This window comes from Emys orbicularis, chromosome 1 (genome assembly GCF_028017835.1).
Source record: "Emys orbicularis isolate rEmyOrb1 chromosome 1, rEmyOrb1.hap1, whole genome shotgun sequence".
Lineage (NCBI taxonomy): Eukaryota > Metazoa > Chordata > Testudines > Emydidae > Emys > Emys orbicularis.
In genome coordinates, this window is record NC_088683.1 from 356287699 (window position 1) to 356348646 (window position 60948).

Below are 60948 nucleotides of genomic sequence, written 5' to 3' on the forward strand. Positions count from 1 at the left end.
CATACCCTCGGAGCGAAGGGAAACCTTGAGAGTGGGCGGAAAGAAGGTTATCGCTTGGAGGGACACTGGGGCACAAGTGTCAACTATCCACCAATCCCTAGTGGACCCCAAACTCATCAACCCTGAGGCTACAGTGACAATTCAACCCTTCGTGTCACAGTCTGTAACCTTGCCTACAGCCCAGTTGCATGTCCAGTACAAGGGCTGGTCAGGAATGTGGACTTTTGCAGTCTATGACAATTATCCCATTCCCATGCTGCTGGGGGAAGACTTGGCCAACCATGTGAAGCTAGCCAAGAGGGTGGGAATAGTCACCCGCAGCCAGGCTAAGCAAGCTTTCACCCCCATCCCTGTTCCTGAGCCATCCACCAGGGCCCCGTCTGTGTTACCGGAGACCCAAACACAGGTGGTGGAACCGGATCCCCTGCCAACGACTGCAACAGCCGTAGTGGATCCAATCCCAGAGACCCAGCCAAAGCCAGTCCCGGAACCGGAACTGGCAACGCAACCAGCACCAGAACCATTGCCAGCACTGAGTCCAGCGCTTGCAACCCCATCTACAACTCCAATGCCAGAGGGCACCAGCGAGCCTAAACTGGCGGAAGCAGCAGATAACCCTACCCAAGAGGCTCAGCCAGAGCCTGAAATACCACATAGTGCACCAGCGGACAGCGGTTCACAGTCAATGGAAAAAGCCCCAGCACCTGCATCGCTTCCAGAGGGACCAAGCCCCAGTCCACAGTCCAAGGAGGAACTGATGTCTCCAGCATCAAGGGAACAGTTCCAGGCCGAGCAGGAAGCAGATGACAGCCTTCAGAAAGCTTGGGCGGCGGCACGGAGCACCCCACCGCCTCTCAGCTCTTCTAACCGATCCCGGTTTGTTGTAGAAAAAGGACTTTTATACAAGGAGACTCTTTCTGGTGGGCACCAGGAAGACTGGCATCCTCAAAGACAGTTGGTAGTTCCCACTAAGTATCGGGTAAAGCTCTTGAGCTTAGCCCATGATCATCCCAGTGGCCATTCTGGGGTGAACAGAACCAAAGACCGGTTGGGGAAGTCCTTCCACTGGGAGGGAATGGGCAAGGACGTTGCTAATTATGTCCGGTCTTGTGAGGTGTGCCAACGAGTGGGAAAGCCCCAAGACCAGGTTAAAGCCCCTCTCCAGCCACTACCCATAATTGAGGTCCCATTTCAGCGAGTAGCTGTGGATATTCTGGGTCCTTTCCCAAAGAAGACACCCAGAGGAAAGCAGTACGTACTGACTTTCATGGATTTTGCTACCCGATGGCCGGAAGCTGTACCCTTAAGCAACACCAGGTCTAACAGTGTGTGCCAGGCATTAGCAGACATTTTTGCCAGGGTAGGGTGGCCCTCCGACATCCTTACAGATTCGGGAACTAATTTCCTGGCAGGGACCATGAAAAACCTGTGGGAAGCTCATGGGGTGAATCACTTGGTTGCCACCCCTCATCACCATCAAACCAATGGTCTGGTGGAGAGGTTTAATGGAACTTTGGGGGCCATGATACGTAAATTCGTAAATGAACACTCCAATGATTGGGACCTAGTGTTGCAGCAGTTGCTTTTTGCCTACAGGGCTGTACCACATCCCAGTTTAGGGTTTTCACCATTTGAACTTGTGTATGGCCGCGAGGTTAAGGGGCCATTACAGTTGGTGAAGCAGCAATGGGAGGGGTTTACGCCTTCTCCAGGAACTAACATTCTAGACTTTGTAAGCAACCTACAAAACACCCTCCGACACTCTTTAGCCCTTGCTAAAGAAAACCTAAAGGATGCTCAGGAAGAGCAAAAGGCCTGGTATGATAAACATTCCAGAGAACGGTCCTTCAAAGTAGGAGACCAAGTTATGGTCTTAAAGGCGCTCCAGGCCCATAAAATGGAAGCGTCGTGGGAAGGACCATTCACGGTCCAGGAGCGCCTAGGAGCTGTTAACTATCTCATAGCCTCCCCCACCTCCAACATAAAGCCTAAGGTATACCATGTTAATTCTCTTAAGCCCTTTTATTCTAGAGAATTAAACGTTTGCCAGTTTACAGCCCAGGAAACTGATGACGCGGAGTGGCCTGCAGGTGTCTACTATGAAGGAAAAAGGAATGGTGGCGTGGAAGAGGTGAACCTCTCCACGACCCTGGGACGTCTGCAGCGACAGCAGATAAAGGAGCTGTGCACAAGCTTTGCACCGATTTTCTCAGCCACTCCAGGACGGACCGAACGGGCATACCACTCCATTGACACAGGTAATGCTCACCCAATTAGAACCCCACCCTACCGGGAGTCACCTCATGCCCAAACTGCTATACAAAGGGAGATCCAGGACATGCTACAGATGGGTATAATCCGCCCCTCTACCAGTGCATGGGCATCTCCAGTGGTTCTAGTTCCCAAACCAGATGGGGAAATACGCTTTTGCGTGGACTACCGTAAGCTAAATGCTGTAACTCGTCCTGACAACTATCCAATGCCACGCACAGATGAGCTATTGGAAAAATTGGGACATGCCCAATTCATCTCTACTTTAGACTTAACCAAAGGGTACTGGCAAGTACCACTAGATGAACCCGCTAAGGAAAGGTCAGCCTTCGTCACCCAGGCAGGGGTGTATGAATTCAATGTACTTCCTTTCGGGTTGCGAAATGCACCCGCCACCTTCCAAAGACTCGTAGATGGTCTCCTAGCGGGATTGGGAGAATCTGCAGTTGCCTACCTCGATGATGTGGCCATTTTTTCTGATTCATGGACAGAACACCTGGAGCACCTGAAAAAAGTCTTCAAGCGCATCCGGCAGGCAGGACTAACTGTTAAGGCTAAAAAGTGTCAAATAGGCCAAAACAGAGTGACGTACCTAGGGCACCAGGTGGGTCAAGGAACTATAAATCCCCTACAGGCCAAAGTGGATGCTATCCAAAAGTGGCCGGTTCCAAAGTCAAAGAAACAGGTCCAATCCTTCTTAGGCTTGGCCGGATATTATAGGCGATTTGTACCACACTACAGCCAAATCGCCGCCCCGCTGACAGACCTAACCAGAAAGAAACAGCCAAATGCAGTTCAGTGGACTGATAAGTGTCAAAAGGCCTTTAACCAGCTTAAGGCAACACTCATGTCTGACCCTGTGCTAAGGGCCCCAGACTTTGACAAACCGTTCCTAGTAACCACAGATGCTTCCGAGCGAGGCGTGGGAGCAGTTTTAATGCAGGAAGGACCAGATCAAGAATTCCATCCTGTCGTGTTTCTCAGCAAGAAACTGTCTGAGAGGGAAAGCCACTGGTCAATCAGCGAAAAGGAATGCTACGCCATTGTGTACGCGCTGGAAAAGCTACGCCCATATGTTTGGGGACGGCGCTTCCAACTACAAACAGACCATGCTGCGCTACAGTGGCTTCATACCGCCAAGGGGAATAACAAAAAACTTCTTCGGTGGAGTTTAGCTCTCCAAGATTTTGATTTTGAAATACAACACATTTCGGGAGCTTCTAACAAAGTGGCTGATGCACTCTCCCGGGAAAGTTTCCCAGAGTTAACTGGTTAACAATTGTTCTTGGAATGAAACATATTGTTAGTTTTTATATAATCAGTAGTATGTCTAAAGGTACATATGTCTTGTTAACTCTGTTTTCTCCTAGAATTCCAGGAAGAAATCACAGCCAGTGTGGAACCGAACGTCCAACACTATCTGTGATTTGGGGGGCGTGTCATAACTATAAAGGGAAGGGTGACAGCTCTCCTGTGTACAGTACTAAAGTCCCTCCTGGTCAGAGACTCCAAAATCCTTTTACCTGTAAAGGGTTAAGAAGCTCGGGTAACCTGGCTGACACCTGACCCAGAGGACCAATAAGGGGACAAGATACTTTCAAATCTTGGGGGGGGGGAAAGGCTTTTGTGTGTGTCCTTTGTTTAAGGGGTTGTTCGCTCTTGGGACTGAGAGGGACCAGACATCAATCCAGGTTCTCCCCATCTTTCTAAACAAGTCTCTCTTATTTCAAAATTGTAAGTAAAAGCCAGGCAAGGCATCTTAGATTTACTTTGTTTTTCTCAACTTGTAAATGTACCTTTTACTAGAGTGCTTATCTTGTTTGCTATACTTTGAACCTAAGACAGAGGGGATTCCTCTGAGCTCTTTAAGTTTGATTACCCTGTGAAGTTATTTTCCATACTGATTTTGCAGAGATGATTTTTACCTTTTGCTTTAATTAAAAGCCTTCTTTTTAAGAACCTGATTGATTTCTCCTTGTTTTAAGATCCAAAGGGGGTTTGGATCTGTATTCACCAGGAGTTGGTGAAAGGAAGGAGGGGGGAAGGGTCAATTTCTCCTTGTTTAAGATCCAAGGAGTTTGGATCTGTATTCACCAGGGAATTGGTGAAAGGTTTCTCAAGGCTTCCCAGGGAGGGAATTCTTAAGATGGTGGCAACGGACCAGAGCTAAGCTGGTAGATAAGCTTAGAAGTTTTCATGCAGGCCCCTACATTTGTACCCTAAAGTTCAAAGTGGGGATACAGCCTTGACAGATCCATTCTAATTTTACCTCCTCTCGTCACTGCTGGGTTGTTAAGTAGATCCCTGGGCCAAAAGCTAAACACCCAGACCACCCGGTACCACCCACAGACACAGAAGGAGCAAAGCACCCATCCCCTGCATGGGATCACCTCCCCCAGCCTGTTCCAACACCTGACACCACATGATGGATGCATTAGCAGCAGGGCCTCCTCCTGGATGATGTGCTGCCTTAGCGAGTTCTTTATTGCAGCATTAGCCGCAGACTGGTCTCCAGAGAGCCATTAGATTGAAACACTTCTGTTAATTAATAGCCAGGAGGGCTCAGTTCTAATCCCAGAGCCGTGTGTACACCTTCCCCTGCCCCAACCACTGTGCAGCAGCGTGTGTGGCACAGGAAAGCCCTGCGGAGTGCTTAGGGCCCTGTCCTGGAAGAAGATAAGGCCCTGAGGCCCTGCAGGTACCAGTGAATTATCCTCTGTCTGTGCCCCTCTCAGGGGTCCCAATCCTGCAAGCTGCAGAGCTCCCATTGGAGCTGATAGGTGGTGCGGCTGCTCCGCACCTCTCAGGATCAGGCGTTAAAGGAGTGCTTAGGCCCTGATCCTCAAACATATATAGGTGCCTAACTCCCATTGAAATCTGTGGGAGTTAGGTGCTTAAATGTCTTTGAGGGTCTGGGCCTCAGTGCCTCCCTGTCTCTGGGTGGATCAGGCCCAGAGCAGATTTTTCAAGGGGCATACTTGGTAGCAGAAATGGGCCAGACCCATTTATCTGACACCCATCCCTCCACCCCCACACCCCTACCCTGAGCTGTGGGGTTCAGAGAAAAGAGGAAGGATAGTCCTATAGTTAAGGCCCTGGGACCCAGGCTCAATTCTTAGCTCTGCCACAGACTTCCTCTGACCCAGGGCAAGTCCCCTCATCTCGCTGTGCTTCAGTTCCCACCTGTGAAATGCAGAAGATAATCCTCCCTTTCACCCACCCTTCCTCTGTCTATCCTGCCTATTTCGATTGTGAGCTTGTTGGGGCAGGACCAGTTTCTCACTGTGTGTTTGTACAGCCCCTAGCACCACAGGTTGGAGCCTCTAGCCACGACAATAATCAGATAATAATAGACATCCACAGCATACCCCTAGTTTGGTCCTCCTCTTGTCTTGAATCCCTAGGAGATGCTCAGGTGGTTCAGGGTTATCCAGCATGGCTGGGCATGCTGTCAGTGGTATAGGAGATGCTCATGTAAAGTGCACATGCGGTTTAATGATGCCACTTCAGGTTTTTTATAGTATCTATTTGATGGTGCTAGATTCTCTGCTGGTGTAAATCGTGACATCAGTGCTAGTCAACGCCACTGACTTCACTGGCGCTACCAGCTGAGGCGCTTCAGCTATCGACCAGCTGAGGATCTGGCCCAGGATGTGTTAGACTCTATTGGTGTTTAAGTGACTGTGGCACGTTCTGAGTACCAGGACCTGTTTGAGGAGTATTTCTTGTTATTTTTATTATTTACTATTATTTGATCAATTGTCCTGTGGTAGCGCCTGGGAATCCTAGTTATGGACCAGAACCCCACTGTGCTAGGCGCTGTACAAATGCAGAACGACATATTATTAAGCATTACTAAAATCTGTAGTATTTTGATAGCCTCATTATTAGTCTGGACCCTGCCTCAGTTTACCTACAATGGTCACCCTTAATAAATTACCCATTGCCAACAGTTATCACAATCTTGTCCTCTACTTGTTAGGGGTGTGTGGATGGCGGTGGGTGGGATGCGTCCATATCTCATCTCATGCCATATAAATCTGGGCAGTGGGTGAGGGACCAATTAATATTAAGGGGAGGGGCTGGGATTCTTTGGGAGGAGGAGCTAAATTCAATAACCTTTTCCTCAGTACATCACTTCTTGCATTGTTTAAAGAGTTAGATTATGACAATCCTTCAGCAAAAGGGAGGACGTTTATCTCGTGGTTAAAGCACAAGATGGGGAGCCAAGAGCGCTGTATTCCATTCCTCTCTCTGCCACTGGCATGTTCAGTAACTATGGAAAAGTCACATGATTGGGCTGTGCCTCAGTTTCCCCATCTGTTAATGGGCGCTAATAATACCCCTCACACAGGGAGATCATGAGGCTTATTTAATAAATATCTGTAAAAGTGCTTTGAGGTCACTGGTCTTCGATGCTGCAAAGTATGTTTATTAAGATATTAACATGGCCTGATATATAACACAGTAAGGGATTATGCAACCCAAGAAACTCTTTTGGCACAGGGGATTAATGTTTAGTCCCAGCAGTGATGGGATGATAAAAGCAGGTCATTTAGAGTAAGATTTTCAAAAGTGACCGGTCTCTATTTTTTGGTGGCCAAATTTGAGACACTTTAACAGGGCTTAATTTTCAGAGAGCAGGTACTTAGTCCCAGGTGGTCCCTTCTTAAAATCTTGGTGTTACATTATTCTGGTGTTATATAGGAGGAGAATTCTATAGTGTTGTTTCCTTGCTTTGGTACTGCAGGGTTATTCACTGAGTTCAAAGTGCGGTCTGATGTGGAGTAGAATTTCTTTTTATTATTACTCCACGTGTACACTTTCCCATGAATCAGTTGTTTGCAATCACAAAACTACTGTACTTACTGAACTCATGATAGCATTAGAGACAGTTACACGTTTGTCCCAAAACAATGGGTTATTTTCCTAAATATCAGTTCCTGGGGCTGGTTGAATAATTCAGAACAAATTAATTTGTCAAATTGCACATCTTTTTCGGTTCATGAAGCATCTGCAAGTAAATCATGGTTTTCTCAAATGTCATTTTGTTTGAAATAATTTGCCAATACTTTCTAGACATTTTTCTTGGTCTGTAGCTTGCTCATAGGTAGTTTATTGTGAGTATTCAAACATCAAGCTGGTTTGATTGGCTACCTACACCATACACCATGTTTCTGTCCCCTGATTGCATGAGCTCTTAGACTCAAGATTCGGGTAGCAATACTAAAGATTCTGAAGTCAAAATGGACTTTATGATGTTCACCTGCATCTCATTCAGCTGGAGTTAGGGGTCTCAATACTTTTTAAAATCAAGTCCATGGCATTTCAGCCTGACGCATGCAACATCATTGGCCACTTCTGAATATGTGGCCGTTCCTTGTGCTTATGATAATGGAGATAATCCTCCAAGTGTAACCAAGGCAGTGCTGCCTGCTGAAGTCCATGTCAAGCTGTGTTTAGAGGTGACAGGAGATCTAGAAAACCATGTAATTTAGCCCCTTTCAGAGGACTGGTGCTCAGCACTCTCTGAAGGTCCAATCCCACAAAGGTGTCTCAAGTTGGGCAGCCCAAGAACCCGAGGTACCCAAAATCACTAGGCATTTTGGAACCTTTAGGTCATTGTACTTGATTGAATTGAAGTCTAGGATCATTTTTATAAACATGTATAAATATACCAGGTGGATTCTGGATTTTTTTGTTTGAATGAGTTTAGTGATTTTATTATTAATTGTCATTATTTATTTATTTATATTACCGTAGCACCTAGGAAGGAGCCCCAGTCATGGACCAGGATCCTGTTACGCTAGGCGCTGTACAAACACATTTGTAGGGGTTTTTTTTTTAAAGTACAATATCCTTGGCAAAAACATTCATACTGTGAGATGTGCGGTTGATCTCAGCTCAAACCGTGAAGGCTTTTTGCCATGATAAAGCATAATTTCTCTAGTTGCTTGCCATGAAAACAACAAACCTTAAACTTGATTCAAGGATATCTGTAAAGCAATTTGCAATCTCTGGAGGGAAGCAGCTGAATAAGGGCAAATTGCTATTATATTTGGCTTTCCTTTCGCTTTGGAATCAGTCAGTGTTCTGTATTCTTCAGTTGTCTGAGGTGATTTTCTGAGTCTTATCATTTGAATCCGCTAAGTAAGACAAATCCAGATTAGGGTTTCTCTTAAGAGAATTGCTAGAAAGAGCATCTGACAGATGGACAGGCGGCCAAGCAAGCAGAGACCATTAAACCAGGACTCTCAAGTTTCTTCTGAGATTTCCAAAACAAGGAAACATGGAATGTCTGTCTATGTGTACAGCACATACAGTTAGAGCTACCGTAGCTATACCAGAAAGCAATCTCTGAACTGATCATTTCTTGTTGATGGTTGTGCCTCACATTAAACAAAGCCAATCCCTGGTGCTGGTGTATGGAGTTGGGATAGAAAGGGGGCTCTGTAATTCTAGCTTCAAAAAGTAATGTATTTTTTAGATGACCTCTGCACATAATGTAATGAACTCATGTGGGTTTGGCATTGGCTACAGTATGGGTGGGGGTCCACAAATTCTAGTACTTGAGTTTCAACCAGAGAGGGCCCCAGGCTATGAAGTTCAGATCCCAGTGTTGCTGTCGTTCAGGAGGGGGTTGGGGTTTGAGTGTGAGATTTTGGTTCAAGATCTGGTTCCAAGTCGTTTTGATTATTTGTATTTTTATTTTTTCACAGGGTTTTTTAATGCGTCCAGGAACCAGTTGTGGGACCAAACTGAGCTGGTCTCCTGACAATAATTCAGTTGCTGACCGGTGGCTCCATGAGGAGACAAGGCCCGGCTTTGTTTAGGTCCATTAATGGCTCCCTGCTGCAAACATGTCCATGAAAAGTACAATGCAAGCACAACTGCTGAGCTAGGTGGGTTTATTTAGGTTCCTGTGGTGCCCAAGTGCACGGTCCTGGCTTTAGGACAAAACTGGCCTGTCAACGAACCATTTATAACCAAGGCCTTAATTCACTTCCTTTCTTCCAGCTCAAATCTAGAGTGACGCCAACCAGCTTCTGCCCTGTCCACTGTACTGAAACTGCCCTCCTCAAGGTCTCTACGTCTTCCTGACCAGGCCTCAGGGCCTGTACTCCATCCTCCTCCTGCCGTGCTGTTTCCTTGTAGCAGGGCAGTCTTCCCCTTTTAAGGGTCTGCAGAGCCCGGGTTTAGCAAGCCTGTCCTGAGGAGAAGCCCAGCAAGCAGGTGCTGGGAACCAGCTGTTCTAGCCAAGCAGCAGCTAGGGATTGGCTCCGCTTTCCAGAGGGACCCAGCTGTGTAAGGGAGAGAGAAACACTTTCCTGATTAGTAGCAGCAGCAGTAGGGTGGGGCGGGGCAGGCCAGCTGGCCTGTCGCCCCCATGAGGCTAAGGAAGGGCCAGGATCCTTGAGCAACTGGAGGAGAGTTGCAGTCTCAGTCCAGGTCAGGACTATCACACTGGTTACTTTTCCATATTTCCTGTGTTTGTGTGGCAGACGAGTAAAACGGCCTGCGTCGAAGGCTCAGCCAGAGCTCGGACAGGCTCCCTGTTCTGTCCCCAAGCTGGTGGCCAGGCCCACCAGACTACACTTTGATACTATTGCTCGCTGCCACCCCCGGACTGTCCTCCCTTGACTTTTGTGGCCCTGTGCGCCCTTCGTACTGCCCCATCTCTGACTGCTCACTCACAGCCACCTTTGGCACCTCTTCCTCCTCCCCCTCTCGGCTGGCGTCCCTGTGGGGTTTGTCCTTGGCCAGCTCCGTTTCTCCTCCCATGCCCTCTCCCTGGGTGACCTTCTCCATTCACATGAATTCAACAATTCTGGCTGTGCTGAGGACTCACAAATCTACCTCTCCCCCGCTGACCTGTCTCCCTCCCTCTTGTCCTGCACTCAGCCTGTCTCGCCCATGTTCCCTCCTAGCCCAGTTTAACATGGCTAAAACTGAGCTCCTGAGGTCTACTCCTATTCCCCCAGTTTCCATGTCTGCTGATACCACCATCCTATGTCACCTGGGGTTGCAGTCTGGAGGGAGGTCATCGGGTCATATTTAAGTCAGGCCACTTCTTTCTCCACAACATATCTAGACTCCAGGGCTTTTTCTCTGTCCCAATGTCTGGAATGCTTACCCAGGCTCCGATTCTCTTCCATTGCAGCCTCCTCCCGTCTGGCCACCCTGGCAACAACATCGCCCCCTCGGGGCCATCCAAAATGCAGCTGCCAAAATGATCTTCCTCATGCATGGATCTGGTCATGTCAGCTCCCCACCTATTAGCCGCCTGGCATGCTACTTCAAAGCTAGACGTCTCCCCCTTGTCTTCTAGGCCCTGCACAACACTGCTTTGGCCTGCATCTTGGACCTTGTCTCTTTTTATGTCCCTCAGATTCCACTCCACCAATGATACTGGCCTTGATGCTCTGTAGCTGTAGAGGTCAGGCAGGAGACGGTCACGGCAATCGAGCTGAGAAGCCACTGAGGCATAGACAATGGCCGCGAAGACAGAAAACACAGGACAGACTGTGGTGCTATTGTACAAGAAGAAACAACAGGATTCAACAAGAGCTTGGATGAGAATGGAGGGGGAAGGGGAGCTAGAGAGTAATTGCTTTTTCCTGATACATCTTCCTGCTGCATATGGGCACCTGCAACCTTATTTAAGGCCCGAGCGAGAGAGTTATTAATAGGAACAGTGCAAGAAATGATGGCAGATGACCTGCTTTATTCAGCTGGATTAAGCATGGGATTACTGGAGGAGTGTTTAGAAATGTTTACGAGGCTCTGCTGCTTTTTCATGTTGTTGTCTGTTGTTCCTTCCAAAGAGGAGAGTTTTGTGCAGGATTATTCAGCCTCAGAATAATACCAGCTGCAATGTGATCAGTGCAGAATTTGGAACAAGTGCACTAGAAATCAACAGGTCCTAGTATTCCCCATTTAGAAACTGATCAGCCCGTTTTTACCCTGGTGCTAAAAGTGGTGCTTGTTGGTATAAATACAAATAATTGTTACAATAAAAATCTTCGAGAGAATTCTGACTGCATTCCATATGGCTGGAGGAGGAGAAGGGGGGAGAGAAGTGATGGTTGTAGACGCCCCCGGGGAGCTACGGGCAGTGTAAAATAATCTAAACAGATGGTTCATGGCCTCCTAAAGATTACTCCTCATTCCCCAGCATAACTTCCATGGTGCTAACTCCCATTAAGTTACTGTTTAATAAAGTTCTCAATATCAAGAAGCAGCTAATTAAAGTCCTGATTACCTGCCAAACGTGCCCTTTAGTAACATACTTCCTGTCTCAATTAGCCTCTCCCTCCTCATCTTCTGTTCATACTCTCTGTGACGTTGCACTCCATAATGTTTTATGGAAATATGCTTATGAGTGTGAATATAATGTAACTGGGATATGCTTTATTCAAAAGGTCTCTTGTAAGGTATCATTATAAAGCTTATAATCTACTGAGTTCTGTTCATCCTATTTGTATGAATGTAGCATTCTTGTATCTGAAACTAGGAATATGAAGTATAACTCTGAGGTCCTACTGTAATTATGCAAAATGTGGGCCATAAATGGTGGTTTGGAAGCTTGATGGCTTCCATTGACTAGGACAATTGGTTGTAAATGGTCTGTTTACTTGCAAACCTTCCTGGGTGCGTGCGGGCCAGTCCTGGAAGAATGGAAGCTGGGGTCTCACAGGACATGTGAACATGTCACCTGATATTGGAATCCATTTTAAACCTGGTGCTTTTCCATTTAGAAGGAGGGGTGGGGACGCAAAGAGACAAAAGATTCCTGCCTTGTGCCAAAGCTATAAAAGGGTTGGAACAGAACAAAGGGGTCTGCCAGTCATGAGAAAACCCCTAGTTACCAGCTGAGCTGGAACTAACAAGGACTGTATGAGGGAAAGGATTGGGCCCAGACTAGGAAGGAGTCTAGTCTGTGAAAGACACTTATTGGAACATCTCTGAGGGTGAGATTTTACTTGTAATCAGTTTCTTAATATATTAGGCTTAGATGTGTGTGTTTTTGCTTTATTTTGCTTGGTGACTTACTTTGTTCTGTCTGTTATTACTTGGAACCACTTAAATCCTACTTTTTATACTTAAAATCACTTTTGTTTATTAATTAACCCAGAGTAAGTGATTAATACCTGGGGGAGCAAACAGCTGTGCATATCTCTCTATCAGTGTTATAGAGGATGGACAGTTTATGAGTTTACCCTGTATAAGATTTATTTGGGGGTTGGATCCCATTGGGAACTGGGTGTCTTGGTCCTAGAGATAGGTGACCTGCTGAGCAGTTTTTGGTTAAAGTCTGCAGCTCTGGGGGCATGGACCAGACCTGGGTCTGTGTTGCAGCAGGCTAGCCTGTCTGGCTCAACAAGGCAGGGTTCTGGAGTCCCAAGCTGGCAGGGAAAACAGGCTCAGAGGTAATTCCAGCACGTCAGGTGACAATCCCAAGGGGGTCTCTGTGACTGAACCCATCACACTCTCCCTTTAAGAAAGAGTTTAGGATTAAAAGCTATGTGTACATAGCACCATTCACTTTTGACACTCTCTGGGCCAGATTCTCTTGTCTGGTATGTTGGTGCAGCCCTGTTGAAATCAGTAGGATTGCACTGGAGGAAGAGAGAAGGGAGCATGGTCTTGTAGTCTCACAGAGTTTGTTTTCAAAGGGATTTGGGAATTTCAGCTTCATTTTTTTTCTTGCATTCATCACTATTTCAGTAGACACAACACAGTCTAAAGGATGGGAGGGTTGGTCTAGTGGTTAGGGTGGTAGAACTGGAATCAGGACTCCGGGGATCTAGCCCTCACTCTGCCACTAACTAGCGGGGTGACCTGAGGGCTGGGGTCACTTACAACCGGATTTTTTTTCTTCAAAGGTGCTGAACACCAGTAGCTCCCATTGGTTTCAGTAGAGTTGGTAGGTACCCAGTGCCTGAGAACAATTAGGCCATGTATCACTCTGTGCCTCAGTTTACCTAATATGAGGGAAACAGTCTCTGTGTCTGTAACGATCCATTTCATCAGGGTGTTGCGAGGCCTGGTTAATGAATGTTAACAAAGCACTTGGGAATCCTTGGTTCCCTATACAGTTACAACACGGTGTGATGAAATGTGGCTAACATGACAAACTGTGAGCATTTCCAAACTATCCAGACCTAACACACAGCAAGAGCTGTCTCAGCTGGGATCTCAAACCCTTTGAAATTCACCCTGCCCTTTATAAAGGGCCTCGTCTCTTTCATGCCAGTGGGATACAGCATTCAGTGATGGCAACAGGTCTCTTGGTTACACAGGGCCATGCTGTGATACCGAGAATCTGAACCTCCTAGTAAATTATATTTAGTTCAGGGAAGGGGGAAATAACCCAGTGTGAGTACCGGAACCAGCACCAGATGAAGAGATTAGCCAGCATACATTTATCTGTCAAAATTATGTTTAAAAAATTATAGCAATTTACACAGACGAGATGATGAATAAACATTCTTTTTTCAGTGCCCGTTCTCAGCTCATTGGTGACTGATTTGAGCTATCCCTTGGGATAGACGTTCCTATCTGTTACCTTGGTCTGAATGCTGAATAACTCTGGGTATGTCTACACGGCAGTCAGGAGGTGTGACTGCAGCACGTGTAGACGTGTCTGGGCAAAGGCCACTCAGGTATGTATCCAGGGTCCGGGCGGGCAGGGCTAGCCTATGGCAGTTAAACTGCTAGCTAGATCAAAGCCAAGTTGGGTATGTGTACGGGTGTTGCAATTGCCCCTTCTGATTGCAGTGCAGACATAACCTCTGTTGAAGCCAAAAAGGCGACCTAGCGGTGAAAAGCTCAATAGCCCATATGGAGGCTGAGGGCATTGACCTCTGCTTCTTTGAGCCTGAGCGTTTTCATGGCTAACCTGTGAAAACAACACCCATCTAGAGTTACATGCAAGGGAGGGTCTTAATAGTTTGCCACTGTCTGGAAATAGCAGGGTGATTTAATAAAGGTGATGTAACTCTTAAGGCTGAATTGGAAATAGGAGTTTTACGAAAGGGGAATTTTAATATTGCTGGGATTTTTATTTGACAATCTCTTACCAAGTGATCGTGACATTAGAAAGTGTGGGAAACTGGAGAAAGTACCATACGGCACTAGTGTAAACTAGAGACGGGCCTAAATTCAAACTCTGGATTGAAACACACACAGACGTTGGGGAAACAGACCCCAAATCTGTAGCTGGCCCTTAGCTTTATAGAGGGCTGAACCCAAACCTTAGGTTCTGAAGGCTCCAGATGGTGGAGAAATGTGGAGCTGAACTTTCGGACCCATCCCCAGTATCAACAAATGGGGTGGCCTGGTTTATATAAATTCAAGATGCCTGTCCTCTGGGACATTGTATTTAGTTTTATGCGCCTCAAAGAGTTTGCACAGTTCCTCAATGTACGTCTGATGTAATCGATCGACTTCTTCTTGGGATGGGTTGTGCTTCTTCTCCACTTTAATTGGCTTCCCAACTGGAAAACAAACGCACAAACATTAGGAAAGACTACAGCCTATGAGCCGGGGTATCCAGATGCCACCCTCATTTTTAATGCCAAGCTCTGGCCCCTGGAGGCCCCAGGTTCAAGTATGCAATGTTCCAGTTGAACAGAATTGTAGTTAGGGATCAAGATGGAATATTGTATGCTGGGGACTTGTAGTTGGGAGGTGGTGGGCCTAGCTGATAGGGCATTGAACTACAACTCGGGAACTAGACCTGGGTTCTTGTTCTAGCTCTGCTGGGTAACCTTGGGCAAGTCTGCTCACCTCTCTGTGCCTCAGTTTTCCCCATCTGTAAAATGGGGATAATGATACTGACCTTCCTTTGTAAAGTGCTTTGAGATCTGTGGATGAAGAGTGCTAGCTAAGAGCTAGGTAACGTTATCTGTGGGCACCATGAGACGCAAAAACAGGCTGTCGCCATTTGAGAAAAATGAAATGTGGTGTTGGAGCTCCTGGCAGGCCGCTCACTGTCACTAGGATTTGGCACCTCTGGAGTAACCTCTTGTTTTAAAACACAGAGAAAAGATCTCAGTGAAGCCACAAGCTGCCCCTGGAATCTGGGCTCTCGCCCAGGGAAGAGCCGTGGGAGCACTGTGGCTATCACCCAAAAAGCCTCCCCCCTTAATCATAAGCTGGATTTATCTACAACACCATTCACAGAGCCCCAGGAGGAAGGTGTGGGGCCCGGGGAGCATGTCTACACTGCAAACACCTGCCACTGGCCTATGGCCACTGACTCAGCCTAGTGGGGCTCGGGTTGCAGGGCTAAAAAACTGCAGTTTAGGTGTATGGGATGAGGCTGCAGCCAGGACTTGGGACCTCACAACCAGGAGGTTCCCAGAGCCCCAGTTCCAGCCTGAGTTTGAATGTCTACCCTGCAATTTTATAGCCCTCCAGCTCCACCAGCCTGGGCCAGCAGCCGGTGTTTTATTGCAGTGTGGGCATATCCACAGAGGTCAAGATTTTCAAAATATACTTGTAATTTTGGTTGCTTCCATTTCTGGGAGCCCAACTGGAGACGCACCTTAAAGGATTCTGCTTTTCAGAAAGTGCTATCCGCCCACCCTCTGAAAACCTTCACAGGGTTTGAAACTGCTTTTGAAATGCCTCCAAGGTATTTTGGCTCCTAACTTCCATTACAATCAATGAAAGATGCGGACTGGGCCTAAGTGACTCTAGCAATGAGAACAAGTGCCCTCCCTCCCCAAGAAGCAATTGACAGTGGGACAGGCTGCCTCTTTATCAGGCAGGAAGGCCTTGGGGTTATCTGTCGTCCTTCTGAACTTCACTCTAATTGTGTTTGTCAGGCTGCAATGGGTTCCTATTGTTTTGGGTTGCTGTCCATCTGTCTAATTACAGGTCCTGAAGATGTGGGTGTGAGGGCGAGTAAAGCCATTGAGAGATCCAAACAAGCTGTAAAACAATTAGGAGTAATTGCAGGCTGTCAAACCCAATCAGCACTGTCAGCCTTGGCCTTTTCAAACAGCCTCTTTAATTAGACTAACAAATGCTGGCTGTGCTCAGTGGGTCAAATCCACTGTTGGTGAAAGCAGGTGCGATTCCACTGAAACCACTGAGCTCCACTGAAATCTAGCCACACACGGACTGGCGTGCTAGGAACTGCCTTTCTCTGCAGTTTGTTCACCGAGGCCCAGACCCTCAATGGTATTTAAGAGCCTATCTTCTACTGGGACTTTGGGGGGTATTTAACCAGCTCTTTCAGCTGCTGCTTCTCTAAACCTAGTACTGCTCCTTTTAAACACTCCTGTAAACTCTGTAGGGTTGCAGATTTGTTCAGTCTCTGATCTGCTTGTGGAACTGGCTGGAGGATGCAGAAACAATCAAATCTACTTAGTGTGATGCAAAGTCTCAGGTCAGAGCTGAACCAAAGCAACCTTGTCCCTATGTGTACCATAAATGGGTCTTCCTGTCAGCCCATCCCTATGCTGTAGCCCTGCCCATCCTTGCGGGAGGCAGCAGGTTTCTGAGTTCAGATGAATGGGGAAGTTCACACCTCTTGGAGCTATTGTTTCAGGCTGTCTGCAGACTCAGGCAGACATCAATTATACTTGGGTCACATTTTCAAGCTTTTCTTTGCATTCAGGAGCCGGTGCCCTATACATATGTCTGAAATGAGCCATGGCTTATTTGCTGCCAGCTTGCACAAACTCCATAACTCCACCCTGGAGCCAGGAGAAAGCAGGGGAAGGAATTGTATGTCTCTGAGTAACAACGCCCCTTGGGGCTGCTCTGGGGTTGATGTAGCATAAGCACTACCCCGGCACAGGGCTGTGGCCAAAGGCACCATCTTGTCCTAGATGGTGATGTGCCCTGTAACAATCTCCAAGCGCATTCGCAGCACCCAGTGACCAGGACAAACTTACCCACAGTGAAGATGGGCCGTCGATACGGGAGCAGCCCGAAGCTGTACTGGAACACGCCCCGGGCATGGAACAGGGGGAGGGAGATGCCCATGATTTGCTGAAGACGGTGCTGTGTCCGCCTCAGCCAGGAGCCCTTTGGGTTGTCGACCTGGTCAAAGAGCTCATTCTCCCCAAAGGAAAACACGGGGACGAGTGGAGCCCTGCGGAGGGAGAACGGGGACAGGGCAGGCAGCAGAAGCGCAGCAGGCCAGCAGATAGTGCACGGAAGAGGAGGCTCTTTCTGTGCATGGCCAGAAGCCAGCAGAGCTCTGCACTCAGCAAGAACTCGCGCTTTGCCATTGGGCAAGAGATAAGGCGGAGGCACCGCCGCCTGCCCCTCTGGGAGAGCAGTGTCTGCAGAGCCCACACTAGGGCTAATAGTGCCGGGGGAGTGGCGTGGCTCTGCTAGCCTAACCCCTGTACGTCCAAGGAGTCTCTGCCTTGCTCCGAGCAAGCAGGCTCCCCCTTGCCACGGATGGGCAGGGCTGTCGAGGGCGTGGTTTTATGAACACAGTGCTGGCCTTAAGCATAAGCAAAGCCAATGGCCACTTGCGCCAAAGCCCACTGAAGTAAATGGAGAGACTCCCACTGGTGTCAACAGGCTTTGGAGCCGGCCGTTAGAGGCACCCCATCCAGCGTCCGTCCTGGTGGTCTCCGGCCAGCCCCAGCTCTCTTTCCGGCTGTGGGACTGGCAGGGGAACGGCTCAGCCAGCAGGCCGGCCTCCCCTCCTCTGGCCGGGTGGCCTTGTTTCCCTGCCTCCCCTCCCGTCGCTGCGGTGTCGGCGTGAGGGCAGTGACAGGGATCACAGCATTACCCGTGCTCCATGGCCAGTCGAACGAACCCCTTGCGGTTTTTCAGCAGTAGGGTGAAGGCTCCAGGCCGCGCGTCTAGGGCCTCCTGGGCCCCTCCCACTGCTATGACCAGCACGTTCCCACCTCCCCACCTCCTCAGCACGTACGAAGCACTGTCTTTGTCGGATGGGACGAGACCTGGGAGGGGCAGAGACAAGAAGAGACGCTTGACACTAAGAGCCTCAATTACCATGGGCCAGTCATTCATACATCACTACTTGTACAGCTCCACTACGGTGCTTGAAGGTGCATCCTCCTCCTCTCTTCTATAGCGCCAGAAGTTGATCCAGCCCTTTCCAGCCCTTCAAACCCCAACTGGGGGACAGTCACAGGGTGCGCTGGTCCCTTTTAGGGAATCTGGGCTCAGCCTCACCCTGTGACAGTGACCCAATGTGTGGGGCCCATGCAGGAGATTGGACAAGCGTGGGATCTATCCCTCTCTCTGTAAGGTTGGGGTCAGGGTTCTGTATCACTGATGTCAATAATTTCTCTACAACAGACGCGTAGGCACCACATTTGCGTGGAATGTGGATGACTTTGGGGCTGAAATGAGTGGTGTCCCTCAAAATGAGCTCCCTTGGAGAGGTATCTGGTAGGTAAGGCCTGTTCCCTGCCTTGAAAAGTCTCCAGTCTAAACAAGACAAGGCAAAACAGAGGCAAGACCTATGGCCCCATTTCTGCAGAGGGCAGTCCGGGGTTACTAACGGGAAGCAGTAAGGGGAAGCCACTGCCTGGGGAGATGGGTTTTAAGGAGGGATTTGGAAGTGAGAGAAGGTGTTTGGCAGATGTGGTCAAAGAGACAGTTCCTGGTACAGGAGGCATCATGGTGGAAAACAATAGTACATATGTGATTGTTAGCATCCGGAGACCAGGCAGCGGCAGACAAAGGAATAGGCTAAAAAGCAGAACCGTAACTAGGGTGGCACGAACGGGACAGCCGCCCAGGGTGCAAAGCCGTGGGGGTGGAAAAATGAGGAAAAATCCCTAGTAGGGGGCGCAAATATGTTTGCTCGCCCCAGGTGCTAAAATGCCTAGTTACGGCTCTGCTAAAAAGACGCTATTGGGATAGCATGGGAGCTGTTGTTGCCTTTTGCCAACAGGCCAGTCCTGAACCATTCCATTCTCTCTCTGCCACTGACTCACAAAGAGACTTTGGGCAACTCACTTGGGCTGGGATTTTCGGAGTTAGGTGCCCAACTCAATGGAATATTACTGGGATTTGAGTGTCTAACTCTCACTGGCCCCTGTGGAAATCGTACCTAGTCTCCCCCTGGCTCAGTTTCCCCATCTCTTCCTTCGTAAAATGCCGTGCGTGCTCAACTGGAAAGTGCTATGTATCACGCTATGGCGTGGCTGCTCACTCAGTTCCCACCCCAAAGCCTTGTTGCTCTTTCTGCCAGCTCATGTGCAATGGGCACTTCCGGGTGCCAGGGGCACGGCCGAATCTGCTGCTCCAGCACTTCGAAAGTGCTGCTGCGGCTGGTGTAAAGGGTTTGGGCAAGCACCCAGGAACTGATCCCGCAAAGCACTTACACAGGTGCTGAACTTTGTGCGCAAATAGTGCCACTGACTTCAGTGAGACTATTCTTGTGGCTAGAGCAAAGCAGATGCTTCCGGCTTTACTGGACCGAGACCTAAAGCCTTGCTGCTGGTCATGAATAAACAGAAACAGGGGCAGCATTTTGGAGGAGGAAAGGACAGAGGTGGGTTGGCGTGCAGTTCCTATTGACATCAATGGGAGTTTGGCCACTGGCTTCAATGGGAGCAGGGTTGGGCTCCTATTGGTGACCTGGTGGGATGACAAACCCCATCTTCCCCTGAGGAGGCAATGCAAACGGTGCCAGCCCTGGTGAGCCCACTGGGTTTCTGCCTCCCTCTTATGTCTCTCTAAACAGTGGAGATGCAACTGTGACTCGGTCAGCAGGCTGAGAGCCAGGTGACCTGCATTCCATTCCGCCTCTGCCACTGACTCACCGAGGGACTTTGGGCAAGACACTTAGGCTGGGATTTTCAAAGGAACCTAAGAAACATCCACTGAATGTTACTGGGATTTGAGTCTCTAACTCTTGCTGGCTCCAGTGGAAATCGTACCTATTAGCTCCCTGACTCAGTTTCCCCATCTCTTCAATTACACTTAACCGCCTTCGGAAAGTGCTGGGCGTGATCAGATGGAAAGTGCTATGTATTATTTTCATCCGCTTATTTTTTCTCACTGCCTGTTCCTTCCCCAGTCTCCAGCATTCTATCTGTGCCCGTGGGAACGTCTACACTGCAAAACCAGGCAGTGAGTCTCAGAGCCCAGTTTAACTGATGGGCTTGCAAGGCTCATGCTGCAGGGCTAAAAACAGACCCTCCCCCCTCCCCAGTTAAACCAAGGAAGTAGGGGGAGGAGAGAAGGAAGGACAGGGCATTAAAGGGCTGATTGTACCTGTTCAAAGCTTTTTTTCCTGTGTTCCCTCCACTCCTTGGCTGCATACTTGCTTATGGCAAAGAACATAGGAACCCAAACCACTAATAGGCTCCCCAGTGTGACTCTTCCAAAATCTCCAGCTTTTCACGCGGTCCCAGAGGGCCGAGCTCCTATCTGTCATTAGCACTGCCCCTCATACTCTGCCCCCATGCTACAGCCCTGCTTACCTCCACTCAGCAGGTAGTCCCTGAAGAAGGGGACTCTGAACCAGAGTGTCAGCATCATCATGTGAGGGGTCAACCCCGGGAACAGCTGCGAAAACCCCGTTGCCTCGGTGCAGAAATTGAGGAAGGCACCGGCCACCAGGACCCCGTGGGGATGGAAGCCGACCACGTAGTTCTTACTTGGATCCAGCTCTGCCGTTTTCACCAGCTGGAGACACAATAACCGATGAGGAGATATAACACAGACAGAGTTGGGAGTTTGTAACGAATCCTAGAGCTGCCGCCGAAGCCTGGCTGGGCATTCGCCTTAGAGAACAGTCATGATTTTTCTTTGTGTGTGGCTATCTCCCTCCCTCTAGGGGGCGCTAACAGTGAGTGCTCCTTACCCTCCGACTCTCACAGAGACTAGAGATACTCAAAAATTTTCCTCCCTTCCCCCCAATTTTTTTTTTTTTTTAATTTTTCATGGCAAATGCCCTTTTAACCAAAATGGGAGATTTCCACCCACTGTTTTCATTTTGGTCACTATCTTTCAATTTCTGAGGAAAATTTCAAGCCAAAATCTTTGGAAGCTTTTGGAAACATTTCATTTGGGGGGGTGTGGCTGGGGGCGGGGGGAGGGCTCTCTACTGTGTCTCTCGCTTTTTAAACATCCCCTTCCTTTTCTAGTGGGAAAGTTTAAACATTGAGAGACTGTTTTTCCCTCTCCCGCGCCCCCCATTTTTTTTTTCAACCAGCACTAGCAGGGACCGCAGCTGTGCCTGGCTCCTGTGGCGAAAACAAAGTGTGCAAGGAAGGCTCCTTGGCCCAGATCCTCAAAGGAATTTGTGCACAATAGGCCTGTAGCCTCAGAAGTATGTCAGCACTCACGCCCATTGAAATCAGTGGGTGCTAGGCACCTAGATACCTTTGAGGATCTGGGTCCTTGTGTCCTACCCCCAGCGGCGTGGCGCTCCTGCTCTGCCTTTAAGGCAAAGGCCCTCTGGGGTAAGGCTATGAGAGAACAAAGGATTGTGGGTACAATTTGAATTCCTAGCAACACCTCAGCCTGCCTGACTTTCTCCTGCAGGTGTAGGGGAGCTCTCAAATCTGAGAAGGAAGAAAATGGTTTAATATGCTGGAAGAAGGCTGAAAAAGAGCCACTGACCCCAGCAAGGGGCGCTCAGCTGCATCTGGGCTAAAAGCACACTCTCTGCAGCCTTGTCTGCATTGAGAATTGGAAGTAATTCTCCCACTGGTGCTTAGGGTGACCAGACAGCAAGTGTGAAAAATCAGGACGGGGGTGGGGGGTAATAGGAACCTATATAAGAAAAAGCCCCAAACATCGGGACTGTCCCTATAAAATCAGGACATCTGGTCACCCTACTGGTGCTAGAGCACCAGCACAAGCAGCTTTTCTAGGGGGAGTGACCATGGGAGAAGCAGTGCAGACCAGGTGCAAGGGTAATCCATGCCTGCTTGGTGTGGTGCTCTGGCCCCCTCTAGTAGCAGCTACACCATCAGAGAGCGGTGAGCCTGCTACACGCTTGGCTAAGAGGTGTGTGTGTCTTTTAGCTCATGCAGTAGTGGCTCATGGATTAAGCTCCAGGGGTCCTAGGTTTGATCCCAGCTGATCACAACCAGGGTGTCTTGGTGTTACACAGGCATAGCTTATCATAGTGTTCTTTGCAGGTTCTGAGAAGGGCTTCCCCCTTTGTTGGGCTGGCTTACGGGTAAATGTCACACAGTGTTTAACTTTTAGGGGGCGGATCCGGAGTCCCCCCCGTCCTTTCACCTGCTGGGACAGTTTCAGGGACAGGGGCATCTGCCCCTTTAAGGGCATCTCTCTCCCACTTCATTGATGTGATCATCAGCAGGTGACAGGAGCCACTGGACTAGTTTGGTTACAGCCCAGCTCAGCTATTCAGTCCCTACCAGCTGGGACAGTGGGTCTGCCCCTTTAAGGACATTCTCCCCTGCCCTCCCTATCACTGCTAGAGCCCCCAACTATCTGGAGCTGGCCTGGGTTTGATAGCCATCGGGATGCGCTGCAAGGGCTGGCTTTTCTCCCAGGCTTTACAGGAGGAGGGTGTGTGTCAGGGATGTACGTGTTTAGCTGGAGAATTGGGGGTGGGAGGTATGTTTTTATCTGGAGACTGCGGGAGAAGCAGATGCATTTCATAGGATATGAGACATGATAGTGCAGTTCAGGATGCCTGGACTGTGCCTTGGGCACTCGGCTGACTTGCCTGACCCATTTGAGAACGTGGGCACTTCCAGCCCGAGTTAGACTTGACCAAGGGTCTGTCTACACTGCAATTAGACACCCGCGGCTGGGCCGTGCCAACGGATTCGGGCTTGTGGAGTTAAGGAGTAGTTTAATTGCAGTGTAGCTGTACAGGATCCTAGAGCCTGGGCTCTAGCGCGAGCCCAAATGTCTACACCACAGTTAAGCAGCCCCTTAGTCCGAGCCCCGCAATCCCGGGGCAGCCGGCACGTGGGGTTTTAATGGCAGTGTAGACAAACCCTCAGTGACCTGGAGACAAAAGTTCCTGCCACCCTGCTCCCAGTTCCCTGAGTCATCCAGTCCCACTCCCACAGTTAGCTTTACTTACGGCCCAGCTTCAGGAGTGAAGAAGCGTGTTGTAGAGGACTCTCTGTGTGCCTGGCTGCTGCACTAAGATAGGAGCGGAACAAAATCTACCAGGAAAAGCCCCCAGGGAAAGAAACGCCTCAGGAACTGACACACCACTGCAGGCGGCACAGCAGGAGGAGTGAGTCTGTAATAGGCACTCAGGGCAGGGTAGAGGCCTTGTCAATGAGCTGAGGGAGGCTGGGAGCAGGGTTCTGCACCAGCTGGGCAAGCTCACTCCACAGGGGTTATTCTCAGGGGTCCAGTTCCACTCAGCATAAAGCCCTTTTCACCCCCAGAGCAGCTTAAAGGGCCTTTTGCCTAAGAGAGAATCAGGCCCACAAGCATTATCCACTCTGCTGCCTCTGAGTACATCAGTCCACTCCGTGGTGCTATTCTAGTGGCAGGGCAGCTAATTAATTCTCCTGGAGAAAGCCAGAAGCAGCAGCAGGTAGGTCATAAGAGGTATTTTTTATGCTGTGGCTAATTTTCCATCGGTCCCGGAGCATTATTGACAGTGCACATGTACCCAGTCACGCGCCATCTCCTAACGAGGTGAGGTTGTGAACAAAAAGTCCCTTTGCTGCCGAGCACAGGCGCTGAGCAAGCAAAGGGATCCGATTGCTGATTTCACTCAGTAGCCAGGGACATTGCCATGATTCACTCAGTCTCAGGCAGCCTAGATTTGTTTTCTGTAAGTAACGTACATTTATATAAGGCCTTTCCTCCTCCCCAAGTAGTTCATAAACTAGATCTAAGGGTTTGGGGCATCACTGAAATGTAATCACCTCTGGGGCGGAGGGATACTCAGGAGCTGTTTAATGGGCCACGGCAACACTCAAGAACAGCTTAGGAGAGGAAATGAAGACTATTTCCCCTGACTCTGAAGGGGAATATTGGAGGTAGGTAAGTTGTAGCCAAGGGAGGTATTGTGGTCTAGTAGTTAGAACAGAGGACTGGGACATCTGGTTTGTAATCCTGGCTGTACCACAGACTTTCAGAAGACTTCACCATTTGGATGGCCATAGGCATCACAATAAGAGCTGAGGTTTTTTTGAAAATCTGTCCTTTTATCTAGGTCAGGGGTAAGCAACCTATGGCACGTGTGCCGAAGGCGGCACGTGAGCTGATTTTCAGTGGCACTCACACTGCCCGGGTCCTGGCCACCAGTCCAGGGGGGCTCTGCATTTTAATTTAATTTTAAATGAAGCCTCTTAAACATTTTAAAAACCTTATTTACTTTACATACAACAATAGTTTAGTTATAGATTATAGACTTATAGAAAGAGACCTTCTAAAAACGTTAAAATGTATTACTGGCACGCGAAACCTTAAATTAGGGTGAATAAATGAAGACTCGGCACACCACTTCTGAAAGGCTGCTGACCCCTGATCTAGGTGCTTAGGCGGATGCTGAGCTCTTAAAAATCTGACCCTTTGTGGGTGCTGAGCACTTGCAAATCTGGTCCTGGGTGACCTTGGTCTGCCCCCTCTAATAATGGGAGATGACTCCAAATCAAAATCTCAACTCCACACACTCCTGGACGTTAGCTGCTCACAATCTGAATATTGCAACCTATATCCATCGCTCATAACACTGGCCGAGCTCACAGGGGTGAGACATGGGACCAGAACTTCTTGACAACCAGGAACAAATGTCTCAAATTGCGCACCCAAAAATGGAGGCACACAAAGTTAGTGAGCATTTCTGAAAAGTTGGCTGGAAGCAATTTGTCCATGGCCTCGCAGAGCATCCATAGCCTAGCTAGGATTTGAACCCAGCTCTCCTGAGGTGAGGTGAGGCCAGTCCCTTAACTAACACTCTGTTCTTATAAGCACTATTGCCTCTGTTTGCTTGGGTGCCTCATTAACCCATATGCTACAAAATGAACATTTTTGAAAATGTCATGCAAGGAGAACTAATTTTTATCACAGACCATAAGGGAAGGAAGGACAGTGAGACACAGGGCACAGTTCCTGGAAGGAGATCCAATTTAGACAAGCCGATGATGGGGAATGCAAATCTCAAAGAGAACTATTCAATGGGAAGGAGACAGCTGGGAAGCAGGAATGCTGAAAAACAAACCTAGATGTGATAGCGTAAAGCATAATTTTGGATGCTGTTGGGCTTTAGGAGACCTGGTTTGATTCCCAGCTCTGCCACGGGCTCCCTGTGTGTCCTTGGGCAAGTCATTTAACCTCTCTGTGCCTCAGTTTCCCATCTGTAAAATGGGTAGACAACCCCCCCCACACACACTTTGTCTCTCTTGTCTATTTAGAAAGTAAACTCTTCAGGGCAAGGGCTGTGTGTGTGCGTGTTTGTATGTGCAATGAGGCCCTGACCTGTTTGGGGCCTTGAGGTGCTATTGATATACAAATCATAATATAAATAGAGACGCCACAGCTGAAGGAAAGTCCTGCTCCCGTCATCCTTGGGGACACCATCCCTTGGACAGTACATTCAGTACTAGGTACCACCACAGCAAAAGGATACTGACAAAATCGGATATAATTAGGGGGCTGGGGGGGGATCAATAAGGAAAGATTAACATCTTGATATTTTGGCTGAAGGACCAGAGGAGGATGTTGTTATTTAGAAACATTTCATGGGTGCAAACACAAAGGGTGGAATCCTGCCCTTCTGGGGAGTTTTGTCATTGCTTCAATAGGCTCAGGATTTCACCCCAGTGATGGAAAGGAGTAGGGCTGATGGTGGGCCAAGGACATGCATTCTGTAGGCTGAAGAGTGGGAGGACTCACACCAGCTGTCTGCTCCTCTGGCGTTTGTGGCTCCAGGGGAGCCCTCCCCCGATCACCACCCAGAAAGAAGGCTGTGTCCGCAAGAAAAGCCCCTGGTGGCCGCATTTGAGAAACGCTGCATTAGACTGTGGAACAGTTGAGCGGTTCTCAACCTTTTCCATTCTGAGATACCCTCCCCTGGCTCCTCTTTGCAATACGAGCAATCAGAACCCCAAGAATAGTCCATTTGTGCCTCCTAAGACTGGACACAACACAAATAGACACTAGAGGGAACAAACCCGCAGCGGCCAGAAGCATGGACTAGATAAAACCGAACAGTCCTTTTCCATCCCTGATTTCCACAAATCCTGATTCCCGTGCAATTAATTTATCACTGGTTGCACAGCGTTCTCATTATGGCTCGTTGCTTATCACTCTCCTGCAATGCTTTCCTTTTAGGTTTCCCCGTGATTTATTATACTTTTATAGCATGTCTGTGTTTAGCCACTGCATTTAGAATTGCGCTATCTGTTGCCGTATCATTTGTTTTCTTTGCAGGTTCCTTCTGGCAGGAGCTGAACCAGAATGAAAATCCTGGTGTTTTATAATCCTAGCAGCTGGAACATCTGTTCCCAATGTAGGTTTCCTCATGGAGGGCCAGATCCACTCCCCAGTGCGTTAACCTCTCCCAATCTGGTTCCATAATTCCGCAGACCGGGGAACGCAAACTTGCAGATCTTGGTTCTGCCATGGCAGGCCTGGCTAGGCTGCCTCAGCATGTCCAGGGCTCTGGGTGAGCGGCACACCCTGACCTGTACACAGTATCAACTTTAGGCCTTTGTGGTTGCAAAAGGACCATGCTTCCACAGAGCTGATATTGCATCACCCTAATCTGACCCACAGCTGCACATTCACTAACGCATGGGTAAACCGTCTTCCCCTCTGCCCCATCTACTACTCTGCCAGCCCAGAGAATTCCAAATCAGCCTCCCTGTTATGGTTGCACATAGACTTGTATGTCCCAGTAGCCTCAGAAGTGGCTAATGGGTATGAGTGCAAAGGCTGCTGGGACTTAAATGTTGGCAACCGGCTGACACACCAGAGGGATGGTAAAGTGGAGTCAGCTGACCAGAGAAGCCAAGAAGACCCCACATTCTGCATGGGTCAGTTCTGCAGTCTCATGTATATCGTTTCATCGGCTGTTCCCTTGTTCACGTAGAGCAGCGGTTCTCAACCCACGGGCTGCATGCAGCCCAATTAGCACACAGCTGTGGCCCAGCTCAGCTGTGTGCTAAAGGCCAGCCCGTGTGCCGGGGTCTGCCAGGTTCCCGGCTGCCCGGCACGGAGGGGTCCAGGCTGCCCTGCCACCCAGTGCGACGGGGTCGGGGCCCCAGGTCTGGGACAGCCGTGTGGCGGGGATCCAGGGTTGGGGCAGCCGGCTGGCCCTGGGAGCTTCAAGGTCCGGGGCAGCCGTGCTGCCCTGCCACCCGGCCCCTGCAACACATTGTGGCTGAATATGTGGCCTACAATGTGTAATAAATTGAGAACTACTGGCATAGAGCTTGGGGAGGAAGGGTGGCTTTGGTGTTAGGGCACCAGCCTGAGACTCAGGAGACCTGTGTTCAATTCCTTACTCTGTCACAGACAAATTGTGTGACTTTGGTCACATCACCGCCTCCATTCCCAAGCTTTTGTTGATATGTTGTGGGTGAAAAGGAAATTCCTGTCTTGCCTATTTAGATTATAAGCACTGGGGGCAGGGATGTTTCTTACTCTGTGTGTGTACAGCAGCTAGCACACTGGGGCGCTGACATTGGTTCCGAGTCTGGGCATTGCTGTAATAACAATAAGCAATTCTGCACATAGTGGATGCGTGAGCAACTTTTTCACATGCAACTCAAGCATCCACAGCCAGAGATTGCATCTAGATCACTGAATAAGCCAGCTGCTTACATTCACACCAAGTCTGCTCCTTTTCAGACTGGTTTGATTAGTGATGTGCATACTGCAAGCTCAGGTAAGGGTAGCCATGCTTTCTTAGGTACTTATTTGACCCCTATTACCACAGTATCTGAGCATCTCACTCTCTTTAATGGATGTAGCTTCATAACACCCTGTGAGGTAGGGCAATGCATTATCCCCATTATACAGATGGGGAGCTGAGGCACAGAGACTTGCCTGAGGTAACCCAGAATGTTTGTGGCAGAACATAGATTTGAATTGAGGTCTCCCAGGTGCTATGCTAGCACCCTAACCACTGGACGATTCTTCTACTCTACTCTCTCTTTTGTTAAGGGAACTCTTAGACACAATAACTAGCTCCTTCATGCCTGAATATTTTCTTTTTAATGTTTAGACATTCCCATTTTCCATCTTTGTCAAAGTTCAATCTCTTACCGGACTAGTGGTCAAGTTTGGGTCATGGTCCCAATATGCACATACTGGGAAGGGAGTTAATCTCTTACATTGCATGGCCTAATTGATATGCAATACAGTCTTGTCTTATAGGCCTTTTGGGGTGGGAGAAAGGTGGGGACCTCTTCTCTTGCTGACTGGCTGGCTTGTTTGTTTGCTTTTAAAGTGGGGTGGGATTTGCTCTTGATCTGTTCTTTTCGGATGAGTTGTGCCTTTAATAATTGTCAGAGCACCCAGAGTCTAGGGCAGGTGCGTCCATGTAGCTAAATCTAAATAAAGTGAGCTCCTGCCCTGCAGTCCATCCCCAGTCCATTTCCCATTCCAGAAAAACAACAACCTGCAAAAGAAAATTGTCAATGGGAAACAATCCTGTCTGAATGTGCCTGCCTCTTGCATCCAACAGATCTGAGGGACTCCAAGCCAATGGCAGGAGATCCAGATGCCTAAAAACCCACCTCGGCTGTGATCGTGTTAGATTTTCCAAGCTGAGCAGTGCTGGGTCTCAGATTAACATTGCCGCCAGCTGTATTTGCAGAACCAGAGGAATTCAAGGTCAAAGGACAGGCTAGTTCATCTCCTTGCAATGAGAGATTGTTCCCTACAAAAGTATTCCCCGGCGCTTTTTTCAGTGTAATTTTAAATTACTCTGTTTACTGGGCTTTATCCTCTTTCCTTGGAAGATTTTTTCCACAGCCCAGTGGACCTTGCTGTTAGGAGATTATGAGATCATCTTACACTTTCCTGGGCTAAATTTCATCCTATTACATTTTGGACCCAGCCCCTTTTGCTCTTTCCCCAAATACTACTATAAGCCACTGGGTAGAGCAGTAGTTCTCAACCCATGGCCTGCGGGCCGCTTGTGGCCCTCAGCACACAGCCGTGGCCCATGTGACACCCTCCAGTTCAAGTCCATGTCCCTTTCTTCAGGGCTGGTTTTCTTAATAAAGAGAAGATGCAAAATCCTTTACATGACACACAACACTGGGTAATAGAGGCCTGGTCACTTCTGCAAGCTGGGAAGGGACAGGATACAGCTCACCCAAATCACATTGGCTTGTCCATTTTCACTCTGCTCTTCTCCTTAGCCAATACATAAGTGTGGAGATAGAATCCCCCTCCCCTCCATGCACAAGGACCAGGGGAACACAGCACAGGCCAGCGAGGTAAGAGCACTGACCCTGGTATTGTCTGCACCAGCCGGCAGAGTGCAGTGGAGTACACACACTGTGCCCTATAAAAAGGCACAGCAAGGGTTTCCTGAGTGCCCGCACGCACGCCCGGAAACATTGCATTGGCCTTGGCTACAATGCTCTTAGGAGTGGCCACTCCTCACCCTTTGTGGTTGTCAAATGCAAGCTCATTAGCTCTTTGTTTTGTTCTCCTGAGCCTGAGCTGGACGAGCTTGGTGTTTGCCAGCCAATCGTTGCCCTTTATACTACTACACCTTTTAACCTTCAGTCCTAGGCAGAAAGGCCCTGTAGCCTCAGCTAAAGGAGGGAAAACAATGTTTTCTCTCTGGGTGGCGAGCCCACACGGAGAAGGAGGACTGTTAATATTTCACACAGCACACTTGTCCAAGCTGCGTTTGTGTTATGTTTCCATTATTCAAATGGGGACCTGGCTGTAGGCCACAGTCCTTCTTCCTGCTCTGCTCCAGTAAACAACTAGACAACAGCAAACCTTCTTTCTTCCCCATCCACTTCCTCCCTCCCTGGGCCACTGCTCTCTGCTGCTTTGTGAGCCCATGTGGAGTCCCCTCAGGCCCACACACCCCGCATCCCAGGGCAGCTCCTGAACACTACCGGCGCTGAAAAGTTGGGTGTCTTGAGCTGGTCCCCTAAACCCACGTTGAGACTCCTAAGCAGAGCTGGCCTGATGTTCCGAGGTGCTGAGCATACGCACCTCCCAGCGACTTCCTGGCAGAAGACATCCCTCCTTGCATGGCCTACCTGGGAGTACGGCCTGGTGTGTAATGCAGGCCTTGCTCTTGGGATATTAACCCCTATGTGCGAGTGGGTGGGCAAGGAGAGGAGTCATGGCTCTCTCCCGCCCATGCACTGGCCAGGTACAAATGGAGCAGTGTTATTATTTGTATTGTGGTAGCACCTCAGAGCCTGAGTCGTGGACCTGGACCCCACTGTGCTAGGCACGGTACAAACACAGAACAAAAAGCCCCTGCCTCAAAGATCCTAAGCGGCACCCTTTCAAAGGCTGTGGTAACTTACTTCCAACCCACCTGAACAAGAGGGGAGATGGGAGGAATCGTGACTTGTCACAACAGCTTCCTGGGGCTGAGCCATTACACACTGCCTGTTAATAAGGGCTGTGCTTAAAGGCTCAAGCTAGCCCTTCACTTAGATCTCATAGATGTGCCATTGACTTGCCAAGCCTGCTCCCGGGTTGTTGCATCATACACTTATGCTCCTATGGTGTATCCGTATGAACAGGAAGCTCAAAGAAGGACAGAGTTGCTGACCAGGGTGAGATAAAGCTGATAAAGCTGTTGTGCTTCCATCCAGTCGGAACAGTGCTGGGCTTTTCAAGATCGTGGTTTGGAGGTTTCACTGCCATTGGTATTTCCGAGCATTTGGGTGAACTAGCAGGGGCAGCTGCAGTATCAGACAATAATGACGCAAGATTGAATTCCAGACTGGTTTGTCTCCTTTCAGTCTCACTGAGTTATCTCGTAGGTTATTCAAGGAAATTTGGGGTGGGCAGGGGAGAACATATGACCTATGTACAGCATGAAGAGTTACATAAAAGGTGGTTTCAAAACAAGCAGGAATCACTTAGCAGTATCAGCATCAGCGTTCTTGCCGCACCATCAGGTGCATAAGGCTTAAGTCAGTAACCAACGAATAAATGCAAGAACCGCGTGCCATATACAGTACGATATGATAAATGGGCATATAAATCAATACACATCAAGTCACAAGCCTTCGAATCCGGGCACAGGGTTGAAGTTGCAGTATAATGAGGCTCATCTTGATATTTCACTTCTCTATTCTATTATGGTAGTACCTAGAAAGATGCTTCGGTCCTGAACTAATGATTACAGCTAAATGATCACAACATGAGAAACCAGGCTGATCAGACTTGTACAGAGAAGCAAAATCTACACTTTGCAGTGAAAAGCAGAGCTGGTTGAAATACTGGATTTCTGTTCCATGGCAAATGCCGACACAAAAAAATTTTTTTTGTTCAAGATTGGAACAAAAAGTTGACATTTCAAAATGTCCCCAAAAGTGAAATTTCAGAATAAAAAATTTATTTCAGGTCAGCTGTAACATTTCATTTCAATAGAATTGAATATTGATTTTTGACTCTTTTTGTCCATTATATTTGTATTTTATTTTATATTCATTTTTACTTTATTTTTCTATTTTTTTTAATAATTTGAAATGAGGGTTTAATTATTTTAAAATTATAATATGAACATAAAATAATAATTTGTGTTTGGTAATCCAACTGGTAAGTAGTTTGGTAACTGATATTGTAATTTGCATAACATAAAATGGTATAATAAAATAATATAAAAATAAAATAAAAAATATAAAATAAAACAGATTTCTAAATGAGAAGTCAATTTCAAAATGAAAAATTGAAATGCTCTGATAAGGTTGAAATGGACGGTCTCAACCACATTGAAATGTTTCATTTTTTCCTTTTTTTTCCAAAAAGAAATGTTATTGAAATCGACACGTTCCCATGGAACATTTAGGTTTTTTTAATTGGATTTGTGATTGAAAATGTTCCATTAGCAATGTTTGATCATCTCTGTGTCAATGTGAGCTTTGGTTGATATTTTAATGGCAAGGCATGTCAGTGATGTGATAACAAGGGGGGAGCTAGCTGAATTAGAATGCCTGGGCAGGGTGCTAGACTGTAACTGAGAGAAGACCTGGGTTCAAGACCCTGCTCTACCACAGACTGCCTGCGTGATCTTGGGCAAGTCACTTAGGCTTGGTCTACACTTACCCCCCAAGTCGAAGTAAGGTACGCAAATTCAGCTACGCGGTAGTTAGTGAATAACGTAGCTGAATTCGACATACCTTACTTCGAACTTACCGCGGTTCAGACGCGGTCCACACGCAGCAGGCAGGCTCCCCGTCGACTCCGCGGTACTCCTCTCGTCTAGCTGGAGTACCGCAGTCGACGGCGAGCACTTCCTGGTTCGATTTATCGCGTCCACACCAGACGCGATAAATCGAACCCGGAACTTCGATTGCCAGCCGTCGAACTACCGCGGTAGTGTAGACATACCCTTAGTCTTACTCTGCCTTAGTTTCCCTCTTTATACAATGGGGATAATAGCTGTGCCCTACCTCACAGGGGTGCTATAATGAGGATAAATATATTAAAAGAGCAGGAGCCACCTTGGTACTATAGCAAGAGGGGGCCATAGATACATTTATTAACAATAGGCAGTTTATAGGCTGAGGTCAGTGATTTATCTGCAAATAGGCTTCAGTGTCGATACATTCTGCTCATTAGTCATGCATATAGGGGGCTAATTGAGGGGGCCAGGAGGGAATTTATTTATTCCACAGTTGTGCATTCCTCTGAGGCAGCTCGTACTGGCTGCTGTTGGAGCCAGGATCCTGGCCTGGATGAGCCACAGATCTGAGCCAGCATAGGCAGGAAGGAATGGTTTGCATGGGCTGTTCAAGAGCCGTCCCCCAAGACTACTACTTCAAATATTTGCTCTTTGTAATTCACTCTGTGGCTGGTCACCTATGTCACATGACATTGTTTAGTCTCCCGGATTGGATGGCTCCCAAAGAGGCTTCTAGCTGGCCACATAACTCCTACCAGTAAATAGGCGTTTACATGAGTATTCAGTCGGGATCGGGCTTCCTGCACCCTCCTCCCTGCGCAGGAGAGGAATGGTGACTCTGAGCCGCCCTTAGTTCTCTGGGCTCCCCCTGGAGTGATGCAGCGACGCACTGCCCCTAAATCAGGGCAGATTTCCAAGTTACCATGTGGCCTAGAGAGATTGGGGCCTATGCCAGTGAAACAGAAAGAACTGAGAGAGATGACTTTGTGCCACTGGACTTTGTGTAACCCCATGTTCCCTTTTTTCTTCTCCTACCAATAAATGAAAAACAAAGTGAATGGCCAAGGCTGTTAGAAATTTAAAAGTTCATGGTTAACTTCACAGGCAACTGTATAATTTGCAAATAATGCCGCCCTTTTATCCAGCTCGTGATGAAGGGTCCTGATTTATGTAAAGAATTCCTGGGTGTGTTTGTTTTCAATCAAAGTAGTTTGTGCATCGGTCAGAGCCCGAAAAATCCAGCAGCGCCTCAGGGCCACAGTTCTGTTAAGTAACCCTAGTCATGGTTTCTGCATAACCAATGGAATGAGCAAGATGCAGGCCGGAAAGTCCTGAATCGCAGCTTTACAACGTTACACTGTGTTATCTGAAGACACATGGGCTAGATTTTGCTCACAGTTACACCAGTGACAATCCAGAGTGACGCCACTTACAGTGGTGGCCTTTCAGAGTTTGCCAATCGTAGGGTTACCATTCGTCCGGATTCCCCCGGACATGTCCGGCTTTTTGAGCTAAAAATAGCGTCCGGGGGGAATTTGTAAATGTCCGGACTTCCCCCCCATGCAGAGTGCGCGCGGCTAACAGGGCAGCCGGCCGGATGGTGCCACTTACATGGGGCTCCGACAGCCAGAGAAAGCCCCTCCTCCGCTTCTTCCTCCTCTCCCCTGCAGCTGAGATCACTCCCTCCCTGCATCCGCAGATCGCCTCCGGCAGTCTGGAGCTCCTCCCCCGCTCCTCCTCCCCTGCTGCCCAGCCTGCCGGGACGAGCGGCACGGTAAAGGGACCAGGGGGTCGGAGAAGGGGCAGGAAGGTTCTGGAGGGGGCAGTCAAGAGACGGGGAGGGTCGAGAGTTCGGGGGGGAGGCTTTCTGGGGGTGTGTGTGGATAAGGTTTTGGGCAGTCAGGGTACAGGTAGGGGGTAGGGTCCTAGGGGGGCAGTTAGGGGACAAGGAACAGGGAGGCTTAGGTAGGGGGTGGGGTTCTGGAGGGCAGTTAGGAGCAGGGGTCCCAGGAGGGGTAGTCAGGGGACAAGGAGCGAGGGGGGGGGGGTTGGGAGTTCTGGGGGGGGGCTGTCAGGGGGCAGGGGTGGGGAGAGGGATCGGAGCAGTCAGGGGACATGGAGCAGAGGGGTTTAGATGGGTCGGGAGTTCTGGGGGGGGGGCTGTCAGGGGGTGGGGAGTGGTTGGATGGGGCGTGGGAGTCCCAGGGGTCTGTCTGGGGGTGGGGGTGTGGATAAGGGTTGGGGCAGTCAGGGTACAGGTAGGGGGTAGAGTCCTAGGGGGCCAGTTAGGATGGGGGGAGGGTCTCAGGAGGGGGCAGTCAGGGGACAAGAGGCAGGGAGGCTTAGGTAGGGGTGGAGTCCTGGGGGGCAGTTAGGGGCAGGGGTCCCAGGAGGGGGCAGTCAGGGGACAAGGAGTGGGGGGAGGGTTGGGGGTTCTGAGTGGGGCGGGAAGTGGGAGGGAGTGAAAGGGGCAGGGGTGGGGCTAGGGCAGGACGGGGGCAGGGCTAGGGTGGGGCTCCTCCTGTCCTCTTTTTTGCTTGCTGAAATATGGTAACCCTACCAATCGCTTTAGATAAATAGGTGCTGGCAGTTAGATAACCTCAGTATTTGCAGTACTCGAGATATTTCCTCTAGTAAGTAGCAGGAAATAGAAAGGGATGCTGTATATACTGAGGTAAACTTTTCTATCTGTCCCGAGTACTTCAGTGGGGTTACTCTGTAGTACCTGATACCAGAACCTGAAGACAAGAATTTAACAGGTGGATTTGCTCCTCATACGGTAGCTGATTACAAAAGAGCCCATGGTTCCTGTGGTTTGCATCAGTTCTGCTCTGGTTCTGACAGGGTTTCCATTTTCTCCCCCTGCTTTCTGGGCTTAACGGCTTGTTCTTGTCTAATTGTGTCAGGATGAAACCAGGTAACAATCAATTTGGAGGTGGGTTTCGTTTGTTTGTTTACAAGAAATTGCTGTATGGGGGCAAGGTTCAGGCTGATAGGCCTAAAGTTAAATCTCACCGGGCTTGACTGAGCCCTGGGATGTTCTGGCTTCTGCACTTTGACAGGGCCTTTCCCTATAAGATCTCAAAGCATTAATTTTGCAAGGCAGGTAAGTGTTATCACCCCTGCACTTACAGAGGGGCTGCAGAACAAGAGGTGAAGTGACATGGCTTCCCAGCAAGCTAGTGCCAGAGCTTGATATAGAACCCAGGGGTTGACGTCTAGTCTCTCACTGTGACCCCCAGACAATAGCGCTTCCTAATAGATGGCCCGCAGCGTGAGTGGGGCGGGTGTGTGGGGGTGAGAGTGGATGGGTGTGGAAGGGAAGGGGCTGTGTGAAGGGACAGGAGAGGAACGCTGAGTGGGGGATGGCCAGCGGTAGTTAGCAAGTGCCCATTGAACCCACTGGTTCATTAGCAAAGAGTGAAGCCGACTGCAGGTTAAGCTGAACAAGTGGAACTCTATTAAACCCTGTGCCCTGCTCTAGTCTGTCCACCTGGCCGAGGTGCTTCCAGAGCCACTTCCTGTTCCCCTGGTCCTAACAGCCCTTCTGGGGAACATGGGCCCTCTGACTCCAGCTCCCCTGGCCCTGATCATGATACGCTCATCAGGGCCTCGCCCAGCTCCTTAGTGGCCCATTGCCGCTACCTCCCTCATTCAAAACCTGCCAGCCCCACGCCCTACAGACGGCAGCAACTGCACATAAGGGGTCTGGGTTGCCATGCAAGAGTTTTCTGTGCACCCTGCTGACTTTCAGGTTTATTTTTCTCTGCTTCCTTCTCTCCCCTCTCTAAGAAGTTCTCCTAAACTCACCAGGATATGCACACTGCCTGCTGGCCTGTTCGCAGGAGCCTGGGAGCTCCCAGAGCCCTCGCTTACAGAATTGTCCGTTGTTTTTTAAGTTTCAGAGTAGCAGCCGTGTTAGTCTGTATCCGCAAAAAGAACAGGAGTACTTGTGGCACCTTAGAGACTAACAAATTTATTAGAGCATAAGCTTTTGTGGGCTACAACCCACTTCTTCGGATGCATATAGAGTGAAACATATATTGTGGAGATATATATACACACCCATACAGAGAGCATGAACAGGTGGGAGTTGTCTTACCAACTCTGAGAGGCCAATTAAGTAAGAGAAAAAAAACTTTTGAAGTGATAATCAAGATGGCTCAGTACAGACAGTTTGATAAGAAGCAAGTGTGAAAATACTTACAAGGGGAGATAGATTCAATGTTTGTAATGTCACACCTTGGTAACTCTGCTAGCATGATACCAGCAGGGGGGGAGCTCTTACAGTGATGGATCTGTCACAAGCCCATGTTCACAAGCCTGAAGCTTGCAGTGGAAAAACTGCACAGCCAGTTAATTACCTGCAGGCAAGTCGCTAGCTGCATATGATGAGTTAACTTCACTCAGACGCCAAGAAAATGGATACAAGCACCAGCCCTCCCCTCCTTTCTCCCGCAGCAACAAACATGCTCCGAGATCATAGCTCAGCTTTAGAGGACATTTTAAATAGCTTCCTAAAATAACAGAGGGCAGAGCAAATCGGCAGCTTTTTTTCACCTTCTGACCCACAGAAACGGAAGGTTTGCCATGTCAGGTTTGCTGCTGGGCTAGGGGAGGATTAGAAGCCATGTTTAATCCTCCAGGAGCAACTAATCCTTTCGTGTTAAATGAACTGATTGTACACGAACACTGCAGTGGGGTGAAGACGCCAGCCTGTGCCGCTTCTCTGGGGCTCGATTGAGGAGCAAAGACCAGATCCATTTGTTTCAGTAAATTAGATTGGTAATGCTCAGCCGGCTAGCTATTTGGGTATCCATCACCTAGCCAACCGCACAGAGATAATACTGAGCACTTACGCTGTACAGTGCTCGCCCTCCGCCCTCCGGAGATTGCAGAGCTCTTCGCAAAGCAAAGGAAGGCTCAGTCTCCCCCCTACCGTATCGATGGAGGGACAGAGAGACCTGCGAAGCCTAGGTAGCAAGTCAATGGCAGAAGCGGACATAGCACCCAACTCTCCTGAAGTCAAGGCCCAGACCTGCCTTGCTCCCACTAGATATTACAAGTAGAGAAGCTGCTTGTACCATGGTGTAATGTTACTGCTCTACAATACCGTGAAGCACCTGAACGCTTTCCTTCCAAGCCCTGCCTGGCGGAATCATAGAATATCAGGGTTGGAAGGGGCCTGAGGAGGTCATCTAGTCCAACCGCCTGTTCAAAGCAGGACCAATCCCCAACTATATATTTTTCTCCCAGATCCCTAAATGGCCCCCTCAAGGACTGAACTCATAACCCTGGGTTTAGCAGGCCAGTGTTCAAACCACTGAGCTATCCCTCCCCCCACATGGTTCTGGCTGCCTTTGCTCCCAGAGCGCAGTGGTTCTCTTTAGATATATGTGTGCTGTTCAGGTTGGCTTCTTTCTTTGACACGCAACACCTTGTGTTTCTAAAGAGACTCCCCTGACCCCAGGCCAACATTTCCTGCAGTGACTAGTGATCGATTTCAAATGCCTTAAACAGGAGCCTGATTTCCAAATGCTCCAGGCTTTGCTAAACCTTTATGCAGAGAAATCACTCGTCACTCCCCATAATCATGGCCTTAGTCTGTGCAAAAACCTGCCTGTATCACTTGGAGTCTGCGTTCCCCTCCCTTTGCTTTCTTTTTGTCAGACTGTGAGCTCTTTGGGGCAGGGGACTCTTGCTTAACATTTTCATAGAATCATAGGGTTGGAAGGGACCTCAGGAGGTCATCTAGTCCAACCCCCTGCTCAAAGCAGGACCAATCCCCAACTATATTTCCCTCCCCTCCCCCCCAGATCCCTAAATGGCCCCCTTAAGGATTGAATAACAACCCTGGGTTTAGCAGGCCAATGCTCAAACCACTGAGCTATCCCTCCCCCCTCATGCCCGTTGCCTAGTAAAATGGGGCCCCAGTCAGTGGCTCCTATAGTATAAATAAGAAAAGCCTCTTGTTCCAGTTCTCTTCCCTGTGTCCTGGGCAAGTCTCCTAGCCTTTAGGCCTTGGTTATCTCCATCAGGGTAATAACACTGCCCTGCTTCAAGCAGGAGTCATGATCCATGTTTCCAAAGGGCTTTCAAGCCATAAGGCCTTAATTGTTGTTTCTGCTATTGACAGCAGAGTGCTAAGTGTTTGTGTGGCTGAGGAGCATGGCCCTGAAGCATGGCTGTATGGAGCAGGAAGGTTTTGGGGGAGTCCACTGTTTTCCCAGCTCTTCCTCTGCTCAGCAGAGTGAGCTGTATTGCGTGCGCTTTGTTGCTTTGCAGCACCACCCAGTGGCGCTCTAGAGAACAGCAGCATTGCTTTGGAGGAAACTCTCGGGGTCCTGATTCTGATCTCTCATTCACTGGTATGAATCAGGGACTGATCTCCCCAGTCCAGTACAGTTACACCTGTGCGAATGTAACTGAGGTGTGTGGCCTTCTGGCCTTGCAGTTACTACTGCAATGGAGCAATGTCTGGAGAGGTGAGCAGGGGCTTAAGTTGGAAAATGGTGGCTCAGATGAAGAGACTGTGGAAACCCCATTGGGCCCATGGGGTAACCACCAGCCCAGAGTCTATGCTTGTGTGCAGAAGAGGGATGGGTTCCTTTGGCATACGCCCTGGTTTGGTGCAGGTACAGGGGCTGCCTGGACTTTGACATTTGAGGTCCTCATGAAGCAATACAAGGACATGTGGGAGCTGGCTGTCTTCAGGTGCCTGTGGGTCGATCTGCTGGAAAGCACCATTGGTGGGGATCAGGAAGGCTTGCAGCAGAGGGGAAGTGAGATCTCCTTGTAGGAGGCTGGGATTCTTCCTCGGGGTGTGTCCCACTCTGCCCTGCTGCTGTTGGAATTCCTCCCTGGCATCCCCCGGTACACTCAACATACCAGACATCCAGTCGTTCCACGCCACTGGTTTCTGACCCGACTCTCCTGTTTGGGGTGGGACAGAGTGTGCTCCATTTCGGCCAATCTCCAGCCCCCTCTCCCAGCAGGAAATCTGGATCCAGGAGAGGCCTCTGGAAGGTGAGAGTTGGGTGGGGGCTGATGCCATGAAGTGGCTGAGTCCCTCGTCCACATGTGAGCGGGGAGTTCCAGACACAGATATCAGGGGGACGATCCAGGCCTCATTGCTGGCACAGATAGAAAACCATCCCCCAGATGGTTGTGGAAACACAAGCTTGCACCCAGTTTGCCCTGGTGTAAATGCAGTGTTGCCAACTCTCCTGGGATATGTGGTGCTTTTATTAAAGCCCAGGGATCCTGTCATTAGGTGAGACTCTCAACTCGGCTCTAATTTTAAAAACAAAGTACGTTTCTAGCCTTGTGTTTATGGAAAAAAGCTTGAGAATGCGATCTGAGTACCTCCTATTGGACCAGGTACCAGAAGGCAAAGAAAAACAACTCAACATCTATCATTTTTAAAAATCTCAATGACAGCACAAGGTGCAGGACAACTGGGAGCCAGGCCCATAGGGCGATTCAAAACATTAGTGTCCAATTCCCCTCACTACCTTATCCAGCCGTGGCACCCTCTAAACAATCCATTCCCCTCCTGGGTGTTTACTAGGGTTACCATATTTAAAAAATAAAAAAAGAGGACACTCCACGGGTCCTGGCCCCGCCCCTTTCCCCCCCGCCCCCGCCCCAACTCCGCCCCTTCCCCAAAGTCCCCGCCCTAACTCCCCCTCCTCCCTCCCAGCCACGTGAAAAGGGCTGCCCGAGCGCTACCGGCTTCATGGTTTGCCGGGCAGCCTCCAGACCCTGCGCCCCCGGCCGGCGCTTCCCCAGCGCAGCTGGAGCCCGGGAGGGGAAGCGCCCAGCCGGGGGTGCAGGGTCTGGAGGCTGCCCGGCAAACCATGAATCCGGTAGCGCTCGGGCTTCGGGCAGCCCCCATGCCTCCGGACCCTGCGCCCCCGGCCGGACACTTCCCCTCCCGGGCTCCAGCTGCTCTGCTCCTCCCCTGACTCAGACTTCGGCTCTGTTTAAGAGCCAAGCTGCCCGAGCCAGCGCTACCGGCTTCGGGCAGCCCCCATGCCTCCGGACCCTGCGCCGCCGGAGCAGAGCAGCTGGAGCCCGGGAAGGGAAGTGCCCGGCCGGCGGCTGGGGTCCGGAGGCAAGGGGGCTGCCCAAAGCTGGTAGCGCTGGCTCGGGCAGCTTGGCTCTTAAACAGAGCCGAAGTCTGAGTCAGGGGAGGAGCAGAGCAGCCGCGGGAGAGGAAGTGCCCGGCCGGTATTTTTCCCGGACATGTTCGGCTTTTTGGCAATTCCCCCCGGACGGGGGTTTGATTGCCGAAAAGCCGGACATGTCCGGGAAAAACCAGACGTATGGTAACCCTATGTTTACAGGCTTCCCATATTTTGAGGCAGCTATATCACCCATTAGCCAAACGACTCATATGTATTTCTTTCAATAGTTCCTCTGAGGGCTTTTCCTTCCAGCCCCTTAATCATATCGGTGGTTCTCTATACAACCACTCTGCATTTTGTTTGCATCTCATAGACTCATAGACTCATAGATTTTAAGGTCAGAAGGGACCATTGTGGTCATCTAGTCTGACCTCCCGCATGATGCAGGCCACAAAAGCTGACCCACCCACTTTCCCTTAACTCAGCTGTTGAAGTCTCCAGATCGTGATATAAAGACTTCAAGTCGCAGAGAATCCTCCAGCTTGCGACCCCTGCCCTATGCTGCGGAGGAAGGCGAAAAACCTCCAGGGCCTCTGCCAATCTACCCTGGAGGAAAATTCCTTCCCGACCCCAAATATGGCGATCAGTAGAACCCCGAGCATACAGGCAAGAATCTCCAGCCGGACCCTCATTTTACCAGCGATGGCACGTTATTGCCTAATTGACTAAAATCACGTTATCCCATCAAACCATTCCCTCCATGAACTTATCTAGCCTAATCTTGAAGCCAGGGAGGTCTTTCGCCCCCACCGTTTCCCTCGGAAGGCTGTTCCAAAATTTCACCCCTCTGACGGTTAGAAACCTTCGTCTAATTTCAAGCCTAAACTTCCCCACGGCCAGTTTATATCCATTCGTTCTCGTGTCCACATTAGTACTGAGCTGAAATAATTCCTCTCCCTCCCTGGTATTTATCCCTCTGATATATTTAAAGAGAGCAATCATATCCCCCCTCAGCCTTCTTTTGGTTAGGCTAAACAAACCGAGCTCCTCGAGTCTCCTTTCATAGGAAAGGTTTTCCATTCCTCGGATCATCCTAGTGGCCCTTCTCTGTACCCGTTCCAGTTTGAGTTCGTCCTTTTTAAACATAGGAGAACAGAACTGCACACAGTACTCCAAATGAGGTCTCACCAGCGCCTTGTATAACGGAAGCAGCACCTCCTTGTCCCTACTAGAAATACCTCGCCTAACGCATCCCAAGATCGCATTCGCTTTTTTCACAGCCACGTCACATTGCCGACTCATAGTCATCCTGCGATCAACCAGGACTCCGAGGTCCTTCTCCTCCTCCGTCACTTCCTGGCATTGGTGCTGAAATGCTGCGCTGCGGTAAAACTTAGCTGCCAGGCTCCTTCTTCTGCTCATACGCAGCAGCATCTCTTTCCTGCTGGCAGATTTAGACCTCTCTGCAGCTGCTCAGCCTTCCACCTTTTGTCAATCAGACCCCGGGATGGAATAAAAAATAAGCAGACGTACTGACTGTCTGGAGCGTCGCGGAGAGGTATTATTAAGCCAGATTAGCTGTTTCTGCATGTATTTAAGAGAAGCAAATTGGACTTTATAATCCATTATAAAAGGCAATATTTTGGGGGGAGAATGTGCAAATACAACAGGTCCTTCCTCCCCAATGCCCAAGAGGAAATAGAAAGCACCTCAAAACTACTTCTGTCTGATGGTTGTTGACTGTGTGTCAACAGGTGAAGCAGAAATCAAATGCAGCAAGCCTAACCCATTTTAGCACAGTGTGTGTCCCACTGTTTACTCATGGCTGGCTCACTAGAGGATAACAGCCTATTACTGCTACCAGCTAATGGAGTTGGCCCCTTAGCTTAAGTGATAGAGGCATGTGTAGAAGGTCTTGAGTTCAAATTCAGCTGATGACCTGTACAGCAAGTCATGATGCTTTGGAATTATATAGCATCTTCCAGATTAGTTAATTTAATCACTACAAGCCCTTAGTGTGGGAAGCATTTACCTCCATGTAGAGATGGGTAACTTGTGGCACAGTGCCTTACAGAAAAATCTTGTAGAACTTAATAGGTTTTTTTAAGCCATGTAATAGGATTTAATATAGCTGTGTCTCTCTGCTGTAGGATTCTATAGGATAGTGTCAGAGAGTGAGCTGGCCCTTTAAGAGGGGTTCAAGGTCAAGCACTGGTCCTGTTCCTGAGTCAGCTCAGAGCCAAGGCATTCTGGGAGTTGTAGTTCAGAGGGACTATGGGAGTTGTAGGCTGGGCAGTGATGCATCCTTGAAAAAGGGGGCAGGGATATATAAGAGCTGTCTTTTAAAGTCAAAGAAGAGACAAGATTTATTTTGGGATCTCCTACCTGAAGGGAGTGGGACCTACTGCTGGATTTCTCTATGCAAGGGGCCTGGGAAGAGGCCTAAGTGGACAGTCAAAGGGCTCTGGAAGATGGGTGGTGTCTTGCTCTAGAAAACCAGAGAGACCTGGAGAGAATGGGAGCTGCTGGTGGTTCTCAACCATAAGGCCCTGGACCAAGTCCAGTGTCAAAGCCTGCCTGCGCTGAGCTACAAAGGGCTTGGATTCTTACTTGTTCTGGAAGAGGAATTGTTGGGCTTGGCTGGAACACTAACCTTCCCAGCCTTGAAGGGGAAACTGAGGTAGCAGCCGTGTTATAGTGAAGAGAAGATAAGTTGTCTATCTTAAAGACACTTTATAGACAAGTTAGCATGTCCTACTGTCTGTAAAGATTGAGAGTAATTTCTGTGCAACTCCACTGGTAATTCCTGTTAAACTCTGGGCCGTCTGTACACTAACCACACTTACAGGATGGGTGGCCTCCTTCCTAGAAGCAGTAACTCCGAAAAAAAGATTTGGGGAGGGAAGGGTGGAGAGAGGAAGGGGTTATGGTAGATGATCAGGGGAACATGAGCTGTGGCCAAAAGGGCTAATGTGATCCTTGGCGGTATACATAGGGAATCTCATGTAGGAATAGGGAGGTTATGTTAGTTCTGTGTCTGGCACTGATGAGACCCGCTACTGGAATGCCATGTTCCGTTCTGGTGTCTGCAGTTCATGAAGGATACTGCAAAATTGGAAAGGGCTCAGAGAAGAACCGTAAAAACGATGACAGGGTTGGAAAACGTGCCTTGGACTTAAGGAACTCACTGTATTAGCCCAGCAAAGTGAAGGTTAAAGGGTGACTTGAGCAGTCTGTAAGTATCTATGTGTGGGGAATGGAAATTTGATAATACAGGATTCTTCCATCAGCAGAGAAAGGTATAACATGGTCCAATGGCTGGACAGACATGGACTAGAAATAAGCTGCAGTGTTTTTAGCAGTGAATGTCACTGACCATTGGAACAGGCTACCAAGGGCTGGTGTGGAATCTCTAGCAGTGGCAATTTTAAAATCAAGATTGGATGTGGTTCTGAAAGATCTGTTCTGGATGCTTTCCCCAGGGAAGTTCTCAGACCTATGTTAGACAGGCGGGCAGACCAGAGGATCACTGGGGTCCCTTCTGGCTTTATAATTTATGAATCTACAAATTCTATAGGACTTAAGTTTTTTCTGTTTAGTGAACTCCACAGGATATTTTCCTCTTCCTCCCACAGGGATCACCAGCCAATGCCTTCCCCCACAACCGGACCAGGGCCATCTAAAGGTAGGGGTGGGAAAGGAAGATTTGGAGACTGAACAGGCTGGCCACCTCCTGAGTGCTCCCTCATGGCCGGGGGTAGCTCTGCCTCAGTTTCCCCTCTTCATAGCCCCTTTAAAACATGCCACACACACACTTAGCTTCAGCAACACCCCTCCCTGTGGGTGGATTTATTAACCTGACAAACCATTCAGACTAAAAGTTCTCAAGTCCCTGCTCCCTGTCTTCCTGCTGGGGGGTCTCCCAGACCTTCCCTGCCTGGAGCCTCTTCCCTGAAAACTCCCAGCAGCCAGTGACACTGCTTGTTCCTCCCTGAGAATCCCCCTCTCTGCAGCTCCCTGCTGCTCTTCATAGGAGAAGCAGTTCCACCAGACCCAGCGGGTTCTACTCATTAAACACCACACCCCAGCCTGGGTGTGGTAGGAAGGGCTAACTGAAGGGGCTGGCCAGCTCCAGGCCTCTGGCCTGTAAAGAGGCATGCCACCCTGTTCCAGGGACTTGCTCTTAGATGGTGGGAGAGAACTTGGAGCTCTTGGGGGCCGGACCAAATGCCTGCTGAAATCAATGGAAAGACTCTTGTTGATTTCAGTGGGCCCTTGGTGAGGGTGGGTGGCTTGCCAGGAGGGAGGAAGGGGACTCACAAATCTAGTAGCTGTGTGAATGTGCTGACCCAGACTCACCTTTGGTATGACTCCGACTTCAGTGACACATGTCTCCCTTCTGTCCCTGTTTGTCGAAGGCATCGGACCTCGAGCCCAGAAGTGACGCAAATATTTCACGGCCCTTTACTGGGAATTCTTGCATTCTAAATCAAATTCTGATACTGACTCCTTATGTGACCGTAAAGTGACGCAACTCCTCCGTGCCTCAGTTTCCCCACTTAATGATGGCATAGTTGCCTATTGCACGGTGGTCTTGTGAGAGTCAATCAGCTAATGTCTGTACAGCGTTTTAACAACAGCATTTATGTAGCCGTGCGCAAGCATTATGGTTGCTGACAATATTAATCCTTCCCAGTCCAGACCTCTGCAGCACTGACTGTTCCTTGTCCCCAGCATAAATATCTCTCTTGCAGCCTCTGCTCCTTCCTATCACAGAGGGATCCCTAACGTCTACGGTGCCACTGGGCGCTTGGATTCAAAGGCATCGTTAATTCTGATCGCTGCACCCAGGGGAAATGTAACGTACAATGGGCATCAGGAGAGCAATTTCAGAAAGGCTTAAAATGTTGTCTTAAAGATGAGCATGGCTGCTGTAATGCAGCAGGATGCAGGGGAGATCCAGTAGCCCTTTGCAATGGGGACTCTTAAAAACTCTCTGGTCTAGTGTTTAGAGCCAGATGCGGCTCTGCTGGAATGGGGCTCAAGGAGACTTGCTGCTCGCCAAAGCAGCGATTGTCTTTTTATTCTTGTTTATACCGGGCCTAGCACAATGGGGCCCCTAGATACTACTGAAGTGCAAATAATAAGTAATTGTCTTACCACTTTAGTAGTGTTGATAGGACTTAACGAGGAGTGGAGGCTGGTCTGTTAAAGAATTGTTGGGAAAAATGATACAAGCTCACAGGAAAGTGTCCAGTAGTTAGAACAGGCGACTGTACATTGAGACTTGAAGAACTTATTTTTGGATCTACTTCTGGCTTGCTGTATGACTACAGGTTAGTCCCGCTGTACCTCATTATCCCCATTTCACAGATAGGCAAGAACTGCAGATTTCCTATTACATTGTCTGCTGAAGGCTTCATACAGCCTTGTAGAATTGTCACTTTGAAGCAGCCCAGGCACAAAATCAACCCATCCCCCTCCCTCGTTGCTGTCATGATGATGGTAATGAAAAAACAAATGAGATTTCACTTGCCTACAAAATATTACTCAACCCTGACACATGGGCAAATAACACTCTGCAAAGCTGGCTGGCTTAATTAACTAATGTACATGAATGAGCACCGGCTCCTAGCCAAGCAACAGTGGGGCATCTGGGTTGGTGGAGTAGGGGGAGGGGCAAATTGGGGAACTTCATCCCCTGGAAAATGCTGGAATACCAGATGGTGTCCTGCATTCTGGAATATTTTAAAAACACAAAAAAACCCCAAACGTGCCTACAAACCCATAAAGTGCCTCTCTGGCTCCCACGTGCAAGTGCGGACGAGGGGCAGCTTGGTAGGGTAGCCAGCTGTATTCTGTTGCTGTAGGAATAGCAAGGCCCCCAAACACCTGCACGTATTTGCCATCAGCTGCCTGCAGACTCATCCTAAGACCGCTCTGAGTAAAATGAGCAGTACTGGCTGGGACCTGTTGTCTCCATGGGCTGCACCTCCTTAAGGAGGCGCTGACTCAGCAAAGTATGTACTGTGCTCTAAACCTGTGCTAAAGTGCTTTGCTGAGTTGAGGCCTAAAAGATGAGGGTGGCCACAGGCTGCATCTTGTAACACCAGGACTGCACGGATTATTTAACGGCAGATGTCCCAAATGAAGCAGGTGTAACATAAGCATCCACCTTTTCCCCCCACTGGCTCCAAATCAAAACCCACCTGTGAGTTCTGGCCAAACCGAGACCCTGGGTTGTCTTCTGCCCACCCCTAATCTCTGCACCGATTTAATCTTATTACTTGCAGTGCTGCACTTCCCTTTCACTTCTCTCACAGGAAGAAGCAGCCGCGGTGTGCGTGTCCTTGGCACTTCAGAAGTGCACTAAATACATGCTCTTGCAGAGAAATCTTCCTTGTAGACCCAACGCAGGGCTGCTCACCACTGCTGTCACAGGGGTGCGGTATCTGCATGCCAGTGACCAAGGTCCATGCATGACAGGCTCATGTATTGCAGGACACACTTCCACCATTGTTGCCCTAGGCCGGGTTCCCCAGTTCCTTTAATAACTCAGGGTATCTTTCATTCAAAAACACTGGAGATCAAGTTTCTCTTCCCCCATGAAGCCTTAGAAGGATGGCAGCCCCACTACGCCTATTCTGTACCTAAAGGGAGAACAAAAACTTGGCGGTAGAGGGCTCTTCAGTCTAGCACACAAAGGTGTGAAGAGATCCAGTGGCTGGAAGCTGATGCTAGACAACCTCCGACTAGAAATAAGGGGCAGTTTGTGAACAGTGAAGGTTGTTAACCACTGGAACAACTTGCCAAAGGTTGTGGCAGATTCTCCGTCACTGGCAACTTTTTAAAAAATTCAACATTGGATGTCTTTCTAGAAGGTAAATTCTAATTCAGGGAAGTCCTTTGGCCAGGAGATCCAACTTGATGATCACACTGGTCCCTTTTGGCCTTGGAATCTATGGAAAACTCCCTCCCAGTTAATGTTTGCCCCATGGCCCTCCCTCTCTGAGCTCCTGACAGCCCATCTGTGTGAAGTGTTCCGCCTGTAGGACCCTCGCTGTGTCAATCTTCTCTATTGTACTTAGCGGTAGTATCTGTCTGCCTCCCAGGCTAACAGGCTGCCGTGGTGAGGCCTGTAGTAGTGGACTTCTGGAGGCTCTGGCTTTGGTTCTTGGGAGTGCTGATTGGGAGTTTAGCAGCTCTCAGAGAGGCAGGTCTTGCGGCCTGACCTAAAGATGCTCAGATTCCAGCCTAGTTTGGTCTCACTCCAGAGCAGAATCCCTAACTCTCCATAATATGTTGCTTTGTACTGCACCAGCTTATGCCTGGAGACTGCAAGCGCTCTGAAGCCAGCCCTCTAATGGGTTCTGCACATGCACGGTGTGCCACGTGCACTCAGGGTGCTATATGGCCACCAGTAAAACAAAACGCCAGTTAGGATTTAAAATGTACACCCGGCCCTGAAGCTGCGGGCTAAAGTCTCGACTTAAAGCCAGTTAATTTCCAGCCGGCTACTTATCTGTAAATTGCTCTAAGCACAGGACCTAGGAGCCAGGAACTCTTGAGTTCAAGTCCAATCTCAGCTCCTGACTTGCTGTGTAACTTTGCTTAGCGTCACTGGTTCTTCAGCTTCCTTAAAAGTGCTCAGATACCACAGAGGGTGCCGGACAAGAATCTAAACACATCTGGATGGAAAATGGGGAGACTATTTCCCCACCTCCCAAGGTGTAGTGAAACTGAAGAGGTAGGCGTCTAAAGCCAGATTTATTTAGCATCTGAAAATGCTGGGCTAAACAACTGTTACAAGGTCAAGCAATAGGTCTTTTACCCTCTGCTCTAATCTCTAGCCCAACCTTCCCTCCAGGCTGTGAAAGACAAAGCAGTAAAATCTAGTGCTGACTTATTCGGTCCAGTGCTAGGATCCCTTGGCCCCTCTTCAGGGCTGTAAGAGCCTGATCCAATGCCCATAGAACAAAATGGGAGTTCCTTCCCACAGACTCCAGTGGGAACTGGATTAGACCCTACCTTTGGTTGCACTTACGGTGACGGGGAAATAGTTCCTCATGTGTCTCCAGATGACGCTGTTCCTGATGCAGTGAATCCGTCGCCCACCTTTGCTTGGCGTGTCCCAGTCCAGAAGCCACCACGTTGCATACAGGACGCTGACCAGCCAAAAGCGAGTGAAGAAGAGGCCGATGAAGAGAACTATGCAGCACTGTGCTGAGATAAAAACAGGGCAGTCAATGGGCAACCCAGGCTTGGCTGGGGTCAAGAGGTGAAAGAACTTACTCAGAAATATCATCGCTTCCAAGGCAGTTGCACCTCTGACCCCCATTGTTGCCTTCTTGAGGTCACCTCAGTCAGATCTCAGGCTTCTAGCCATCACCTTTTGCAGGGCAAAGTCCTGGGATTGAAGAGTCCTAGGGATTTAGCTGCTATCCACTGTGATCTCATTAGAAGGCCTGACTTTATGGCAGCACCTGCAGTTCTGGTAGGGCCAATGACAGAGTTCACCAGTGACTAGCCAGCATTCATAAAGCAAGGTACTACTTATTCAGAACAAAAGCGTTACAGAAAGAACATACCTTAAAAACAATAAACCGCTTGTGTGCATGCTCACTAGACAATACCCGTCTGCCAGGTGGAGACCCTGGTAGGTTTCAATGTCCTCACTGCTTAGGTCATTGCTTGCTAGGCTTCGCCAACAAGGTCAAACCAGTCCATGCAATTTCCCCCAGGCAGGGAGGGTTCTCCAGCCTTAATTTCTCTGCCCCCTAAGTGACTTTTAGTTCATGCAGGAATCTCCTACAACTCCCCCATGGAGCTAGAATACAATCCCTAGCCCACAGAGATACGTACGTTTATGAAGTTGATATAATAGCCTCTGAATATTCCATGTGTCCCTAACAGCTGCCGCTCCCCTACAGTCTGTCTTAGGGTGACCAGATGTCCTGATTTTATAGGGACAGTCCCAATTTTTGGGTCTTTTTCTTATATAGGCTCCTATTACCCCACATCCCCATCCCAATTTTTCACACTTGCTGTCTGGCCACCCTAGTCTGTCTGCATGTGGAAGGGGGGCTGCCCTTAATAAAGCTGACTTCCACCTCCCACTATTTTCAATGACATTGAACATGAAGCCAGGCCCACAGGCCACATGGCTGCCAACCATCAGGGGTTGGGCGGGACACAGGGACTGTGAGGAGCAGGGGAGATGCTCTCAAAGGTGCATAGGGAGAGTGACAGGGATCAGGAGGCAAATTTAAGGGGTGTAGGGGCAGGAGGCGGGAGTGAAAGGGGGGTTGCAGACTGGGAGGGAGGGACGACGAGGGGAGTGGAAGGGGGAGTTTGAGAGGAGGGGGAGGGAGGGGAGTGGAAGGGGGGTTTGAGAGGAGGGATGGTGAGGGGAGTGGGAAGCGGGGGTTCAAGAGGAGGGGGAGGGAGGGGTGGCAAGGGGAGTGGAAGGGGGTTTGAGAAGAGGGGGAGGGAGGGGTGGGGAGGGGAGTGGAAGGGGGGTTTGAGAGGAGGGGGAGGGAGGCAGGGGAGTGGAAGTGGGGTTCCAAAGGGGGAGGAAAGGAGGGGTGGGGTGGGGAGTGGAAGGGGGGTTCGAGAGGAGGGGGAGAGAGGAGTGGGGGAGGGAAGTGGAAGGGGGGTTTGAGAGGGGGAGAGAGGAGTGGGGGAGGAGAGTGGAAGGGGGGTTCGAGAGGAGGGGGAGAGAGGAGTGGGGGAGGGGAGTGGAAGGGGGGTTCGAGAGGAGGGGGAGAGGGGAGTGGAAGGGGGGTTCGAGAGGAGGGGGAGAGAGAAGTGGGGGAGGGGAGTGGAAGGGGGGTTCGAGAGGAGGGGAGAAAGGAGTGGGGGAGGAGAGTGGAAGGCGGGTTCGAGAGGAGGGGGAGAGAGGGGAGGGGGAGGGGAGTGGAAGGGGGGTTCGAGAGGAGGGGGAGAGAGGAGTGGGGGAGGGGAGTGGAAGGAGGGTTCGAGAGGGGGAGAGAGGAGTGGGGGAGGAGAGTGGAAGGCGGGTTCGAGAGGAGGGGGAGAGAGGAGGGGGAGAGGGGAGTGGAAGGGGGGTTCGAGAGGAGGGGGAGAGAGGAATGGGGGAGGGGAGTGGAAGGGGGGTTCGAGAGGAGGGGGAGAGAGGAATGGGGGAGGGGAGTGGAAGGGGGGTTCGAGAGGAGGGGGAGAGAGGAGTGGAAGGGGGGTTCGAGAGGAGGGGGAGAGGGGAGTGGAAGGGGGGTTCGAGAGGAGGGGGAGAGAGAAGTGGGGGAGGGGAGTGGAAGGGGGGTTCGAGAGGAGGGGAGAAAGGAGTGGGGGAGGAGAGTGGAAGGGGGGTTTGAGAGGAGGGGGAGAGACGAGTGGAAGGGGGGTTCTAGAGGAGGGGGAGGGGAGTGGAAGGGGGGTTCGAGAGGAGGGGAGAGAGGAGTGGGGGAGGGGAGTGGAAGGGGGTCCAGAGGAGGAGTGGGGAGGGGAGTGGATGGGGGGCGGTGTTCCAGAGGACAAGAAGGGGGGAGAGTAGTAATGAAATGCTAAACTGTATTAAACTTTTCACCCACTAGGTGGTGCTGAGTGTAAAACACCTTATTTAAGCTACCCTCAGCCAACAGCCATACCTGGCAGCGCATGAACGGATCTTATGAGGAACACATCTGGTGTGTATAAGCAAGCTCAGCAGCCAGTCTGTATCTGGTACAGAAGTATGTGACAGCATACGGTGGGGGAGGGGGGTCTGGAACAAGGGGAGAGGGTTCTGGACTGGGGGAGGCAGGGTGAAGGCTGGGGGGCAGGTTTGGAGCAGTGGGGCAGAGTCTTGGGCAAAAGAGTGGGGGGATGGGGTGGGGCGGCCTGGGAAGTGTAAAAGGCTAAGCCAATCCCTTATTGTCTTTGCTGTGATACTCCATGAATGATACTCATATTAAAGGATCAGAGGGGTAGGTGTGTTAGTCTGGATCTGTAAAATGTGACAAAGAGTCCTGTGGCACCTTATAGACTAACAAAAATAACAGGAGTACTTGTAGGTTGTAGCCCACGAAAGCTTATGCTCTAATAAATTTGTTAGTCTCTAAGGTGCCACAAGTACTCCTGTTATTTTTGCGGATACAGACTAACACGGCTGCTACTCTGAAACCTGTTATAGACTAACAGACGTATTGGAGCATAAGCTTTCATGGGTGAATACCCACTTCTTCAGATGAATGTAGTGGAAATTTCCAGAGGCAGGTATAAATATGCAGGCAAGAATCAGTCTAGAGATAACGAGGTTAGTTCAGTCAGGGAGGATGAGGCCCTCTTCTAGCAGTTGAGGTGTGCACACATAGTAGTGGTGTCCAAACTGTGGGATGCGCCCCCCAGGGGGGAGGTGACGGAATGTTTGTGGGGGCGGGGAGGGAGCACCCCCCTGCTCTGCCCCCAGTCCCACTCTGCCCCCAGCCCAGCTCTGCCCTCATTCCCTCTCTGCTCCTTGGCCGGCCAACTCCACCTCTAGCCTCAGCTCCTCCCCCATCCCCAATTCTGCCCTCTGCTCTGCTGTCAGCCCAAACTCCTCTGCTGAGCCAACTGTGTCGTAATGGGGGGGGGGGGGTAGAGATTCCATTAATGGTAAGGGGGGAGGAGGGCATGACAGGGAAACCACTGCCATAGTGAGATGCAGAGGGCTGTAGGATATGGAGCTGCTGGACTTAATCACATGAAGTTGTTGGCTGCTTACTGCCCATACAAAAGCCTCCAATGAAAACCTAGTATTGAAAGTTACACCATTGTAGCCAGGGATCTGGCCCTTTACTGTGCAAGCATTGTCTAGCAATTAAAAAGTTCAGAGACTCGGGGGAGACCCTCACCCCTGATCTGGCTCCTCTATGCCTGGTAAAAAGGCTGGAGTGGCAAAAGGGGGCCATAAAAGCTCCATACCATGCCAGAGGAGGATGCCCTGGTGCAGAGATTGTGGATGCGCTCACATAAGGCTTCCCTATGTACCAAGGCAGGGTCTCGGATGGGACTGTGCTTGGGCCAGCTAGCCTATCCCGCTGCTCTTGCTGCCACGGTGACACTGCTGTTTTTAGTGTGCTGGTGCAGGGCTGTTCTCAAGCTGAACATGACGCCTTCCAGCTCCAGTGTAGACACAGCCCAAGAGGCATAGAACACAATCTCACCCCTGGGGGTCTAGTCTTGACTCTGCTACTGACTCACTCTGCGACCTTGGGCAAGTCCCATAACCCCTCAGGCTAATGGAGGTATTGATGCTTATCTGCATGATCAAGGAGAGGGACAAGGTGGTTGTGCCTTAAGATAGAAGGTGCTATAGAAATGTCTGCTATAGCATGGATATACACCTCTACCTCGATATAACGCTGTCCTCAGGAGCCAAATCTTACCGCGTTATAGGTGAAACCGTGTTATATCGAACTTGCTTTGATCCACCGGAGTGCGCAGCCCTGTCCCCCCGGAGCACTGCTTTACCGCATTATATCCGAATTTGTGTTATATCGGGTCGCGTTATATCGAGGTAGAGGTGTATATAAACACAGGGCTAGATCTTGCTGAGCATTTTCTTTTTGCACCTACAGTTGAGCCTAGATTATTTTATAGGCAGTGTGGCAGTGGGGGCTCCCAATATACTTTAAGTTGCAAGGTAATGGTTGTCTAATTTGGATTATATGAAGCACAGATAGAAGCCCAATGATCAAGGAATACCCTGTCTCCACAGCAAGAACAAGAGCTATTAATGCACTATGTAGGAATCGCAGCCTCAACTGGCTATTGACTAGAAGGGTTTGCCTGAGGCTTCCCCTTGAGGCTGGTTATTAAGGCCCCATGGAAATTCGGAGCCTACATACATTTGAGGATCTGGGCCTAACAAACTAGAATTTACATGATGAATGGTGTCATTGGCTGAGAAGTGTGGTGGCCCCATGGGAGTCAGTGGGAAGAAGATGCCGCCCTGCAGAACCAATGAACCCCATGGATGCCATCTTGGATTCCCTCAGAATTCAGCTGATTTCTTTGGAACCTCTTGAAACATCAACAATGGCTTTTTATGGCTTTAAACAACCTCTTTGAGGAGTGAAAGCAACAAAGGTGAGAGACTCTTATGTCAATGTCAAAGGAGGGCTCATGTCCCAGAAAAACTAGCTGCCCAGATGCCAGCGGCTCCTGAAATTTTAGTATCTGTCCATTTAGACTTTAACTTGAAAGAACGGTGACTTGTGAATGGAGGCTCTTCAGATTCTGAAAGTGACATTGGTATCCGCTGGGGCTGACTCTCTGGCACTACTGCGTGAACTAAAGGAAGATCTCTCAGCAATTTAGGGCCTAAGACAACGTTTAGTAGCTCTAATCCCATCCAGTAGGGGGTGATGCACCAACACACCAGATGGCACATCACACGCTAATTACCGTAAGCATTTCTAAGGTGCCAGGTTGAAGAGCCCATTATGAAATATGTGTTCTCCTGGTAGGTACTTATAGGGTGTATTCAAGTCACCTCCTAACCTTCTCTTTGTTAAGCAAAACAGATAGGCTCAAGGAGATCCATCACTATACGGCACATTTTCTAACTCTTTAAGCATCTCGTGATTCTTCCCTACACCCTCTCCAATTTGTCGACATCCTTCTTGAATTGTGGGCAGCAGAATTGACACAGTGTTCCAGCAGCAGTCGCACCAGTGCCAAATACAAATACAGTGCCTCTCTACACCTACTCAAGATTCCCCTGTTTCTGGATCCCAGGATCGCATTAGCTCTTTTGGTTACAGCATCACAGTGGGAGCTCATGTTCAGCTGATTATCCACCAGGGCCCCCAAATCTTTTTCAGAGCCACTGCTTCCAGGATAGAGTCCCCCATTGTGTAAGTATGGCCTACAGTCTTTGTATACACTTACATTTAGCTGTATTAAAATGAATATCGTTTGCTTGTGCCAGTTTACCGAGCGACGCGGATCGCTCTGGATCAGTGCCCTTTCCTCTTCATCATTTACCACTTCCCCCAAGTTTTGCATCAAAGGGCAAGTGCCAGGACACGTTGGGGAATCCGCATGATGCAGATGCCCTGTGGCCCGACGCAGAACTGCCACTGTCATGGCACTGGGAGTGGAGCAGAAGCAGGCTGAAAGGGGCAGAGGAGTAGATGAGAATGGAGCTGGGTTCTGCTGATTTTGGAGTCCTGCAAACCTCCAGGCAGATGAGGCACATGCTAGGGCAGCCCTTGAGGCTGTAAGCTTCTGATGGGAGAGGTGCAAACTGATATTTCACACGCTCCACTCCCAGCTTTCTCTGCTTCTGAAGCAAGCAGGACATCAATGTTCATCACACACACACTCTCACGCGCGCCTCTCTCTCTTTCTCTTTTTCCAGGACCCAACCTCAGCCTCGTGGAGATGCAGATCATGTCTGCCTGTTGAAGAAGAAACTGCAGCAGACTCTGCCCCTAGAGCTGGCCCAGCCCCTGGGATCTGGCTGTGCCATTCATGTGCTGAGCTATCCAGCACCCCTCTTGAGAAAGAATGGTTCCTCTTACTTCCCAGCTGCCCCATTCTCCTCGCATTGGTTCATTTGCATAACCATAGCAACAGCTACCAGAGGAGGTAAAGCTGAATGGCTGATTTCTGGCTCTCCAGCTAAAGGTCTGTGCAAATGCCTGGCACAGATTGACTGTACCTTGGAGAACCCTTATCTCAGGGCCGAACCTTGAACCTTTCTAGGGCAGAGATTAGCAGCCAAGGACCAAACTCTGCTCATTTAGAGCCTGATCTTGTGAATTTGGGTGGTACTAAGCCTTCTTGGCTGGGGGCACACAGCACCTCACAGGGTAATGTCCTTGTATAGAATTCATCAAAAAATTTCTGGCTGAATAGATTTCCATCGGAAAATGTTGGCTTGTCAAAACTGACATGTTCCTGCGGAAAGTTCTGATGTCAACAACGTTCTGTTTGGGGGGAATGGGAGGGTGTGAAACTGTCGGCATTTCAGCCATGTTGAAAGGTTCCCTTCTGACACTTTTTTGGAACACCTTGGTTTTTGTATGGGTGCATGTGTGTGTGTATATGCAGGCATATTTATATATATGAGTTATGAAGTGAAAATCTAAAGAAAACATTTTTGTTTCACCCCAAACCAACTTTTTCCCCCCCCAACTATTTGATTCCCTGCCCTCTTGCCCCCCGGAAATTTCAATTTGGAACAACAACAAACTTCAGCATTTCTCACAGAATTGAAACTCTGAGTTTTGACCAGCTCTGTCCTTACAACCGTGTGATCCAGAAGTAACTCCTTGGAAGTCAAGGGGGCTCATTCTGTTCATTTGTCGGGTCTAAACCACCATAACTCTATTGATTTCAGCAGGGTCACTCTTCATTTACACTGGCATAAAATAAGAGCAAAACGTGTTCCTGTCACTGATTAGAGAACTCCACTTGCACTTAAAGTGCAGCTTGGCTACCAATGTGCTGTTAAAACCCTCAAAGATACCACCTCTTACAGAGGGAACTCCAAGTGCTTTACAAGCAACGAGCTGTTTAGCTCAGTTGGAGGAAGGTTGCAAATGGGGGAGAGGAACTTCTCTGAACAGAACCTAGACCCACTGGCTCCAATGGAGCTGTATTCTGTGCAGAACCTGGAGGGGGAAAGGGAATCGTACACCACCCTGGCATTCCTGGATTCCCCAGGCTACAGTAGACATTAAACCAGCACTTGGCAAATTAGAGCAGGTGCAAGGCAATAGACTAGAGCAATTGCCCAGCCGCGCTCTGACATGCACTGAAACCCCCCACGTGCTGGGATGGTGTAGGGCTGGCCATATCAGCTCTGCACCACCTAAGCATTCCTCAGAGCTGGAGGGGCAAGGGGAAGGATTAATTGTCTAGTTAGGGCAGCTTTAGGGGCCTTTGGTGTGGCTGGTATAATATAAAGGGGCCAATGCTATGGGCCACATAGCATTGAGTCCAAACTTAGCCATGCCAGAGAACATAAGAACATAAGAATGGCCATACTGGGTCAGACCAAAGGTATCCAGCCCAGTATCCTGTCTACCGACAGTGGCCAATGCCAGGTGCCCCAGAGGGAGTGAACCTAACAAGTAATGATCAAGTGATCTCTCTCCTGACATCCATTTCCACCCTCTGACAAACAAAGGCTAGGGACACCATTCCTTACCCATCCTGGCTAATAGCCATTAATGGACTTAACCTCCATGAATTTATCTAGTTCTCTTTTAAACCCTGTTATAGTCCTAGCCTTCACAACCTCCTCAGGCAAGGAGTTCCACAAGTTGACTGTGCGCTGGGTGAAGAAGAGGGTTAACAACAAAACAAAACCTCAGCCTTTGCTTTCCTTGCAGGTCTGGATTCCCTGCAAGACCCCAGTTCCCTGCCCAAAGAACCTCTGCTGTGCCTCTCTGTATCCAGGGCACAGTTACATTGCATCTGCCACAATAAATTAGCCACTTCCTATAGAGTCACTGAGATACAGAGAGGCTAAATGGCTTGGCCAGTGGAACAGTGGTCCAGTTTATTCCTGATCTTGTGGCTGAACCTAGGGGCCAGTTCTTGAACTGGTATAAAGCAGCAGAACTACCTTACACCAGCTGAGAATCTGGCCCCACATCTCCTGACTCCCACACCCCTGTTCTGTCCATTGGACAATACTGCCTCAATAAAACGGCAAGTCTCTCCCACTCCTTTCCATTATTATTTAATTTAATCTGTTAGCTGCACGATAATAGGTTTTCTGGGCTTCTGAACTTTCTAATGAGTTCCTTGCCCAAGCTGGGTTTCCCCGGAAACTGCCTTTTTTGTTGTTTTTTTGTTTATCTAAACAAAGAACTCTGTTGCTCAGTGCAGGCAGACCACCTTCTACATCCTTTGGCCATAATGCATTTTTGTAGACGCTCCTAAGACTAACTCGAGTCCAGGCGTTGTGGTCATTGGGGTTGCGTTTTTATGAGTAACAGCGAGCATGTGTGTAATTAGACAAGCAAAAAGGCAAGCCTAAGGAGGTGAAAGGTTAACTCATTCAGCGGCCAGCTCTTGAGTAAGAAGGGGGAGTGGTGACTGGGCAGAGTGGCTCGGAGATTCAGACTACACCAAGTCTCTGTTCTTAGCTTGCAGGGATTTTTTTAAATAAATCCCTAAATAAGGGAAAGCCACAGAAAGGTAGCTCTAGGTAAATGCTGGGACTATGCTGTTTGGGTAGTGACCAGGGCCGGTGCTACCATTAAGGCAAACTAGGCGGTTGCCCAGGACGCCAAGATTTGGGGGCGCCAAAAAGCGGTGCCCCCAATTTTTTTTTACAGCATTCCTACGCCCCCTCCCCGAGCGCACGGTCGCCGCTCCACTTCTCCCGTCTCCCAGGCTTGCGGCGCCAATCAGCTGTTTGGCGCCGCAAGGCTGGGAGGGGAGGAGAATTAGAGCGGGGGCGGCGTGCTCAGGGAGGAGGCGGAGCAGAGATGAGCTGGGGTGGGGAGCTGCCGCACTGCTCCCCGGGCCGGCGGGGTGGGGAGCTGCCGCGGGGATGCCTCAGGGCGGGGGGGGGGGAGCTGCCACAGGGCTCTCCACCCCAGCTCACCTCCGCTACGTCCCCTCCCTGAGCACGCCATCGCTGCTCCACCTCTCCCACCTCCCAGGCTTGCGCGCCAATCAGCTGTTTGGCGCCGCAAGCCTGGGAGGGGAGGAGAATTAGAGCGGGGGCGGCGTGCTCAGGGAGGAGGCGGAGCAGAGGTGAGCTGGGGTGGGGAGCTGCCGCACGGCTCCCCAGCGGGGGGAGCTGGTGTGTGGGGGGGCACACCTCAGGGCAGAAGGAGGGGAGCTGCCGTGGGGGGGGGTCTCAGGGCGGGGGGGGCAGCTGCCACAGGGCTTGGGGGGGGGGGCGCAAGGTGGAAGTTTCGCCTAGGGCGCGAAACTTCCTTGCACCGGCCCTGGTAGTCATAACAGAAACAAGGCAGAGTGCAGCTGCAAATGCAAGTTCCAGGCTGCAAGATAGACTTTTCCTAACATACCCGTATCTTGGCACAGTATCCAAATTAAGAGCAGCATCATTTGTGTCCAAAGAAAGGACTTCACTTTCCACTCCTCTTCATTATTATTAAACATGTTCTGAGATATGCTATCCTGCCTTCCTAACCTACAGAATGTTTAGAGTCTAGTAAGGGATAGATGCAGGCGGCGGGGGGACATCCGCAGCTTCTCTCTGCACAAATGTACTGCAGCTCACACTCTAAGGAGGCAGCATTGGGCAGTAGCCAGCCAATAGGAGTTGGTGGACTTCGGTTCTATTCCCAGCTCTGCCATTGTATTGGTGTGAAATGTTAATTCTGTGCCTCAGTTTCCCCATCTGTAATGTGGGTCGCAGGCTCTTTCTTCCTCTGTAAGGTGCTTGGATAGCACTTTTCTCTAGAGAGACATTAAAATAAATCTTACCTAGTCCCAGGAAACTGAAGACCCAATGAACTACTGAAGCAGTCTGAAGCCTTCTCTCTAAAGGAATAGAGAGAGGAGCAAATTCAACCTTCATCTTGGACCAAGTGTGTGATTCAAATGGCACAGGACTTTCCTCAAGTGGGAAAAGCAGAGAGCAAAGTCTTTTGCCTGCATTTCACCGTCTTACAGTACAGCAAGTTGTGCAACATACAGTGAGTACAGAGGTTGGTAATCTTGTGATCAGCAAGGCCAGCCCATTTCAGGAAGCGTGAGTAGAACGTTCTCTGGGAGTAGACAGAGACTCTAAATCAAAGCCCTCAACAAATAAACAAACAAAAAGCAGTCAGTCACTCAGGGTTTCGCAATCTTACCTCCCTCTCGCCATCCTTGAAATAGGCAGTCTTTAGGACCCTGATCTGACTTTTTATTCATGTCTGTCCCTATTTACCAGGGGAGTTTCTTCCCTCCAGCTGCTTGAAGTACTCAGCTGTGCACCTGCTTCTAGGAAGGGACTTGGTCTCTGGAGCTTTCACACACAAACAGTTCAGACATGGCCACGGAGAGAGACTTTTCTTTCTCCCCAGACAACGCTCCATGCACAACTGTAAATGAGGATTGTTTTTGGTTTTCTTTTCTGTATTATAGAAGGGACAAGCACAGGCAGGTCCATTGTTTGCACTGTCAAGGGCTCTTGTATTTGCAGACTGTACATAGCTGAAGGACCCATGCAAAACTCTCCTCCAGCAGTGCAGCTTTGGAAGCTGAAAATCCAGCTAGCTCTTCTTTTAGAGCAAAGCAAATGCAGGGAGACAATAATACAAAATGAGGAACACACAACAGCTGAGGGCGTTGGTGTCTGCTGGGCAGAGGCGAGGAGCTCTGTTGCTTTGGGGGTGATGAATCTGATTTTAAAGGGTATACCTTGTAGATAAGGGACTGGACCTTTCATGGCTACTGCAGCTGGCGGGGGGGGGGGGGGGGTGAGAGAGGTAGTGGAACTACAAGACTGCCAGTAGCAAAAATCCCCAACGGCCGGCAATGGGACACTAGATGGGGAGGGCTCTGAGTTACTACAAAGAATTCTTTCCCAGGTTTCTGGGCGGTTCCTGGGTCTTGCCCACAGGCTGAGAGTCCAACTGATCACCATATTTGGGGTCAGGAAGGAATTTTCCCCCAGGTCAGATTGGCAGAGACTCTGGGTTTTTTTTTGCCTTCCTCTGCTGCATGGGGCACGGGCCACTTGCAGGTTTAAATTAGGGTAAATGGTGGATTCTCTGTAACGTGAAGTCTTTAAACCATGATTTGCGGATTTCAGTAACTCAGCCAGAAGTTGTGGGTCTATTACAGGAGAGGGTGGGTGAGGTTGTGACCTGCAACGTGTAGGAGGTCAGACTAGATGATCACAATGGTCCCTTCTGACCTTAAAGTCTATGAGTCTGAGAACTGCATGCAGTATTCATGATGTGGGCATACCAATGGATTTATATAAGGCATTATGATATTTTTGTCTTATCCATCCCTTTCCTAATGGTTCCTAACATTCTGTTAGCTGTTTTGACTGCTGCTGTACATTGAGTGGATGTTTTCAGAGAACTATCCACAATGACTTCAAGATCTGTTTCTTGAGTGGTAACAGCTAATTTAAACCCCATCATTTTGTAGGTATAGTTGGGATTATGTTTTCCAGTGTGCATTGCTTTGCATTTATCTACACTGAATTTCATCTGTCATTTTGGTGCTCAGTCTCCCAATTTTGTGGGATCCCTTTGCAGTCTGCATTGGACTTAACTGTCTCAAGGAATTTTGTATCATCTGCAACCTTTGCCAACTCACTATTTACCTCCTTTTCCAGATCATTTATGAATATGTTGAATAAGACTAGTTCCT

The 60948-nt window shown here is 49.5% G+C and overlaps 1 protein-coding gene across 1 annotated transcript; it reads right to left on the reverse strand.

Annotated features, from left to right (window-relative positions):
• Nucleotides 1-14616: 14616 nt before the first annotated feature.
• On the reverse strand, nucleotides 14617-59155 carry MOGAT2 (monoacylglycerol O-acyltransferase 2). Its single transcript, XM_065414994.1, has 6 exons — nucleotides 59062-59155; nucleotides 48704-48882; nucleotides 20712-20916; nucleotides 18038-18212; nucleotides 17184-17383; nucleotides 14617-14771 (listed from the first exon to the last, which is right to left on the reverse strand). The coding sequence occupies exons 1-6, from the start codon at nucleotides 59153-59155 to the stop codon at nucleotides 14617-14619; spliced, it is 1008 nt and encodes a 335-aa protein (XP_065271066.1).
• Between the last annotated feature and the right edge of the window lie 1793 nt (nucleotides 59156-60948).

Excerpts from the sequence above, each read along its gene's own strand:
- MOGAT2 (XM_065414994.1), bottom strand. The coding sequence starts at position 59,155 with ATGAAGGTTGAATTTGCTCCTCTCTCTATTCCTTTAGAGAGAAGGCTT. Across the intron at positions 48,883-59,061 it reads CTTCAGTTTCCTGGGACTAG|CACAGTGCTGCATAGTTCTC; the intron begins GTAAGATTTATT and ends TTTTTATCTCAG. Across the intron at positions 17,384-18,037 it reads CGACTGGCCATGGAGCACGG|GGCTCCACTCGTCCCCGTGT; the intron begins GTAATGCTGTGA and ends CTCCCTCCGCAG.